Source organism: Homo sapiens, chromosome 10, assembly GCF_000001405.40.
Source record: "Homo sapiens chromosome 10, GRCh38.p14 Primary Assembly".
Taxonomy (NCBI): domain Eukaryota; kingdom Metazoa; phylum Chordata; class Mammalia; order Primates; family Hominidae; genus Homo; species Homo sapiens.
The window spans coordinates 94682816-94743103 of NC_000010.11; the positions used below are offsets into that span (position 1 = coordinate 94682816).

Genomic DNA, 60288 nt, shown 5'->3' on the forward strand with positions numbered 1-60288 from the left:
TTTGCATAAGGCGTGAATTCCTGGTGTTTCCACCCCTTCCTTCCATTGCGCGTGTGGGCTCTTAGTCTAAGCCACTCCATATTGATTTATTTCCCTTCCTGCGCATGTGTTAAAGGTAGGAATTTTTCACTGTGGGCATATTTAGGCAAGCTCCCTGTGCAAGTTCCCTTATCTGCACAAAACATCTAGTGTAAGTACTTGGGGTTTTTGTGGATTGGGCAATGACCTGGAAGGGTTGGAGGTTCTCTGGGGACCCTTCCCTTACTGCCTGCCTAATGCAAGCTGGCTAACTCCTCTCAATAGGATAAACATTATTTTATGTACAAGGAATATAATACACAGATTGCCCTCAAAGTCATATTTCCAACTGCTCATCAATCTAAAAATCCAAAATTTTGAATAATTTTTTGATGAAATAATTTATTTCATTGTTTCTCAATTTTGGCTGCACAGTGGAACCACCTGGGCTGTTTGAAAAAACCTAGGCCTAGCCAGGCACGGTGGCTCATGCCTGTAATCCCAGCACTTAGGGAGACCAGCCTGGCCAACATGGTGAAACCCTGTCTCTGCTAAAAATACAAAATCACCTGGGCGTAGTTGTGCATTCCTGTAATCCCAGCCACGCCAGAAGCTGAGGCAGAATCGTTCGAATCCAGGAAGTGGAGGCTGCAGTGAGTTGAGATCTTGCCATTGCACTCCAGCCTGGGCAACAAGAGCGAAACTCCATCTCAAGGAAAAACAACAACAACAACAACAAAATCCTGGGCTCTGCTTCAGACTAGTTAAACCAGAATCTCCAGGGTGGGGCACCGGAAAGAACAAGAAAAAAGAACACCTTATTTTTATCTTCTTCAGTGAGCCAATGTTCATTCAAAAGAGAGATTAAAGTGCTTTTTGCTGACTAGTCACAGTCAGAGTCAGAATCACAGGTGGATTAGTAGGGAGTGTTATAAAAGCCTTGAAGTGAAAGCCCGCAGTTGTCTTACTAAGAAGAGAAGCCTTCAATGGATCCAGCTGTGGCTCTGGTGCTCTGTCTCTCCTGTTTGTTTCTCCTTTCACTCTGGAGGCAGAGCTCTGGAAGAGGGAGGCTCCCGTCTGGCCCCACTCCTCTCCCGATTATTGGAAATATCCTGCAGTTAGATGTTAAGGACATGAGCAAATCCTTAACCAATGTAAGTATGCTTTATGTTCCTCCAGTAATGTACAAGGTGTATTTAACCTCACAATTCTTAAAGTTTTATTTCATTTTAAAGTGATAAATGATAATTGTATATATTAATGGGGTACAATATTACATTTTGATACATGTATAGATTGTGAATTGATCATATCAGGGTAATTAGCATATCCATCATCTCAAATATTTGTCATTTCTTTGTAGTGAGAACATTTAAAATCCTCTTTTTTAGCTGTTTTGAAATATACAGTACATTAATATTAATTATAGTCACCTTGCTGTCCAATAGAACACCCGAGCTTATTCCTCCTATCTAAGTGTAACTCTGTACCTGTTGACCAACGTATCCCCTTATTTGGCCCATCTCCACCTGCCAGCCTCTGGTAGCCACCATTCTAATCTCTACTTCTCTGAGTTTAACTTTTTAAGATTCCACATAGAAGTGAGATCATATATGATATTTGCCTCTCTCTGCCTGGCTTATTTAATTAATATGATGTTCTGTAGATTCATCCATGCCGTCATAAATAAGAATATTTTTTCCTCTTTAAAAGGCTGAATAGCATTTCATTGTACATATATGTCACATACAAAATCCATTAATTTATTGATGAACACTTAGGTTGTTTCCATATCTTGGCTATTGTCAATAGCACTGCAATAAACATGGAAGTACAGACATGTCTTCCACATACTGACTTCAATTCCTTTGGGTATATACTGGTAGTGGGATTGCTGGATCATCTGATAGTTCTATTTTTGTTTTTTTTAGGAACATCCATACTGTTTTCTCAAATCACAATGCTAATTTACATACCCAAGGTTCACTTTATTCCACATCTTTGTCAACACTTGTTATCTTTTTATCTTTTTGATAATAATAATATCTTATCTATGAGTTGTGATGAGTTATCTCATTGTGGTTTTAATTTGCATTTCTCTGATGATTAAATTTGTTGAGTATTTAAAAAATATATCTTGGCCATTTGTATGTCTTTTTTTGAAAAATGTCTACTCAAATCCTTTGCCCATTTAATTAATTAATTAATTAATTAATTAATAGAGACAGGGTTTTGCTCTGTTGTAGGATGGAGTGTAGTGATGGGATCATGGTCCCTGCAGCCTTGAGCTCCTGGGCTCAAGCCATCCTTCTACCTTAGACCCCCAAGTAGCTGGGGCTACAGGTGTATGCCACCATGCCTGGATAATTTTTTAATGCTTTGTAGAGATGTGGTCTCATTATGTTGTCCAGGCTGGTCTTGAACTCTTGGGCTCAAGCAATCCACCCACCTTTGTCTCTCAAAGTGCTGGAATTACAGACATGAGCCATTGCACTTGACCCCTTTGCTCGTTTTAAATAGAATTATTTATTTGTTATTGAGTAATTTGAGTTTCTAAGTATTTTGGGTGGTCAGAATCTCATTTGTCTAGTTTTGCTTTCATGGCCTGTACTTTTAGGATCATATCCAAGAAATCATTGCCTAGACCAATGTCATGGAGTTTTTCTATATGGTTTCTTTCAGTAGTTTTTAGTTTCAGGTCTTATGCTTAAGGCTTTAATTCATTTTGAGTTAATTCTTGTATAAGGGTGAGATTAGGATTCTCTTTTATTCTTTGCATATGAATATCCAGTTTTCCCAACACCTTTTGCTGAAGAGTGCTTTCCCCATTGTATGTTCTTGGCACCTTTGTCAAAAATCAATTGATTATAGATGTGTGGGCTTATTTCAGGGTTCTCTACGCTTTTCCTTTAATCAGTGTGTCTATTTTTATGCTAATGCTATGCAGTTTTGCTTACTATAGCTTTGTAACATATTTTGCAGTTCAGTGGTGTGATGCCTCCAGCTTTATTCTTTTTGATTAATTTGCTTTAGTTATTTGGGGTCTTTTGTGGTTCCATACAAATTTTAAGATTTTTTTTCTATTTCTGTGAAGAATGAGATTAAAATTTTGATAGGGATTGCACTGAATCTGTATATTGCTTTGGGTAATATGGACATTTTTCCACTATTAGTTTTTCCAATCCATGAACATGGGATATCTTTGCCTTTATTTGTGTCATCTTCAATTTCTTTCATCAATGATTTGTAGTTTTCAGTATATAGATCTTTCTCTTCCTTGATTAAATTTATTCATAAGTATTTTATTTTTTGATGCTACTATAAATTAATTGTTCTCTTAATTTCTTTTTTAGATATTTTGTTGCTAGTGTATAAAAATGCCACTGATTTTTGCATGTTGATTTTTTATCCTTCAAGTTTACTGAATTTGTTTATCAGTTCTAGCACTTTTGTACTGAAGTCTTTAGATTTTCTACATATAAGATTATTTCATCAGGAAACAGACAATTTCACTTCATCCTTTCCTACATGAATACATCCTTTCCTATACGAATATTCCTATATGAATATTTTCTGTCTTTAGTCTAATTGCTCTGACTAGGACTTCCAGTACTCTGTTGAACAGAAATGGTCAGAGGGGGCATTCTTCTCTTATTTCTGATCTTAGAGGAAAAGCTTTTAGCTTTTCACCATTAAATATGATGTTAGCTGTGGGCTTGCCACATATAACCGTTAATGTCACATAGAAACTTCTGTATTACTGGAGGCCAGTTATTAAAGGTTATATGTTATAGGAACATTCCTCAGCATTCCTCCTGTACCAGCAGAGGCTGATTATTAAAGTATGCTATTGTAAAGCAAATACTTCCTGTGGAGTATGTTTTTCTTTTTTGTCATTGTCAGAAATAGTGGAATAAAATAATGCATTTTGCCAGAAGAGAAACATTTCAAGTGGTAAGGTAGAATCAAAATGATAAAGGCCTGCTGCTTTCTTTGCTTCACAGTCATTTGCTATATTTTTTTGCCTGAAGGAAAATGGTAGTGGAAGTGTTTTGTGATTAAAGATTTTGAGAAGTCAGTCACTGTATATGCTATGTATTTTGCTTAGATTAGCCATGATCATTAAACGTCTTAAAAAAGCAAATCATGCCTGATGTCAAAGAAATATCTATGAGTTCATCATAAACATAAACGAATGAAAGAAAGAATTAATTAGTCAGGGCCATCTGGGTGGTAACAGAATATTTATGGCCTCTGTACAAAGCTGCTGTCTGTGACCTATGAGTGTATAGCATGGAAAACATTTTTCCTCTGTGAGATGCCACACATCCTGATACTATCTCTGTTGGATCCACTCTCCTTCTGTGGTGATTATACCAGTGGATCTCAAAGTGGGCTGGGCAGTAGAATCATTTGGGTGATTTAAAAAGGTGTAGATTTTTTAGTATTGATGACAGGACTCCTGCATCAGGATCCCTATGGGATGAGCTTTGCAGGAGATCCTGAAGCAGTGTCCCAGCAGCTGATTATTGGTCAAAATATGGACATTAGGAACTGATAAACTGCTCAGGCTCACAGCTTGACTAAGCAGGCTTCAAATTTGGACCTTCTGTTTATCAGCTGTGGGACACTGGCAGTGAATTTGAAATTCTTTAAAATACAATCTGTCTTATCTGTAAAATAGAGTAAACAAGGTGTTGATGTGATGATTAAGTTTAATAGCCTGCATACTACTTGCTTGGCACATTGAAGGCACTGTATATGTGCAGCTAAAACAATAATCATCATCTTTGTCTAAAATATACAAATATTTGAAGCTGTATTTGACAGAATAATCATAACAACATTATGATGATAATATCAGTCTGAATCACGGACAATATATAGACCAAATACTGAGTTTTGCTACTATTTGAACCTCCTTTTCTATGTTTAGTTCTCAAAAGTCTATGGCCCTGTGTTCACTGTGTATTTTGGCCTGAAGCCCATTGTGGTGTTGCATGGATATGAAGCAGTGAAGGAGGCCCTGATTGATCATGGAGAGGAGTTTTCTGGAAGAGGAAGTTTTCCAGTGGCTGAAAAAGTTAACAAAGGACTTGGTAAATGTGCATGTATCGTGTGTATGTGTACATGTGTATGTACTGGGCAGTGGCTATAGGGATGGGGAGGATGGAAAACAGGCTTGAAGAGCTCCTGGGACAGAACTTGACCTGTCCACGTGGCTGCCGAGTGTCAGCTCTCTTGTCCTTGTTTGGATTCTCCCTCGTAGCTTCTGTTTTCTGTTCTGCTAGGAATCCTTTTCAGCAATGGAAAGAGATGGAAGGAGATCCGGCGTTTCTGCCTCATGACTCTGCGGAATTTTGGGATGGGGAAGAGGAGCATCGAGGACCGTGTTCAAGAGGAAGCCCGCTGCCTTGTGGAGGAGTTGAGAAAAACCAATGGTGGGTGACTTTTTTTTTTCCTGAAAAATGTTTTCTAAAATTTATTTTAATTTATTTTTAGATTGATACATAACTTTTATGCATATTTATGGGGTACATGTAATATTTTGTTACATGCACAGAATGTGTAATGATCAAGTTAGGTGTTTAGGATATGCATCACTTTGAGCATTTATCATTTCTATATTTTGAGAACAGACCTGTGTTCTAGCTATCTTGAAATACGCAATACTTTGACATTAACACACTGCTATGTTCTCTAATGACATCCCTGGAAACCTCCTAGGGGCAGCCAGATCTTTCATGATAGTGGTTGTCAGTCCTCATATGGAGGGTGGAGGTTTGAAGCAGAGAGCCAAGGGAGGTTTTGTGCACCTATGCTTGTTGTGTTTGTACACAATGACTATGCATACGCTGTGAGTATAAAAGGCTCATTTAATCCTATTGTGTCCCAGGCTTGGTTTGTTTTCAAATCATTACAGCATGAATTTAGAAGGTTTTGTCTCATTTTTTTCAAATTATTAAAGAGCAATGTTTTTCCCAAAGTGTAATTGTGGGTTATCTATTCTAGAACATTTCACCAGGAATACTTGTGGCACAGACATAGTGGGAATGACTTCTTTACATCTTTTGGGCATGGAACAACTGACATGTACTTTCATTTGTTTGGTCTATATTTGTACAGTCAGTCTCACTAACATGTCTGGGGGTTTATTCTAAGGTCTGTGTCTACAATTTCTACCATAATGATGCTTATCTATGGTTTTAAGAGACTAGGCATCTTTAGTGTAGCTTTTATCAATTTTAATTTCCCTGTTAATTAAGAAGTAATTAAAATTATCAGCTGGTGTTATTTAATGTTACTATTTACTGTAATGTTTTATATATTTTAAGAAAATATATGCTATAGCATAGTCTTTCAATTTAAACAAATGCCAAGTTATAAAATGTTTATTTAAATAAATTTTAAGTATTATTAATAACTCTTTATCCTACCTTCCCTAGTTGTCCATTAGCTCTGTATTCAGCTTTCTTTATATTTTCCTTCATCTTTACTTGTGTATTAATCATGTTTTTTATTTTCTATATTTTTATGAAATCTTCAACATCTTGGGGATTTTGTGGTCCTAGAAGGGACTGCTGCTCCCAAAGTCAGACAGTTCCTAGAGATAGCAAATGTCTTGTCCACAGCATGTCTCTGATTTACAAAGCACACTCTCCAGAGCCAGAGTCCCATCCACCTTCTTTACCAAACTCTCACACATGAATCCAATACAGTTGTCCCTCCTTATCAGTAAGGCATTGGTTCTAGGACTCCTCTTGGATACCAAAATCCACATATGCTCAAGTCCCTTAGATATGGCATAATATTTGCCATATATTGGAGAATATTGACAATATTATTTATAATATTTCCCAATATTAGAGAATATTGACAAGAAAAAAGGTCCGTACATGTTCTGTACAGATGCTTGTTTTTGCTCTGAATATTTTTTATTTGGGGTTGGTTGAATCCATGATACACCATGGATACAGAGTGCTGACTATATTCTCCTTGTCTTAAATTATTATAGGGCCAGTTATGGGACAACTATGGCCACCCCTATATCCCAGAGCCCACAGAAATTGTTCAAACTATCTATTCCCAGGCTTACTCAGTCTACCCTCCCTATCTCACTCATTTCTTCCTGTGAAAACCCCAATGAAGGCTCAGCCCCATGGTTTCTTTTTGCTCTTGCTGCCTCCTGACCAACCCTGGTACTTCCCCATGTGGCTCCCCGCACTCCATGGTGTGGAGTGCCCCTCCTTTAGGAACCGTGAGTAATGAACTATCTTTTCAAGGGAAGTCTGTTTTGGGGCAACCTGATCGGTTGACCTCACCATATCTAAATGGATACAAAATCCTCGGTGAATTTTAAAACAACTGGATTTGGGAGTAAAAGTTTATTTATCCTCTCCCCATCCAAGTTGGACTCACCTATAAAGTTCTTGTCATAATGAGTCTGGTTTTCAGCTTGGATTACAAATTACCCTGATTTTTATTATCTCCCTGATATAGTTTGGATGTGTGTTCCCATTCAAATCTAATATTGAAATGTAACAAACTACCAACAGAGAATACTATAAACACCTCTATGCAAATAAACTAGGAAATCTAGAAGAAATGGATAAATTTCTCGACACATACACTCTCCCAAGACTAAACCAGGAAGAAGTTGAATCTCTGAATAGACCAATAACAGTCTCTGAAATTGAGGCAATAATTAATAGCTTACCAACCAAAAAAAGTCCAGGACCAGATGGATTCACAGCCGAATTCTATCAGAGCTACAAGGTACCATTCCTTCTGAAACTATTCCAATCAATAGAAAAAGAGGGAATCCTCTCTAACTCATTTTATGAGGGCAGCATCATCCTGATACCAAAGCCTGGCAGAGACACAACAAAAAAAGAGAATTTTAGACCAATATCCTTGGTGAACATTGATGCAAAAATCCTCAATAAAATACTGGCAAACTGAATCCAGCAACACACAAAAAGCTTATCCACCATAATCAAGTAGGCTTCATCCCTGGGATGCAAGGCTGGTCCAACATATGAAAATCAATAAAAGTAATCCAGTATATAAACAGAACCAAAGACAAAAACCACATGATTATCTCAACAGATGCAGAAAAGGCCTTTGACAAAATTCAACAACCCTTCATGCTAAAAACTCAATAAATTAGGTATTGATAGGACGTATCTCAAAATAATAAGAGCTATCTATGACAAGCCCACAGCCAATATCATACTGAATGGACAAAAACTGGAAGCATTCCCTTTGAAAACTGGCACAAGACAAGGATGCCCTCTCTCACCACTCCCGTTCAACATAGTGTCGGAAGTTCTGGACAGGGCAATCAGGCAGGAGAAGGAAATAAAGGGCATTCAATTAGGAAAAGAGGAAGTCAAATTTTCGCTGTTTGCAGATAACATGATTGTATATCTAGAAAACCCCATCATCTCAGCCCAAAATCTCCTTAAGCTGATAAGCAACTTCAGTAAAGTCTCAGGATACAAAATAAATGTGCAAAATTCACAAGCATTCTTATACACCAATAGCAGACAAACAGAGAGCCAAATCATGAGTGAACTCCCATTCACAATTGCTTCAAAGAGAATAAAATACCTAGGAATCCAACTTACAAGGGATGTGAAGGACCTCTTCAAGGAGAACTACAAACCACTGCTCACTGAAATAAAAGAGGACACAAACAAATGGAAGAACATTCCATGCTCATGGGTAGGAAGAATGAATATCATGAAAATGGCCATACCACCCAAGGTAATTTATAGATTCAATGTCATCCCCATCAAGCTAACAATGACTTTCTTCACAGAATTGGAAAAAACTACTTTAAAGTTCATATGGAACCAAAAAAGAGCCCGCATTGCCAAGTCAATCCTAAGCCAAAAGAACAAAGCTGGAGGCATCACACCACCTGACTTCAAACTATACTACAAGGCTACAGTAACCAAAACAGCATGGTACTGGTACCAAAACAGAGATATAGACCAATGGAACAGAACAGAGCCCTCAGAAGTAATGCTGCATATCTACAACTATCTGATCTTTGTCAAACCTGACAAAAACAAGCAATGGGGAAAGGATTCCCTATTTAATAAATGGTGCTGGGAAAACTGGCTAGCCATATGTAGAAAGCTGAAACTGGATCCCTTCCTTACACTTGATACAAAAATTAATTCAAGATGGATTAAAGACTTAAATGTTAGACGTAAAACCATAAAAATCCTAGAAGAAAACCTAGGCAATACCATTTAGGACATAGGCATGGGCAAGGACTTCATGTCTAAAACACCAAAAACAATGGCAACAAAAGCCAAAATTGACAAATGGGATCTAATTAAACTAAAGAGCTTCTGCACAGCAAAAGAAACCACCATGAGAATGAACAAGCAACCTACTGAATGGGAGAAAAATTTTGCAACCTACTCATCTGACAAAGGGCTAATATCCAGAATCACAATGAACTCAAACAAATTTACAAGAAAAAAAAAAGATCCCCATCAAAAAGTGGGCAAAGGATATGAGCAGACAATTCTCAAAAGAAGACATTTATGCAGCCAAAAACACATGAAAAATGCTCATCATCACTGGCCATCAGAGAAATGCAAATCAAAACCACAATGAGATATCATCTCACACCAGTTAGAATGGCGATCATTAAAAAGTCAGGAAGCAACAGGTGCTGGAGAGGATGTGGAGAAATAGGAACACTTTTACACTGTTGGTGGGACTGTAAACTAGTTTAACCATTGTGGAAGTCAGTGTGGCGATTCCTCAGGGATCTAGAACTAGAAATGCCATATGACCCAGCCATCCCATTACTGGGTATATACCCAAAGGATTATAAATTATGCTGCTATAAAGACACATGCACAGGTATGTTTATTGCGGCACTATTCACAATAACAAAGACTTGGAACCAACCCAAGTGTCCAACAACGATAGACTGGATTAAGAAAATGTGGCACATATACACCATGGAATACTATGCAGCCATAAAAAATGATGAGTTCATGTCCTTTGTAAGGACATGAATGAAGCTGGAAACCATCATTCTGAGCAAACTATCGCAAGACCAAACATCACATGTTCTCACTCATAGGTGGGAATTGAACAATGAGAACACATGGACACAGGAAGGGGAACATCACACACCAGGGCCTGTTGTGGGGTGGGGGAAGGGGGGAGGGATAGCATTAGGAGATATATCTAATGCTAAATGACGAGTTAATGGGTGCAGCACACCAACATGGCACACGTATACATATGTAACAAACCTGCACGTTGTGCACATGTACCCTAAAATTTAAAGTATATAAAAAAAAGTGTAATCCCCCATATTGGAGGTGGGGCCTTGTGAGAGGTGATTGGATCATGGGGGTGGATTTTTCATGAATAGTTTAGTACCATCCCTTTTGGTACTGTCCTCATGATAGCAAGTGAGTTTTCATGAAATCTAAAGTGTGTAGCACCTCCCACCTCCCTTTTTTGCTTTGACTTTTGCCATGTGAGTGAAAGCTCCTGTTTTGCCTTCTGCCGTGATTGCATCACGCTTCCTGTACAGCCTGCAGAACTAGGAGCCAATTAAACCTCTTTTCTTATAAATTACCTAGTCTCAGGTATTTCTTTATAGCAATGCAAGAACAGCCTAATATACTTCCCCACATGAAGTGAAAGGAAAGACCAGAAACCAGATTTTCACTACATCATGTTCATATGCATGCACAAACACACTTGCATGCATGCATGCACACACACACAGAAATCTCTAACTAATAATCCAAAATTATCCCCTGCCTTCCAGGCTAAAATAAAAGATTTTCTGAAAACTTCATCCCTTGGCATGTTTCAGCTGAAAAGAAGCCTGGCATAGGAGCAGTTAACTAAACAGGGTCCCATTATTTAATTCCCCATCATTACCGCACAACATTTTTGTTCAAGTCACTCTTAATTACATTCATGATACTCTCACATGTAAAGTTCATTGATGATTTGATTATAACAATTTTATTTAAAAATTGCCCTTTCCTCTTATTGCCCTTACATTTCAGTATGAGATTTGAAGGGAACACACATCCAAACTGTATCAGGGAGATAATAAAAATCAGGGTAATTTGTAATCCAAGCTGAAAATCAGCTTTCCTCTATAGTAATTTATTGATTTGTAATATGATGGAATTACCTAAATGATGATCAAATTAAAAAGTTTATAATAACATAAGGTATTTTTTTGATGGCTAGATAGAACAATAACCGAGGATTCTATAAGAGGTCAGGCTTTGTTCAAATAAATTGAAGATAGTGCCTGGTGATAATAGACACCATTTCTTAGAGCAGGAAATTCCTTTTTTTTCTTTGAATATTGAAATAAGGAAATAAAAGGACTCCATCTGTCAATTTAACTTTTTCTGTCTGCTCTATTTGTAGTTTAGGTTTGAAATGAAAGTTTCTTATTACTTTTATTTTAGGCAAACCAATCTATCTTCTTATTTGTGTTAATTTGTGTTAGATTTTTTCTTGTATAACATAGATGACTTTTGCCTGTTTACATTTGTTCCATCAACCTGAATTTTCCCATACCCTTTCTGTCTTTAGTCTCCCCCTCTGCTGGTACTACACACAGTTACTTTAACTACTCGTTATATAGAAGATGTTTTCTGGTTCCTATTTTCTCCCTTCCTCTATCAATCAATTGTCTACAAGCTTTTCAGACAGATGTTATTTTGCACTGATGACCTGAATTATTAGGTGGTTTTAAATGTGGCCTCTTTAATTTTTTTTGTTTTCTCTTCAAAATAACAGGCATCTTGGGTCAGAATTGTGTAAAGAAAGGCAGTGCGGTAAATGCAGTATTTGGAAAACCATTATTAAACAAGCTAGGGTGGAATGATTAATTCAGTTTTAAGGAAAAAGTGAGGTATTAAATTTCAATATGCTGTAGTTTGTGTTGATAAGAGAATTTCTAGGTAGGTATTGGTTTAGAGTTTCTAAAAATACTTTTTCCTGTATCAAAGACAAAGTATTTTATATGTATATTTTAATGGTAATTTAAAATATTTCCAATCCTTTAGCCTCACCCTGTGATCCCACTTTCATCCTGGGCTGTGCTCCCTGCAATGTGATCTGCTCTGTTATTTTCCATGATCGATTTGATTATAAAGATCAGAGGTTTCTTAACTTGATGGAAAAATTCAATGAAAACCTCAGGATTCTGAGCTCTCCATGGATCCAGGTGAGATCAAGAGCTTCTCTTCCTGAGATATTATTTTTGTTATTTTATCAGACAGTCCAATTTTTTTAATTTTTTAAAATTATACTTTAAGTTCTGGGATATGTGTGCAGAATGGGCAGGTTTGTCACATGGGTATACATGTGCCATGGTGGTTTGCTGCACCCATTAACCCGTCATCTATATTAGGTATTTCTCCTAATGCTATCCCTCCCTTTACCCCCAATCACCCAACAGGCCCTGGTGTGTGATGTTCCCCTCCCTGTGCCCATGTGTTCTCATTGTTCACCTCCCACTTAAGAGTGAAAACATGCAGTGTTTGGTTTTCTGTTCCTGTGTTAGTTTGCTGAGAATGATGGTTTCCAGCTTCATCCATGTCCCGGCCAAGGACATGAACTCTCTCAGCATTTGCTTGTCTGTAAAGGATTTTATTTCCCCTTCACTTATGAAGCTTAGTTTGGCTGGATGTGAAATGCTGGGTTGAGGCAGAAGACAGATGATTTCTGCATTTCCAACTGAGGTACTGGGTTCATCTCACTAGGCAGTGTCAAACAGTGGGTACAGGACAGTGGGTGCAGCACAATGAGCATGAGCCAAAGCAGGGTGAGGCATTGCCTCACCCGGGAAGCACAAGGGGTCAGGGAATTCCCTTTCCTAGTCAAAGAAAGGGGTGACAGATGGCACCTGGAAAATCGGGTCACTCCCACCCTAATATGGTGCTTTTCCAATGATCTTAGCAAATGGCACACCAGGAGATTATATCCTTTGCATAGCTCAGAGGGTCCTACACCCATGAAACCTCACTCATTGATAGCACAGCAGTCTGAGATCAAACTGCAAGATGGCAATGAGGCTGGGGGAGGGGGGCCTGCCATTACTGAGGCTTGAGTAGGTAAACAAAGTGGCCGGGAAGCTGGAACTGGGTGGAGCCCACCGCAGCTCAAGGAGGCCTGCCTGCCTCTGTAGACTCCACCTCTGGGGGCAGGGCATAGCCAAACAAAAGGCAGCAGAAAACTCTGCAGACTTAAATGTCCCTGTCTGACAGCTTTGAAGAGAGTAGTGGTTCTCCCAGCACACAGCTGGAGATCTGAGAACGGACAGACTGCGTCTTAAGTGGGTCCCTGACCCCCCAGTAGCCTAACTGGGAGGCACACCCCAGTAGGGGCAGACTGACACCTCACATGGCTGGGTACTCCTCTGAGACAAAACTTCCAGAGGAACGATCAGGTAGCAACATTTGCTGTTCACCAATATCTGCTATTCTGCAACCTCTGCTGCTGATACCTGGGCAAACAGGTCTGGAGTGGATCTCCAGCAAACTCCAACAGACCTGCAGCTGAGGGTCTTGACTGTTAGAAGGAAAACTAACAAATAGAAAGGACATCCACACCAAAACCCCATCTGTACGTCACCATCATCAAAGACCAAAGGTAGATAAAACCACAAAGATGGGGAAAAAACAGAGCCGAAAAACTGGAAACTCTAAAAATCAGAGTGCCTCTCCTCCCCCAAAGGAATGCAGCTCCTCACCAGCAACAGAACAAAGCTGGACAGAGAATGACTTTGACGAGTTGAGAGAAGAAGACTTCAGACGATCAAACTACTCCAAGCTAAAGCAGGAAGTTCAAACCCATGGCAAAGAAGTTAAAAACCTTGAAAAAAAATTAGATGAATGGCTAACTAGAATAACCAATGCAGAAAAGTCCTTAAAGGACCTGATGGAGCTGAAAACCACGGCCCGAGAATTATGTGATGAATGCACAAGCCTCAGTAGCCGATTTGATCAACTGGAAGAAAGGGTATCAGTGGTGGAAGATCAAATTAATGAAATGAAGTGAGAAGAGAAGTTTAGCAAAAAAAGAATAAGAAGAAATGAACAAAGCCTCCAAGAAATATAGGACTATGTGAAAAGACCAAATCTATGTCTGATTGGTGTACCTGAAAGTGACGGGGAGAATGGAACCAAGTTGGAAAACACTCTGCACGATATTATCCAGGAGAACTTCCCCAATCTAGCAAGGCAGGCCAATATTCAAATTCAGGAAATACAGAGAATGCCACAAAGATACTCCTCGGGAAGAGCAACTCCAAGACACATAATTGTCAGATTCACCGAAGTTGAAATGAAGGAAAAAATGTTAAGGGCAGCCAGAGAGAAAGCTTGGGTTACCCACAAAGGGAAGCCCATCAGACTAACAGCTGATCTCTCAGCAGAAACTCTACAAGCTAGAAGAGAATGGGGGCCAATATTCAACATTCTTAAAGAAAAGAATTTTCAACCCAGAATTTCATATCCAGCCAAACTAAGCTTCATAAGTGAAGGAGAAATAAAATCATTTATAGACAAGCAAATGCTGAGAGATTTTGTCACCACCACGCCTGCCCTACAAGAGCTCCTGAAGGAAGCACTAAACATGGAAAGGAACAAACAGTACCAGCCACTGCAAAAACATACCAAATTGTAAAGACCATCGAGGCTGGGAAGAAACTGCATCAACTAACGAGCAAAATAACCAACTAACATCATAATGACAGGATCAAATTCACACATAACAATATTAACCTTAAATGTAAATGGGTTAAATGCTCCAATTAAAAGACACAGACTGGCAAATTGGATAAAGAGTCAAGATCCATCAGTGTGCTGTATTCAGGAGAACAATCTCATGTACAGAGACATACATAGGCTCAAAATAAAGGGATGGAGGAAGATCTACCAAGCAAATGGAAAACAAGGAAAGGCAGGGGTTGCAATCCTAGTCTCTGATAAAACAGACTTTAAACCAACAAAGATCAAAAGAGACAAACAAGGCCATTACATAATGGTAAAGGGATCAATTCAACAAGAAGAGCTAACGATCCTAAATATATATGCACCCAATACAGGAGCATCCAGATTCATAAAGCAAGTCCTTAGAGACCTACGAAGAGACTTAGACTCCCACACAATAATAATGGGAGACTTTAACACCCCACTGTCAACATTAGACAGATCAAGGAGACAGAAGGTTAACAAGGATATCCAGGAACTGAACTCAGCTCTGCACCAAGCAGACCTAATAGACATCTGCAGAACTCTCCACCCCAAATCAACAGAATATACATTCTTTTCAGCACCACACCACACTTATTCCAAAATTGACCACATAGTTGGAAGTAAAGCACTCCTCAGCAAATGTAAGAGAACAGAAATTATAACAAACTGTCTCTCAGACCATGGTGCAATCAAACTAGAACTCAGGATTAAGAAACTCACTCAAAACCCCTCAACTACATGGAAACTGAACAAACTGCTCCTGAATGACTACTGGTACATAATGAAATGAAGGCAGAAATAAAAATGTTCTTTGAAACCAATGAGAACAAAGACACAACATACCAGAATCTCTGGGACATATTCAAAGCAGTGTGTAGAGGGAAATGTATAGCACTAAATGCCCACAAGAGAAAGCAGGAAAGATCTAAAAATGACATGCTAACATCACAATTTAAAAAACTAGAGAAGCAAGAGCAAACACATTCAAAAGCTAGCAGAAGGCAAGAAATAACTAAGATCAGAGCAGAACTGAAGGAGATAGAGATGCAAAAAACCCTTCAAAAAATCAATGAATCCAGGAGCTGGTTTTTTTAAAAGATCAACAAAATTGATAGACCACTAGCAAGACTAATAAAGAAGAAAAGAGAAGAATCAGTTAGATGCAATAAAAAATGATAAAGGGGATATCACCACCAATCCCACAGAAACACAAACTACCATCAGAGAATACTACAAACACCTCTATGCAAATACACTAGAAAATCTAGAAGAAAAGAATAAATTCCTCGACACATACACCCTCCCAAAAATAAACCAGGAAGAAGTTGAATCCCTGAATAGACCAATAACAGGCTCTGAAATTGAGGCAATAGTTAATAACTTACCAACCAAAAAAAGTTCAGGACCAGATGGACTCACAGCTGAATTCTATCATAGGTACAAGGAGGAGCTGGTACCATTCCTTCTGAAACTATTCCAATCAATAGAAAAAGAGGGAATCCTCCCTAATGCATTTGGTGAGGCCAGCATCATACTGATACCAAAGCCTGGCAGAGACACAACAAAAAAAGAGAACTTTAGACCAATATCCCTGATGAACATCGATGCAAAAATCCTCAACAAAATACTGGCAAACCGAATCCAGCAGCACATCAAAAAGCTTATCCACTATGATGAAGTGGGCTTCATCCCTGGGATGCAAGGCTGGTTCAACATACACAAATCAATAAACGTAATCCAGCATATAAATAGAACCAAAGACAAAAACCACATGATTACCTCAATAGATGCAGAAAAGGCCTTTGACAAAATTCAACAACCCTTCATGCTAAAAACTTTCAATAAATTAGGTATTGATGGGATGTATCTGAAAATAATAAGAGCTATCTATGACAAACCCAAAGCTGATCATACCGAATGGGCACAAACTGGAAGCATTCCCTTTGAAAACAGGCACAAGACAGGGATGCCCTCTCTCATCACTCCTATTCAACTAGTGTTGGAGGTTCTGGCCAGGGCAATCAGGCAGGAGAAGGAAATAAAAAATATTCAATTAGTAAAGGAGGAAGTAAAATTTTCCCTGTTTGCAGATGACATGATTGTATATTTAGAAAACCCCATTGTCTCAGCCCAAAATCTCCTTAAGCTGACAAGCAACTTCAGCAAGGTCTCAGGATACAAAATAAATGTGCAAAATTCACAAGCATTCTTATACACCAATAACAGAGAAACAGAGAGCCAAATCATGAGTGAACTCCCATTCAAAATTGCTTCAAAGAGAATAAAACACCTAGGAATCCAACTTCCAAGGGATGTGAAGGACCTCTTCAAGGAGAACCAGAAACCACTCCTCAATGAAATAAAAGAGGACACAAACAAATGGAGGAACATTTCTTGCTCATGGGTAGGAAGAATCAATATCATGAAGACGGCCATACTGCCCAAGGTAATTTATAGATTCAATGTCATTTCCATCAATCTACCAATGACTTTCTGCACAGAATTGGAAAAAACTACTTTAAAGTTCATATGGAACCAAAAAAGAGCCCGCATTGCCAAGTCAATCCTAAGCCGAAAGAACAAAGCTGGAGGCATCACACTACCTGACTTCAAACTATACTACAAGGCTACAGTAAGCAAAACAGCATGGTACTGCTACCAAAACAGAGATATAGACCAATGGAACAGAACAGAGCCCTCAGAAATAATGCCACATATCTACAACCATCTGATCTTTGACAAACCTGACAAAAACAAGCAATGGGGAGAGGATTCCCTATTTAATAAATGGTGCTGGTAAAACTGGCTAGCCATATGTAGAAAGCTGAAACTGGATGCCTTCCTTACACCTTATAGAACAATTCAAGATGGATTCAATACTTAAATGTTAGACCTAAAACCATAAAAACCGTAGAAGAAAACCTAGGCAATACCATTCAGGACAGAGGCATGGGCAAGGACTTCATGTCTGGAATACCAAAAGCAATGGCAACAAAAGCCAAATTTGACAAATGGATCTAATTAAACTAAAGAGCTTCTGCACAGCAAAACAAACCACCATCAGAGTGAACAGGCAACCTACAGAATGGGAGAAAATTTTTGCAATCTACTCATCTGACAAAAGGCTAATATCCAGAATCTACAATGAACTCAAACTAATTTACAAGAAAAAAAGAACCCCATCAAAAAGTGGGCAAAGGTTATGAACAGACACTTCTCAAAAGAAGACAGTTATGCAGCCAAAGGACACATGAAAAAATGCTCATCATCACTGGCCATCAGAGAAATGCAAATCAAACCACAATGAGATACCATCTCACACCAATTAGAATGGTGATCATTAAAAAGTCAGGAAACAACAGGTGCTGGAGAGGATATGGAGAAATAGGTACAGTTTTACACTGTTGGTGGGACTGTAAACTAGTTCAACCATTGTGGAAGTCAGTGTGATGATTCCTCAGTGATCTAGAAATAGAAGTACCATTTGACCCAGCCTTCCCATTACTGGGTATATACCCAAAGGATTATAAAACATGCTACTATAAAGACACATGCACACATATGTTTATTGTGGCATTATTCACAATAGCAAAGACTTGGAACCACACCAAATATCCAACAATGATAGATTGGATTAAGAAAATATGGCACATATACACCATGGAATACTATGCAGCCATAAAAAATGATGAGTTCATGTCCTTTGTAAGGACATGGATGAAGCTGGAAACCATAATTCTCAGCAAACTATCGCAAGGACAAAAAACCAAACACTGCATGTTCTCACTTATAGGTGGGAATTGAACAGTGAGAACACACGGACACGGGAAGGGGAACATCACACACTGGGGCCTGTTGTGGGGCGGGGAAAGGGGGAGGGATAGCATTAGGAGATACACCTAATGTTAAATGAAGAGTTAATGGGTGCAGCACACCAACATGGCACATGTATACATATGTAACAAACCTGCACGTTGTGCACATGTACCCTAAAACTTAAAGTATAATAAAAAATAATTAAAAAAAGAAATTCCTCTCCACCTCTACCACACAGTCTCAGAGTGTACACAGTTGTTCCCAGTTTCCCATGATTGGGAAGGACTCAAACACTATGATGGCAGGTCAACTTTCTGTCATCTTGTCCAAGGGAAAAGCACACTAAGCTGGGAGTGAATGAGCCTGACCTAAACAGCAGCAGAGAGAATGAGGTGGAGAGGAGAAGGAAGAGGATAGTTAGGAGAAGTCTGAAGCCTATAGCTTAGAGAGTGTCTTCCTCATGAAAAATTGCACTCACTGGGCAGTGGCATTACAGAAACAGGCTTAATTTGGATTAATCTTTCTGTAAATCTGTATTGAGAATTGTTTCATAAAACAATGTCACTGGTAAAAAAAAAATAAAAAAGAAATTCTTGGTTGAAAATTCTTTTCTTTAAAAATGTTGAATAGTGGCCCCCACTCTCTTCTGGCTTGTCTGGTGTCTGCACAGAGATCTGCTGTTAGTCTAATGGGCTTCCCTTTGTGGGCAACCTAACCTTTCTCTCTGGCTGCCCTCAATATTTTTTCCGTCATTTCAACCTTGGTGCATATGATGATTGTGTGTCTTGGGGTTGCTATTCTCGAGGAGTATCTTTGTGATGTTCCTGTATTTCCTGAATTTGAATGTTGGCCTGTCTTGCTAGGTTGGGGAAGTTCTCCTGGATAGTATCCTGAAGCGTGTTTTCCAACTTGGTTCCATTCTCCCCGTCACTTTCAGATACACCAATCAAACATATGTTTGGTCTTTTCACTTAGTCCCATATTTCCTGGAGGCTTTGTTCGCTCCTTTTCATTCTTTTTTCTCTAATCTTGTATTCTCACTTTATTTCATTAAGTTGATCTTCAATGTCTGTTATCCTTTCTTCTGCTTGATCAATTTGGCTATTGATAGTTGTGTATGCTTCATGAAGTTCTTGTGCTTTGTTTTTCAACTCCATCAGGTCATTTATGTTCTTCTTGAAACTGGTTATTCTAGTTAGCAATTCCTCTTTTTATCAAGGTTCTTAGTTCCCTTGCATTGAGTTAGAACATACTCCTTGAGCTTGGAGGAGTTTGTTATTACACATCTTCTGAAGCCTACTTCTGTCAGTTTGTCAAACTCATTCTCCATCCAGTTTTGTTCCCTTGCTGTTGAGGAGTTGTGATCCTTTGGAGGAGAAGAGGCATTCTGGTTTTTGGAATTTTTAGTCTTTTTGTGCTGGTTTTTCCTCATCTTCATGGATTTATCTACCTTTGGTCTTTGCTGTTGGTGACCTTCGGATGGAGTTTTTGCATGGTCGTCCATTTTGTTGATTTTGATGTTATTGCTTTCTGTTTGTTAGTTTTCCTCCTAACAGTCAGGCCCCTCTTCTGCAGGTCTGCTGGAGTTTGCTGGGGGTCCACTCCAGACCCTGTTTGCCTGGGTATCACCAGCAGCGGCTGCAGAACAGCAAAGATTGCTGCCTGCTCCTTCCTCTGGAAGCTTCATCCTGGTGGGGCACCAGCCAGATGCCACCCAGAGTTCTCCTGTATGACATATCTGTCAAACCGTGCTGGGAGGTGTCTCCCTCTCAGGAGGCTCAGGGGTCAGGGACCCACTTGAGGAGGCAGTCTGTCCCTTAGCAGAGCTTGAGGGCTAGGCTGGGAGATCTGCTGCTCTCTTCAGGGCCATCAGGCAGAAACGTTTAAGTCTGCTGAAGCTGGGCCCACAGCCACCCCTTCCTCCAGGTGCTCTGTCCTAGGAAGAGGTGGTTTTATCTATAGTCCCCTACTGGGGCTGCTGCCTTTATTTCACAGATGCCATGCCCAGAGAGGAGGAGTCTAGAGAGACAGTCTGGCTACAGGGGCTTTGTGGTGCTGCGGTGGGCACTGCCCAGACTCATCTTCCCAGAGGTTTTGTTTACACTGTGAGGGGAAAACCGCCTACTCACACCTCAGTAATGGTGGACTCCCCTCCCTCCCATCAAGCTTGAGCATCCGAGGTCGACTTCAGACTGCTGTGCTGGCAGTGAGAATTTCAAGCTAGTGGATCTTAGCTTGCTGGGCCCCATGAGGGTGGGATCCTGTGAGCTAGACCACTTGGCTCCCTGGCTTCAGCCCCCTTTCCAGGGGAGTGAATGGTTCTGTCTCACTGGAATTCAGGTGCCACTGGGGTATGAAAAAAAGACTTTTGTAGCTAGCTTGGTGTCTGGCCAAGTGGCCACCCAGTTTTGTGCTTGAAACCCAGGGCCCTTGTGGTGTAGGCATCTGAAGGAATCTCCTAGTTTGTGGGTTGCGACAGGTTGCGAAGACCGTGGGAAAATTGTAGTATCTGGGCTGGATAGCACTGTCCCTCATGGCTTCCCTTGGCTAGGGGAGGGAGTTCCCCAACCCGTTGTGCTTCCTGGGTGAGCCAATTCCCTACCCTGCTTCTGTTTGCCATCCGTGGGCTGCACCCACTGTCTAACTAGTCCCAGTGAGATGAACCGGGCACCTCAGTTGGAAATGCAGAAATCACGGGCCTTCTGCATTGGTCTCGTTGGGAACCACAGACTGGAGCTGTTCTTATTTGGCCATCTTGCCCCAATCCCAGTCCAGAACTTTGTATGTACCAAGCTGTGAAGTGAATGTTTGAAAACTGGAAATTTTGGATACTCTTATATAGTAGCTCTGGAAATCAGAGTCTTTCCTCTCTTTAGGGTGTTTTGTTGCCTGCTATAGTTTTTATTTTTTTTCTTCTGAAGGCTATAGCTTCCTTTAGTGACTTTTCAAAACTATTTTTGCAAGTCATGTGTGGTTTCTGAAGTCTTTTCTTTAGCGTATGTTCAGCTAATTTTGACAGAAATTTTCTTGAATGTGGAGAGGCAAAAAAGAGACATAGAAAAAATATATGTATTTATATATATAAATAGCAGAAGAAAGATGGAAGGAAGTAAGGAAAGGAAGGAAGGAGGAAAGGAATGAAGGAAGAAAGGAAGGAAGGAAGGTCTTTCAGATTGGCTGGAGCACTCCTTGTCATAGCCTTCACTTACTGCTTAAGTTGAGCCTGGATATCAGCCAGAGGTGAAAGTTCAGGATCTTCTCACATTTTTCTAACTAGCCTGTCCCGCTCTGGGCATGTTGATAACTTTCTAAATTTCTTAGTATACATAGGCACTTTTGAACATCCCATTTTCCAAAGAAACTGTCTCCCAGCTTTTATTCTCAGGATTTTAGTGCTCTACTGTGTGCCTTAACTATAATCGTTTGCCCTAGGTAGCTTTGGGTTGTTCATTTGTCTTAGGAGATTTTTGAGAAATGTCCATTGCTTTTCCATCCTGAGTGAGTTTTGAATCAGGTGAAACAAAGATGACTGCCTCGTGTTAGCCCGTGTTAGTCCTCAGACAGGTGAGAAAGAGAAACATAATTTTTTGCAAGTAAGGTCTTCTGTGGTCCCTCTGTAAATAGGAACCAGGGCCTTCCACTGCGAGCAGGGCTGCCCTTGACAAGATCACTGCCAAGCTGATGAGGGAGGTGGTACAAGTGCAAATAAACATACCACAAAGCTTACATATGCATCATGGAATACTATGTAGCCATAAAAAGGAATGAGATTATGTCCTTTGCAGGGACACAGATGGAGCTGGAAGCCATTATCATCAGCAAACTAATGCAGGAGCAGAAAACCAAGCACCACATGTTCTCATTCATAAGTGGGAGCTGAACAAGGAGAACACATGGACCCAGGGAGGGGAACAACACACACTAGGGCCTGTCCGGGGTGTTGGTGGAGGGAGAGCATTAGGAAAAATAGCTAATGTGTGCGGGGCTTAATACCTAGGTGAAGAGTTTATAGGTGCAGTAAACCACCATGGCACACATTTACCTATGTAACAAACCTGCACATCCTGCACGTGCACCTTGGAGCTTAAAATAAAAATAAAAACCCACAAAGCTTTTCTACTGTTTTTAAGTTGCCATTTTTTTTATTCAGTTCTCCCTTGTTTGCTATAAACCTTTGACTGATTTCCAGAGTTCTGTTAGAGTTGATTCTGACTTTTTTGTTTGAATTTTTGGGTGTTTTTATGGAGAGATGGGCCCATGGAACTGTCTATTGTGCCAATTTTGCGGGCATTATTCTGTGAAGTGAGTGGTTGAACACTACAGCTTGCCCATATCTTAGCATTGTGGCATTAACATCTGGGAAAGATAGATGATTTCTTTATTTTACAGATGAGAAAAGAAATGCCTGAATATAGAGCTGGAATTCAAGCCCATTAGCTGGTGGTTTTTCCCACCAAACCCCCAAATCCAGTTTCTGGCAGTACTTTGGTGACTGCCCAAAAGCACACACTCAATGGAAATCCAAGTCCCTTGTTGAAAAGCTGGCATTACTCACAGGCTTTTCCTCTAATTCACACCTAGAGACCTCTTCATCACATTATTTGGCAAAAGGGGAGGAGGTTTTGGAGAACAGATGCTACCAGGAAGTTCTGAATAGGATAGGGGTGTTTGCTGCTTCAGCAAGGTAATTAAGGTTAAGATGACAAAATGATTGGATTTTGGGGTGTATGAACCATTAAAAAATTACAGTTTTGGCTGTGCTGAGCTAGCATGTCCTGAACTCTGTCTAAAGGATAATTGTGTGATTATCTCAACTACTCACGGAAGTATCTTAACTACTCTGGTGTATGGGTACTTATCCATAAAATGCTGAGTTACATTTTATGGTATCTTTGTACCCCTCCCAGTTATAAAAGAGTGATTCTATTTCTGAGGCTTCCTGCTAGGAGTAGAAATAGCAGGGAATGGCTTTGTGATCTATTTCATGTTGTTCAAATTTCCTTACCCTCTGTTCTTATCTGTAAAATGGGAATTAAAGCAATTCATGGCATTCTATATTTCAAGGCTATGGAGAAGAATTAATGTACAAAAATGAGATAATTGACATGAAGCTATTTTAATATTCTGAAAATAATATATGAGTATAGAAAATTATCATCTTTGATCCCTTGTTCAGAATTTTCTAACTTAAATCTTTCTATCAGTATAGAGGACTACTTTGTACGTATAATCAAATGCTCCTCTTACAGAGGGAGATAATTTTTAAAAATTCACTCCAGTTTTAAACCAGCAGTTGACTTATGGCATATGTCTTCAATACATGTGTTTAATTTAATTAATTTTTAAAAATCTTTAAGGTCTGCAATAATTTCCCTGCTCTCATCGATTATCTCCCAGGAAGTCATAATAAAATAGCTGAAAATTTTGCTTACATTAAAAGTTATGTATTGGAGAGAATAAAAGAACATCAAGAATCCCTGGACATGAACAGTGCTCGGGACTTTATTGATTGTTTCCTGATCAAAATGGAACAGGTAAAATGTTATTTGTTTGCCTGCATCTTGTGGTTCATTGATTAGTTCTATAACGATTGCTTAAATAGTGAGGCAAGAAACACTTCATGAGCACTTTATGTACTTACCATGTGTATAGATCTGGATGAAGCACCATGGAGAATTTATAATTGAATTGTTAAACAATTATATGTGAGCACCATTGTTAGGTACTAAGAATTTATCTGAGAAAAGACAGAATGCATGCCTTAGATGAAAGGGAAATACAAATAAGATAGAAAATGCAAAATATAGCATCATAAATTGAAGGTGGACATGGTCATATCACACAGCATATGGGAGAGTGAGGTGAAAGGGTTTAACCTAAGTGGGCCTCCTGCATGTCCTGATGTTTGGTGTAAATGTTAAAATATTTACAATGAATAACGGGGCAGTCAATTTTTTGGTGTGCAGAACAGTGTGATGACAGGTTCAGAGGTGTGTGGTGGCAAAGAGATGGAAAAGGGAGGCCTTAACTGAATGGAACCAAAAGTAAATCCGGACAAATATGGAATTGGAGGTGTCTGTAAGCTGCAGACCTGAATGCTGGCATGGAGAGTTTTGATGTGATCAGGTATATGTGTGAGCCCTAACAAGAGTGGGATGCGTATAATTATTAGAGAAAATAATCCTAGGAATTGTGTAGAAGGATATGTACAATGAGAATGGAGGTCAAAAACTTGCTACAAGACATTTCATATATTTGAAGTTCAGCTTGCTGAAAGTGTGGGCTACAGAAACAGATTCTGAAATAAAATCAAGTTGTCCATTTTGTCATATTGCCAAAAATCTATGGATATTAGTTTCAGTTAGAGGATCAGATAGGAGCCAAATGATAGGACCTGTGTGGGAAATTTCAGTAATGAGAGCAGACATTCTCTTTGATAACTTTAACTGAGGAGGGAAAGATTCAGATGGTGAATTTGAATAGTGGTAGGGTCAATATGGAAACTGTGAGGAAGGTAATATAGATGCTTCAGGACACTAAGGTGCAAAGTACTCTTTGAACTGAGAAGAGGCCCAATCCAGAACAAACTGAAAAGAGTTAACTCTAGAGAATAAAATCTTTCCTCTGAAGCCACCATTATTTTATTCAACCGCTTTACAGCACTAGGTGGAAATGCAGAATCAGTCAGTAGGTGAAAATGGGACAGAGTCAAAGATGCTGATGAAGGTGACTTCCATGAAATTGCCCATGGAATGTTAGCAGGACTGCTCGAATAATGTGTTCTAGATGGAGTGAAGTGAAGAAGATGAGATACTTTGAGGAAACTGGAGAAGGGAAGAAACAAATTATTTGTACTCTCCACCTTCTCTACTGCTAGGTCAATTGTTCTGAGGTCTAATTAATTTAAGAATCTCATTAAAATATGGACACTGCCAGAAAAATGACACTATATGAGTTCTCCATTTTTGTACACATTTAGGGGGGTTTCCTTAATGCTATGAATTGTCTCCATTAATTCCAGGTTAAGGAGAATTGTAAGGTCTATGGTGTTTCAGTGACCAGTGGCTATGTCCTCATTACTATATTTAAAAAGTGCATTGTTCCTTTGACCTCACTATAATATTTAGAATCTAGCTTATTTTATTTTTCACAGCATTTTTATTGAGTTTAATTCACATATTGTACCCTCATACATTTTAAATACAATTCAACAGTTTTAGTATTTTTCACAGAGCTGTGCAGCCACCACCACAACCAATTTCAGAACATTTCCATCATCCTGAAAAGACAACCATATGCTTAACAGTCACCCTGTATTGGGGTGGCTCTAGTCAACACTAATATACTGTCTGTCTCTATAGGTTTGCTATTGTAGACATTTCATGTAAATGAAATTACACAGTATGTGGTCTTTGTTTGTCTGACTTCTGTCACTTAGCACAATGTTTTCAAGGTTCATTGACATAGCATGTATCAGTACCTCATTCCTTTATGTGGTCAAATAATATTTGGGTGTGGCTATATCATATTTTATATTTCCATTCATTAGTTGTTGGTTTTGATTGTTTCTGTTTTGGCTGTTATGAATAATGCTGGTATGGACATTTGTGTACAAGTTTTTGTGTATAGATAAGTTTTTATTTCTCTTGGGTATATACTTGGCTGCAGAATTGCTGGATTATACAGCAACTGTATGCTTAATCTTTGGAGAAACCGTGGCTGGATCAAAGACCTAAATGTAAGAGCTAAAAATATAAAACTCTCAGAAGAAAACCTAGGCATGAAATTTGCTGCACCATTTCGTATTCTCACTACAATGTTTTGAGGATTCCACTTTCTCCACAACCTTGCTAATGTTTCTTATCTTTTTGATTCCAGCCATCCCAGTGGGGTTGAGGTGGTTCCATGTGGTTTGGTTTGCATTTTCCTGACATCAAATAATTTTCTCTTGTGCTTACTGGTCATTTGTGTATCTCTTTGGATAAAAGTATATTCAGACCTTTTGTCCGTTTTTAAATTAGGTTATTATATTTTTAAAATTATTGAGATGGAAAAGTTTTTATATATTCTAGATAAAAGTCCCATATCAGATGTTATTAAAGATATTTTCTCCCATTTTGTCAAGTGTCTTTCACTTTCTTAACAGTGTCTTTTGAAATACAAGTTTTTAGTTTTTGTGAAATCCAATTTATTTATTTATTTGCATGGTTTCTTGCAATTTTTTTGTCACGTTTAAGAAATGATTTCTTAGTCCAATATCACAAAGATTCACCCCAAGTTTTCTTCAAATGGTTTTATAATTTTAACTATTACATTTAGGTCTAAGATCCACTCTGAGTCAATTTTTGATTATAGTGTGAGGTATGGGTACAACTTCATTCTTTGCATGTGCATTCAGTTGTCCTAGTACCATTTGTTGAAAAGACTATTCATTCCCCATTGAGTGATCGTGGTACATTTGTTGAAATTCAGTTGACTACAAACACGAGGATTTATTTTTAGACTCTAAATTCTATTTCATTGATCTATATAGCTTTCTTTATGCCAGTATGACAGTACTTTTTTTTTTTGAGACAGGGTCTCGCTCTGGTTGCCTAGGCTATAGTGCAATGGTGTGATCTTGGCCTCTACCTCCCGGGCTCAGGTGATTCTCCCACCTCAGCCTCCTGAATAGCTGGGATTACAGGCATGTGCCACTATGGCCAGATAATTTATTGTATTTTTAGCAGAGACAGCCTTTCGCTATTTTGCACAGGCTGGCCTCCAACTGCTGGCCTCAAGCAGTCCACCCACCCTGGCCTCCCAGATTGCTGGGATCACAGGAGTGAACCACGCACCTGGGTGATGGTAGCTTTTATGTAAGTTTTGAAATTGGAAAGTGTCAGTTCTCCAGTTTTGTTCTTTCCCAAGATTGTTTTGGTTCTTAGCTATTTTGGTTGTGTAGAGTTCCCCATGAATTTTATGGTAATCTTGTCCATTTCTATTAAAAAGGTAACAGATATTTTGATATGGATCACTTTGAATCTGTAGATCAATTTGGGAAGTAATGCCATTTTAACGATATTAAGTCTTCCAATAGATGAACATGGGATGTCTTTCCATTTATTTAGATCTTCTTTAATTTCTTTCAACAATGTTTTGTGTCAGCTAGCTTAATTTTGATAGGCTATTTGTACATAACCACTGATTTTTCAAATTCACTTAAACAGAAGGAAATATTAGTATTGGTTTATAAGTGCTCTACTCTCCTTCCTGGCTTTGGTGTAATTTTGAGTTGATAAGCTTAGAAAACTGTGTTAAGTTGATGTTACCAATGGGCATGATGACCTTTGTCTAGCAAGTACATCTGTTGAGAGGACTAGGTTTGTCTTACTGTGGTTGATTACATAATATTAGGCATGCCACAGGTCACATGGAGATTATAACAGCCTTATTAAATTAATGCTGTTCTAGAGGATTGAATAGGAAGAAATCTTTTTTTGTATGTTAATTACTCCCTATAGTCAATAATTTAGACTGTCCCATTGTTATGGTCAATTTTGTGTTACATATTTCCCTCATCTTAAACCAGCCTTAGTTGCCTTGTGAAGTGCTTTGTTCTTCCACTCTCCATTTTATTATTAATGGCATAAACTGCAATTACTTTTTCACCAACTGAATATAAGAACTCAGTTCATTCAGTCCCTTGTCCTAAGCATCTCCATTGCCCTTACTCTCTCCTTCATCCTGTATAGGTGGTTAATGTCCAAACTCTCTGTCTTCATGTCTGTAGTGTCTCTTCAATTTCTATATTCTTATTCATTCCTGTGCTTGTTTACTAGATCAAGTTGACTATTACCTCACATCTGGAATATAATAATGGCTGGCCCCATCTTGTCTTGTCAATCTGTTCTCTTTCTCCATAATCTTGGATATGTTACCATGTTATCTTTTGCACATTTCCGAGTTCATAATGAGTCTGCAGGCAATATTGAGTGTGACTAAATTCTTTTTTTTTTCTCAGACAGAGTCTTACTCTGTCACCCAGGCTGGAATGCATTGGCATGATTGTGGCTCACTTTAGCTCGACCTTCTGGACTCAAGTGATCCTCCCACCTCAGCCTCCCCAGTAGTTGGGACTGCAGGTGCACATCACCATGCCCAGATAATTAAAAATTTGTTTTTATAGAGATAGGGTCTCACTGTGTTTGCCCAGGCTGGAGTGGACCTCCTGAACTCAAGTATTCCTCCTGCCTCAGCTTCCGACAGTGCTGGGATTTAAGGCATGAGCCACTGTGCCCAGTCTAAATTACCTATAATTCCTTATACAATGTAAATGCCATGTAAGTGGTTGTTATACTGTATTTTTTAGGGAATAATGACAAGAAAAAGAAGTCTGTACATGTCCAATATGAACACTTTTTTTTTTCTGAATTTTATTCTTTTTTGTTTTAGAGGCAGAATCTTGCCCCATTGCCCAGGCTGTTGTGAAGTGGTATGACCATAGCTCACTGCAGCCTTGAACTCCTGGGCTCAAGCAATTCTTCCACCTCAGCCTCCTAAGTATATGGGACAACAGGTGCATGCCACCATGCCCAACTAATTTTTTTTTTTTTTTTTTTTGTAGAGATAGGGTCTTTCCAGGTTGCCTAGGCTAGTCTTGAACTTCTGGGCTCAAGCGATCCTCCCATCTTGGCCTCCCAAAGTGCTGGGATTACAGGCATGAGCCACCTCACCTGGCCTCTTTTTCCAATTTTTTTTTTTTTTTATTTAAGGTTGGTTGAATCAATGGATGTGGAATCCATGGATAGGAAGGTGGATTGTACTCTATTATTAGCTATATTCAACTGGCTGTGCAATTTATTATTTTTTAAAAAAGAGATCAGATTTACTCCTCCATTCTAACAGGCTTTATACCCTTTGACTATCATCTCCCCCTTTCCCCCCGCCCCCAAGCCCTCTGGCAATCAGCATTCTACTCTCTTCTATGAGTTCGGTTGTTTTAGATTCCACATATAAGTGAGAATATATAGTATTTGTTTTCCTGTTCCTGACCTGACTTTACTTAGCATAATGTTCTCCAGTTCCATCCCTGTTATCACAAATAACAGAATTTCTTCATTTTTAAGGCTGAATAGTATTCTATTGTGTATATATACCACATTTTCTTTATCCATTTATCTGTTGATGGGCACTTAGGCTGATTCTATATATTAGCTATTGGGAATAGTGCTGCAATTTACATGGGAGTGCAGACATTGCTTTGACATACTGATTTCAAATCTTTTGAGTAAATGCCCATAAGCCGAATCACTGGATCATGTTGTAATTCTATTTTTAGTTTTTTGAGGAACCTTTTACTGTTTTCCATAATGGTTGCACTAACTTACATTCCCATCAACAGTACACAAGTGTTCCCCTTTTTCCACATCTTCACCAACACTTGTTTTTTCTCTCTTTGATAATAGCCATTCTAACAGATGTGAGGTGATAGCTCATTGTGTTTTTAATTTGTAACTTTTTAATGATTAGTGTTGTTAAGCATCTTTTTATGTATCTCTTAATCATTTGTATGTCTTCTTTTTAGAAATATTCATTCAGGCTATTTGCCCATTTCTTAATTGGATTATTTGTTTTCTTTCTATAGAGTTGTTTAAGTTCCACATATATGTGCATGCATGTCTGTGTGTATATAGTTTTTAATTTTAATTTTAATTTTAAAAGAAGTATAGAAATTTAATATGTTTTTCTTCCAATGTTATTTTTTCTCATATTTTTTTCTTTTTTTAATTATACTTTAAGTTCTAGGGTACATGTGCACAATGTGCAGGTTTGTTACATATGTATACATGTGCCATGTAGGTGTGCTGCACCCATTAACTCATCATTTACATTAGGTATATCTCTTAATGCTATCCCTCCCCGCTCCCCCCACCCCACAATAGTCCCCCGTGTGTGATGTTCCCCTTCCTGTGTCCATGTGTTCTCATTGTTCAAATCCCACCTATGAGTGAGAACATGCGGTGTTTGGTTTTTTGTCTTTGTGATAGTTTGCTGAGAATGATGGCTTCCAGCTTCATCCATGTCCCTACAAGGGATACGAACTCATCCTTTTTTATGGCTGCATATATTCCATGGTGTATATGTGCCACATTTTCTTAATCCAGTCTATCACTGATGGACATTTGGGTTGGTTCCAAGTCTTTGTTATTGTGAATAATGCCACAATAAACATACGTGTGCATGTGTCTTTATGGCAGCATGATTTATAATCCTTTGGGTATATACCCAGTAATGGGATGGCTGGGTCCAATGATATTTCTAGTTCTAGATCCTTGAGGAATTGCCACACTGTCTTCCACAGTGGTTGAACTAGTTTAAAGTCCCACCAACAGTGTGTAAAAGTGTTCCTATTTCTCCACATCCTCTCCAGCACCTGTTTCCTGACTTTTTAATGATCGCCATTCTAACTGGTGTGAGATGGTATCTCATTGTGGTTTTGATTTGCATTTCTCTGATGACCAGTGATGATGAACATTTTTTCATGTGTCTGTTGGCTGCATAAATGTCTTCTTTTGAGAAGTGTCTGTTCATATACTTCACCCACTTTGTGATGGGGTTGTTTTTTTTCTTGTAAATTTGTTTGAGTTCTTTGTAGATTCTGGATATTAGCCCTTTGTCAGATGAGTAGATTGCAAAAATTTTCTCTCATTCTTTAGGTTGCCTATTCACTCTGATGGTAGTTTCTTTTGCTGTGCAGAAGCTCTTTAGTTTAATTAGATCCCATTTGTCAATTTTGTCTTTTGTTGCCATTGCTTTTGGTGTTTTAGACATGAAGTCCTTGCCCATGCCTATGTCCTGAATGGTATTGCCTAGGTTTTCTTCTAGGGTTTTTATGGTTTTAGATCTGACATTTATGTCTTTAATCCATGTTGAATTAATTTTTGTATAAGATGTAAGGAAGGGATCCAGTTTCAGCTTTCTACATATGGCTAGCCAGTTTTCCCAGTACCATTTATTAAATAGGGAATCCTTTCCTCATTTCTTGTTTTTGTCAGGTTTGTCAAAGATCAGATGGTTGTAGATGTGCGGTATTATTTCTGATGGCTCTGTTCTGTTCCATTGGTCTATATCTCTGTGTCAGTACCAGTACCATGCTGTTTTGGTTACTGTAGCCTTGTAGTATAGTTTGAAGTCAGGTAGCATGATGCCTCCAGCTTTGTTCTTTTGACTCAGGATTGACTTGGCAATGTGGGCTCTTTTTTGGTTCCATATGAACTTTAAAGTAGTTTTTTCCAATTCTGTGAAGAAAGTCATTGGTAGCTTGATGGGGATGGCATTGAATCTATAAATTACCTTGGGAAGTATGGCCATTTTCACAAAATTGTTTCTTCCTATCCGTAAGCATGGAATGTTCTTCCATTTGTTTGTGTCCTCTTTTATTTCATTGAGCAGTGGTTTGTAGTTCTTCTTGAAGAGGTCCTTCATATCCCTTGGAAGTTGGATTCCTGGGTATTTTATTCTCTTTGAAGCAATTGTGAATGGGAGTTCACTCATGATTTGGCACTCTGTTTGTCTGTTATTGGTGTATAAGAATACTTGTGATTTTTGCACACTTATTTTGTATCCTGAGACTTTGCTGAAGTTTCTTATCAGCTTTTTGGAGATTTTGGGCTGAGGCAATGGGGTTTTCTAAATATACAATCATGTCATCTACAAACAGGAACAATTTGACTTCCTCTTTTCCTAATTGAATACCCTTTATTTCTTTCTCCTGCCTGATTACTCTGGCCAGAACTTCCAACAGTATGTTGAATAGAAGTGGTGAGAGAGGGCATCCCTGTCTTGTGCCAGTTTTCAAAGGGAATGCTTCCAGTTTGTGCCCATTCAGTATGATATTGGCTTTGGGTTTGTCATAAATAGCTCTTATTATTTTGAGATGTGTCCCATCAATACCGAATTTATTGAGAGTTTTTAGCATGAAGGTTTTTGAATTTTGTCAAAGGCCTTTTCTGCATGTAGTATTGAGATAATCATGTGGTTTTTGTCTTTGGTTCTGTTTATATGCTGGATTACATTTATTGATTTGCATATATTGAACCAGCCTTGCATCCCAGGGATGAAGCCAACTTGATCATGGTAGATAAGCTTTTTAATGTGCTGCTGGAATCAGTTTGTCAGTATTTTATTGAGGATTTTTGTATCGATGTGCATCAGGAATTTTGGTCTAAAATTCTCTTTTTCTGTTGTGTCTCTGTCAGGCTTTGGTATTACGATGATGCTGGCCTCATCAAATGCATTAGGGAGGATTCCCTCTTTTTCTATTGATTGGAATAGTTTCAGAAGGAATGGTACCACCTCCTCCTTGTACCTCTGGTAGAATTTGGCTGTGAATCCATCTGGTCCTGGACTTTTTTTTTGTTGGTAGGCTCTTAATTATTGCCTGAATTTCAGAGCCTGTGATTGGTCTATTCAGGGATTCAGCTTCTTCCTGGTTTAGTCTTGGGAGAGTGTATGTGTCGAGAAATTTATCCATTTCTTCTAGATTTTCTAATTTATTTGCGTAGAGGTGTTTATAGTATGCTCTGATGGTAGTTTGCATTTCTGTGGGATCAGTGGTGATATCCCCTTTAACATTTTTTATTGCATCTATTTGATTTTTCTCTCTTTTCTTCTTTATTAGTCTTGCTAGTGGTCTATCAATTTTGTTGATCTTTTCAAAAAACCAGCTCCTGGATTCATTGATTTTTTGAAGGGTTTTTGTGTCTCTATCTCCTTCAGTTCTGCTCTGATCTTAGTTATTTCTTGCCTTCTGCTAGCTTTTGAATGGGTTTGCTCTTGCTTCTCTAGTTCTTTTAATTGTGATGTTAGGGTGTCAATTTTAGATCTTTCCTCCTTTCTCTTGTGGGCATTTAGTGCTATACATTTCCCTCTACACACTGCTTTAAATGTGTCCCAGAGATTCTGGTATGTTGTGTCTTTGTTCTCATTGGTTTCAAGAACATCTTTATTTCTGCCTTCATTTCATTATGTACCCAGTAGTCATTCAGGAGCAGGTTGTTCAGTTTGCATGTAATTGAGTGGTTTTGGGTGAGTTTCTTAATTGTAGTTCTAGTTTGATTGTACTGTGGTCTGAGAGACAGTTTGTTATAATTTCTGTTTTTTTACATTTGCTGAGGAGTGCTTTAATTCCAACTATGTGGTCAGTTTTGGAATACGTGCGATATGGTGCTGAGAAGAATGTAAATTCTGTTGATTTGGGGTGGAGAGTTCTGTAGATGTCTATTAGATCTGCTTGGTGCAGAGCTGAGTTCAATTCCTGGATATCCTTGTTAACTTTCTGTCTCCTTGATCTGTCTAATGTTGACAGTGGGGTGTTAAAGTCTCCCATTATTGTTGTGTAGGAGTCTAATTATCTTCGTAGGTCTCTAAGGACTTGCTTTATGAATCTGGGTGCTCCTGTATTGGGTGCATATATATTTAGGATAGTTAGCTCTTCTTGTTGAATTGATCCCTTTACCATTATGTAATGGCCTTGTTTGTGTCTTTCGATCTTTGTTGGTTTAAAGTCTGTTTTATCAGAGACTAGGATTGCAACCCCTGCCTTTTTTTGTTTTCCATTTGCTTGGTAGATCTTCCTCCTTCCCTTTATTTTGAGTCTGTGTGTGTCTCTGTATGTGAGACAGGTCTCCTGAATACAGCACACTGAGGAGTCTTGACTCTTTATCCAGTTTGCTAGTCTGTGTCTTTTAATCAGTGCATTTAGTCCATTTATATTTAAGGTTAATATTGTTATGTGTGAATTTCATCCTGTCATTATGATGTTAGCTGGTTATTTTGCTCATTAGTTTATGCAGTTTCTTCCTAGCATCAATGGTCTTTACAATTTAGCATGTTTTTGCAGTGGCTGGTAGCGGTTTTTGCTTTCCATGTTTAGTGCTTCCTTCTGGTGCTCTTGTAGGGCAGGCATGGTGGTGACAAAATCTCTCAGGGTTTGCTTGTCTGTAAAGGATTTTATTTCTCCTTCACTTATGAAGTTTAGTTTGGCTGGATATGAAATTCTGGGTTGAAAATTCTTTTCTTTAAGAATGTTGAATATCGGCCCCCACTCTCTTCTGGCTTGTATTGCCCAGATCAATGTCCTGTAGTTTTTCCTCAATCTTGTCTTCTAGTAGTTTACAGTATCTGGTGTTATGTTTAAGTCTTTAATCCATGTTGAGTTGCTTGAGTATATGGTGTGAGATCAGTGTTCAATTTTATTCTTTAGCATTTGGATATCCAGTTTTCTCACCATTTATTTAAGAGACTGTCCCCTTTCCATTGCATATTCTTGGTACCTTTGTCTAAAATCAATTGTAGTTGCATGGGTTCTTTTCCAGCTCTCTGTTATATTCTGTTGGTTGATGTGTCCATTTTTATGCCAGTACCATGCTGTTTTAATTACTATTAATTTGTAGTATAGCTTGAAATCAGGTAATGTGATGCCTCCAGCTTTCTTCTTTCTGCTAATTATTGCCTTGGCTATTTGGGTATTTTTGTGGTTCTATATGAATTTTTTGGGGATGACTTTTCCTATTTCTAAGAGAGATAACATTGGAATTTTGATAGGGATTTCAATGAAACCATAAATTTCTTTAGATAGTATGGACATTTTAACAATATCAACTCTTCCAATCCATGCATATGGTATCTCTTTTTTATTTGTGTCTTCTTCATTTTTTTAATTAATATTTTATATTTTTTGGTGACTTTCACTTTTTTGGTTAAATGTACTCCTAAATACTTTATTTCTTTGATGCTATTGTAAATGGGTTTATTTTTAAAATTTCTTTTTCATATCATTTGTTGTTAATGTGTTGAAACACTATTAATTTTTGTGTGTTGATTTTGTATCCTGCAACTTTACTGAATTTAATTATCAGTTCTAAGAGTTTTTTGGTGATGTGTTTAAGGTTTTCTGTATGTAAGATCATGCCATCAGCAAACAGAGACAATTTTACTTCTTTTCTTCTTTGGATGTCTTTCATTTATTTTTCTTGTCTCATTGCTCTGGCTAGTACTTCTCATACTATGTTGAATTGAAGTACTGAGAGTGGGCATCCATATCTTTTTCCTGATCTTATGGGAAAATCCTTCAACTTTCCACTATTGAATATGAGGTTAGCCATGCACTTGTCATATATGGACTTGTGTTGAGGCTAGTTATTAGCTCCACTATCAGGAGCAGCAATTTGCAGGACATGCTAACAAGTCTCATCCAGGCAGAAACTTGGACTTTTGAGTTTCATCCCTTTCTCTGCCATGATCCCAGAGGATTAAACCTCTGGAAGTGCTTGTGCACTAATATAATACTGGTACTTTTTCCAGTGGTCTAGAGAGAGACTCCTGTATACTTAGTCCTCTCTGCTCCCAGAATTGGTAAGTTAAGTAGATAGCTGTGGGGAACCTTAGAGTTAGGGTGTTAATGTGTGGTCTAAATCCTCCTTTCCACAGGGAGAAGCTGGATGTTGGGGATTCATTCTCAATTGTATGGTGTAGTGCCTGGGTGAGGTTGGTGCTGTAGCTTTTTCTTCCCAGTCTATGTGGATATTTTCTTTGTTGCTCAGTACATAGAAGTCTCTCAACTTGTTTCTGACTTTCTCTCACAGGGAATTGATCTGTGAATAGATATTTATTTGGTGTATCCTTGGGTGGAAGAAGAGACTGGAGCCTCCTATTCTGCAATGTCCCTATTGTGACACTGAGAATTGCAAACCCTTGATTCTTGCTTATAATGTATTTATGTCTCTAATTTACTTATTTCTATTTCTATCAATTAAGATTGTATATATACAAATAAGAAAAAAAATTAACATGGCTTAAACAAATAATGTGTTTATTTATTTCACATACAGGGTGTCATGTTGGGCAGTGCAGAACTAGTACTGTAGCTCTGAAGCATCCTAGAACTAGGTGCCTGCCATTTTTGATCCCCACGCTTACAACATGAACCTTCATCTTGATTATTTTTTTTTTTGAGACAGGATCTCTCTTTGTCATCCAAGCTGGAGTGCAGTGGCATGAACATGCTTCACTGCAGCCTTGACCTCCTGGGCTCATGTGTTTCTCTGTGTCAGCCTCCCATGTAGCTGGGACCACAGATATGTGCAATTCACCTGGTTAATTTTTTGATTTTTATTTTTTTTTTTGAGAGGAGTTTCACTCTGTCACCCAGGATAGAGTGCAGTGGTGTGATCTCGGCTCACTGCAACCTCCGTCTCCTGGGTTCAAGTGATTCTTATGCCTCAGCCTTCCGAGTAGCTGAGATTACAGGCGCATGCCATCACGCCCGGCTAATTTTTGTGTTTTTAGTAGAGATGAGATTTCACCATGTTGCCCAGGCTGGTCTCGAACTCCTGACCTCAGGTGACTGCCTGTCTTGGCCTCCCAAAGTGCTGGGATTACAGGCATGTGCCACCATGCCTGGCCAAGTTTTTGATTTTTTTTTTAGAGACAGGGGGTCTCACTTGTTGCCCAGGCTGGTGTCAAACTCCAGAACTCAAGTGATCCTCCTGCCTTGGCATCCCAAAGTGTTGGGATTACAGGCATGAGCCACCACAGATGGACTTGTTATATTCTTAAATATTCATGTTCCAAGGTGATATCTATATCACCTCTACCTTCATATATGTGTTTTGAGTAAAAAGGAGAGAAAGTGCCATCAACAGGTACCTGCTTATATGTCATAGACAAGAAATATGTTTCATGGCCAACACAGCTCCAAAAGATATTCAGAAATAGAATTTTTAGGCAAGCAATGGATAAGTAGGAATGGGAAATGAACTATTTTACATTCTCTGCCACACCGTGCAATTGTTGTAGTTTTAATACTGCACTCTGTACAGTTTCCAAACTTCCTTATCTTTAGAACAACCTGATATATTTTGGATTTTTTGTAATTTAATATGCTGGCAAACTACCAAATAATTAAATTATGAAATAATTTTTTAGGAAAAGCACAATCAACAGTCTGAATTTACTGTTGAAAGCTTGATAGCCACTGTAACTGATATGTTTGGGGCTGGAACAGAGACAACGAGCACCACTCTGAGATATGGACTCCTGCTCCTGCTGAAGTACCCAGAGGTCACAGGTATGATGATACCATAGGTGAGCAGGGTGATTTTCAGAAAAGATGTTGGGAAGACACTGCTATTGTCCTCAATCTTGTTTCTCTTAGAGAAGCTTCATTATTGAAATTTCTGTGCCATTGGCTCTAAGTTGTCTAAATATGATGAAGGGATAAGAATGAGACAAATTTGCACAATAGGGAAGAGGGACTGAGAGAGGTGAAGACAGTGTGATCAGTAGCAAAAGTAATAAAGCCCTGGATTTTAGTGACTAAATACTTTTAATAAAGTGTCTAGATTTCATGGGAGACGATTTGTAGCAGGCACAGGCATGATGAATTGGCCTAGGATTGTATGTTGGTTTTCTAAAGAACAGACCACTTTGTTGCAGTTTCTTTTTTGAAATGAGTAGAAATTTTATTTCACTAAAAGCCATGTCTACAAAATTCCATTTTCCAGCAGAACAGACCACTTTGAGTAATAGATATGCTCTTTCTTTCTTTCTTTCTTTTTTTTTGAGACAGAGTCTCACTGTGTCACCCAGGCTGGAGTGCAGTGGTGCAATCTTGGCTCACTGCAACCTCCGCCTCCCGGGTTCAAGTGATTCTCCTGCCTCAGCCTCCTGAGTAGCTGGGATTACAGGTGTACCCACCACACCTGGCTAATTATTTTGTATTTTTAGTAGAGACGGGGTTTCACCATGTTGGTCAGGCTAGGCTCAAACTCCTGATCTCAAATGATCTGCCCACCTTGGCCTCCCAAAGTTCTTGGATTACAGGCATATGCCACTGTGCCCAGCCAGGTATGCTTCTATAGATCTTCCCTTATTCTGAAAATGTAGTGTTTTAATGCTGGGACAGTAAAGACAGAAACTCTTTTTATTTTTAATTTTTATTATTGGCAATTCTTTTGTGGTTGGTTTGATGCCATTTTTTAATGTTTTGGTAAATTTCTATTTTTATAGACTTAGGGGTACAAGTGCAATTGTGTTCATGAATATATTCCCTAGTGGTGAAGTCTGGGCTTTCAGTGTACCCTTCACCTGAATAGTGTACATTGTTCCCAATAGGTAGCATTTCATCCCTCACCTCCCTCCCACCTTTCCACCTTTTGGACTCTCCAGTGTCTATTATTCCACTCTGTATGTCTCTGTGTACCCATTGTTTAGCTCCCATTTATAAGTGAGAACATGTGGTTTTTGACTTTCTATTTTGAGCATTTGCACTTAGGATAATGGCTTCTAGTTCCATCCATGTTGCCACAAAAGACACGATTTCGTTCTTTTACATGGCTGAGTAGTAGTGCATGGTGTGTGTGTGTGTGTGACACACCATAGAATACTAGATGCAGATTTTTAAATCCCACACATAACAATTTTAATCCATTCATCTGTTGATGGATGCTTGGGTTGATTTTATGAATTTGCCTTGGTGAATAGTGCTGCAGTAAACATATGAATGCAGATGTCTTTTCGATAAAATGATTTCTTTTATTTTGGATAGATACCCAGTAGTGGGATTGCTGGATCAAAGGGTAGTTCTATTTTTGATTCTTTGGGAAATACTATTTATTGAAGTGTATAGTGGATATTCTAGAAATGTCATGAGATAGCCTGAGAAAATCTGTATAGTCTGGGAAGTATTTTAAACACTTAGGTGTATAATAAAGGTGTATGATATTTAAGCAGAAAATGTGCCTGAGGAATTTTATGATTATCAAAATCTGCATCTAGAAAAATGGTACTTGTCAATATTTTTTCTTAGGGTCAATAGTTTTATCTTTTACAAGCAACTTTTTTTTTTCTTCAACTTTTATATTTATCTATGAGCAGATTCTGGCTCTGCATAACATATTAGCCACACACTTGTTTTTCTGGGGTCAGAATCACACTGAAGTGATGATAAACATATTACAAATGAGAATTACTCCTGTTAAAGTTGGAGTATAACCATCAAGTCTTTAACAAACTTCTCAGACACAGAGAGCAGATAGAAGGATGATAACCAATTTGGCAGAGAGATTGAAGTTGCAACCTAAGGGTCATAAGAATTTCTGTTGCTATAGTCCCCATAAGGCTGAGTATTCAAAAGAACCAAGACCCAAAGAACATAGAGGGAGAATGAGGCAGAAAACAGAAAATTCTCCCTGCCTAGTTTCCCTCCACAACTCCATTTGTCAACTAATTGTTTTTCTCCACAGAAAAGGGAGGTTCACTCTCTAGAGAAACTGAACCTAAGAGGCTCACTCATGGACAACAGACAGAGACTGGGAAAGAGTGAGGGGTTAAGTAAGAGTCCACTTGAATTCTAAGGCCTTTAGCGCCTTTTTCTATCTTGTTCCTAAAATACAGCAGCCAGGTGTAAACTCCAGAGGACAAGTAGCACCAGTGGAAAGACCTCCATTTTTCACCATTTAGATAGAAAATTCTTACCAAATGTCCAGCAAAGTGAATGAAATGGAAAATATTCATCCAAGACACCAGACCATGGGGAATTTTAGAACATCAGAGTTAAAGGGAAAGTCATAAAAACATTCAGAGATAAATTAGGTCACCTGTGAAGGATCAGGAATCAGAATGGCATTAGAATTCTCAAGAGCAGCTGTCATCTTGTGTATTTGTAGATAAAGAATATTTTCAGATCTGCATTTGGCAAAAAATTTTTGCCCTTTGTGTTTATTTTCTTAGAAAGATACTAGAGAATATTTTCCATCCAAATGTCTGAAACCAATTCAGGGGAAATCATGGGCTGCAGGGATCAGGAGATCTCATGTAGGAGGATGGAAGTGTCAGGGAGGCTGCTGGATACCAGGTCTAGAAAACAAATGCTTTAGAATGGACCAGGTGGATCATGGAGGTGTGAGGGAAGACATTAAGGGCAAAGAAAAGTTGATTGATTATTTGATTATTTTTAGTGTTTAGAAAATTATTAGTAAGAGTTTGAAACATTTCTGAGCATTTGCAGTAATTCTAAATTGGCATATGAAAATTAGAATTGAAATGGACACACAAGTCCAAGAATATACAAAAAAGAGACATAATTACAGCTGTCCCACTTGTGGTCAATGTTTATGAAATAATAATGGTGTGAACATGAGTATTAATATAATAAAAATGTGATATAAATACATTGGGGAAACTAGAGTGGGGGAAGTGTGAATGTGTGTGCATGTTTCTGTTTGTGGGTGTGTGTCTATTTGTTATGGGGTGATGATGGAGATATAAGTCCTCATCTTTCTTACCATGAGGTTTTAGAAATTTTCAAAGATAAATTAAAAAATAAAAAGAGAGTCAGTATTTAGAAATATGAATATAAACTTCAGAAGAAACTTCTAGAATGTTTCAACATAGTCACCTTTGTGGAGTGTGAGGATGAGAGAGAATATCATTTCAAGTTTCAAATAAACATATGCACACAATACACAAATCCATCCATACATATAGATCTGTTAGTAGAATTAAAGTTTTAAAACATTATATGTTATTCTGATACAACATTAATTTGATTTTTTTCTTTCTTCAAGAACAGTAATTTCTTGAGTTTATAATGTACTAAATATTTATATTTTGAAGTATTTTATCATTTATATTTGTACTGATTATCTTGTATGCTAATATGTAGGTGGTTACAGATTTATCTTAATACTTAGCTTGTAGGAGAGTTGGATGTATCTATAATGTAGTAATTTCTTCCCTAAGTCTAGGTGTACTTTCAGTCCTATAAGTTTATAATGATGTTGGGACCCCTTCCTTATGCTTCTTGTAACCTGAATTGCTACAACAAATGTGCCATTTTCCTCCTTTTCCATCATTTCTTACTTGTGTCTTATCAGCTAAAGTCCAGGAAGAGATTGAATGTGTAGTTGGCAGAAACCGGAGCCCCTGTATGCAGGACAGGAGTCACATGCCCTACACAGATGCTGTGGTGCACGAGATCCAGAGATACATTGACCTCCTCCCCACCAACCTGCCCCATGCAGTGACCTGTGATGTTAAATTCAAAAACTACCTCATCCCCAAGGTAAGCTTGTTTCTCCTACACTACATCTCCATGCTCTTCAAGTCCCCAAATTCATAGTATAGTCCCAATCCTCTAACAACACATGATGAGAGAAGTGTAAAATTCATACGTGGGGCAGCTTTCTGGACTCTGCTGTTTCCATTCCAGTTTGGGCCTATGAAGGTTTATAACAGGTCTCAGTATCTAGCAGTGTATGTCTTCCAAATTTGTTCTGCTTCTTTAGTATTTTTTTTTTGTGGCTATTCTCAGGTTGTTTACATTTCCAAGTAAGTGTTGAAAGTATCATTTTGTCAATTTCCCAAAACACTGTGCTGGGATTTTTATCATGATGACATTAAATCTTTAGATCAATTTAGAAATAATTGATGTCCTGACAGGTTGAATCTTTCAATTCATGGATATGATTATGCTCTTTATTTATTTGGGCTTTCTTCTATTGTGTCAGTAATGTTTTGTCTTCAGTTCAGTGGCTTTCTCATGTATTACGTTTTTTTTCTGAAATGATATTTCTATGTAATTGTAAGTTGTGTATTTAATATATAATATAAAATATATATAATATGAAATAAATATATATAATATTAAAAATATATTTTCAAAACAGAGTCTTGCTATGTTGCACAGATTGATCTTCTGGGCTCAAGCAATCCTCCACCTCTTCCTCCTGAGTAGCTGGGATTAGAGATGTGTGCCACTGCACCTGGCTTTTAAATAATATACTTTAAAAAAAATGCCTTTTCCATTTCTTTGTTTCTGGTACATGGAAATATAATTGACTTTATTATTTTGATGACCTTACATCAAGCAAATTTACTTGGCATTGCTAATTTTTTGTTTGTAAATTTATTTGTAATTTCTATGTATTCTGTGTTCTCTTTTAATATTTATTTTATTTCTTATTTTTCAATTCTTATAACTCAGTTTTCTCTTTATTGTTTTATTTCACTGGTTAGGATTTCCAGGACAGCGTTGAATAAATCATGATGGTGGGCATCCTTGTTTCATATATGATGTTCAGGATGGGTGGAGATTTAACATCTCACCAGTGAGAATGATGTTTTATGTATATTTTCATAAGTAAAAAATCAGATTAGAGAAGGTTGCCTTCTACTTTTGATGACTTTTTTTGGTCTTGAATGTGTATACAATTTGATCAAATGGAGTCTCTGCATCAATCGATATGGCCATATATTTTGTCCTGTCTATAGATATAATATATATATTAGTTAAAATACACACAAATGTGCACACAGAGACATACACAGCTGGGTTTTATTTGCTATGATTTTCAGGATGTTTGAACTTATATTTACAAGAGACATTGGTTTGCAATTTTTCTTCCTCAAAATTTTCTTGTCAGATTTCTGATATTGAGGAAATGTTGGCTTCATAAAATAAGGAAGATAATGTTCTGTATTGTGGTTGTTTTTATAATCTTTTCTCCCTTCTCTATTCTTTTTGTGCTCACTTAGTTCTGTCTTTGGAGTGACTCATAAATTTTGGTTAAGTGCCAGTTATGATGTATGAAAAAATGCAGAATGTCAGATGAGGTTCATCTTCTTCCAGAAAGGGTTCATCCCTCCCATGCTAGGCAGACAGAATTATGCAACACCTTCTACCTTCATTCAGAATTAGATATCAACACAGTCAAAAAAAATTTTTTTTCAATTTTTTTTTTATTATACTTTAAGTTCTGGGATACATGTGCAGAATGTGCAGTTTTGTTACATAGGTATACACGTGCCATGGTGGTTCGCTGCACCCATCAACCTGTCACCTACATTAGGTATTTCTCCTAATGTTATCCCTCCCCTAGCCCCAACATCCCCCACAGGCCCTGGTGTGTGATGTTACCCTCCCTGTGTCCTTATTGTTCAACTCCCACTTATAAGTGAGAACATGCGGTGTTTGGTTTTCTGATCTTGTGATAGTTTGCTGAGAATGATGGTTTCCAGCTTCATCAATGTCCCTGCAAAGGACATGAAGTCATCATTTTTTATGGTTGCATAGTATTCCATGGTGTATATGTGTCATATTTTCTTAATCTAGTCTATCATTGATGGACATTTGGGTTGGTTCCAAGTCTTTGCTATTGTGAATAGTGCCACAATAAACATACGAAACACAGTCAAAAATTGACTGTAGCCATCAAAAATTGACTGTAACCTCTCTGAGTTCCCCCATGCCTGCAAGCCTGAGTAATTTTTGTCTCAACATCTTTTCCAGTGCCTTCTAACACATGGTTTCTGTGTTTATTGAGACTTTTTAGTTGCTATTCTGCAAGCTGCTCCATTCCACTTGAAGCGAGTACATATTGCCATTATAAAGAAATAAAATAATGAAAATTTAACTTTGAGAGGAAAAAGGATTGGAGTTTGATAAGGTTGAAATCACTATTGCCATCTTATAGGGAAGAGGGAATTCTGAATGTCTGTATTGTGCCATATGGAATCCACTAGCCACAGGTACCTATTGAGCACCGGAAGTGTAATGAATGCAACTGAGGAAATGAATTTAAAATTTTATTTACTTTTCATTACTTTAAATTTAAATACAAATAGCCATGGATCATTCATGGCTACCGTGCTACAGAACACATATCTGATTGTTTAATTTTCTGTAATACAGGGTTAGAAATATCTCATTCTCAATTATGTAATATTAAAAGCCTGAGTAGTTAAAAACCATTTAAGGTGGGTGTAATTTCATTTGGCTAAACATTTACTTGCGTGGAGTGAATGTATTTATTTTCCTTATTTATCATACTTTGTATAAATATTAATGTTTTGCTAAAGAAAAGGCCAGGTGTGGAGATTCCCATTTGTAATCCCAGCTCTTTGGGAGGCCAAAGTGGAAGGATCATTTGCACCCAGGAGCTGGAGGCCAGCCTGAGCAACATAGTGAAACTCTATCTCTACAAAAAATAAAAAAATTAGCTGGGTGTAGTGGCATGTGCCTGTAGTCCCAGCTACTTGGGAGGCTGAAGTGGGAGGATTGCTGGTGTCCAAGAGGTTGACGCTGCTGTGAGCTATGGTCGTACCACTGTACTCCAGCCTGGGTGACAGAGCAAGGCCCTGTCTCAAAAAAAACAAAAAAAAAAGAGGAAAGAAAAGAAATATCATGTATTCAATTATATGGTATCTCCCCACTCTCCACATTACTGGGAGTGTTAGAAAATCTGTAGCAACTATTATGTAGCATAATATCTTTCTAGAATGAATATATGTGTGTGTAGGTATATAGTATACATATAATATATGGAAATGTGCATACATCTACATTTTAATCTATACATTTATCTGCATTTATCTATCATCTATCTACCTATGTAATCTAATCTGTCACATTTAACACCTAAGTACTTCAGTATATAATTCCCAAAAACAAGGACTTTCTCCTACATAATAATAATAACATTCACACTCAAGGAATTATTATCAATACATTAATATTATCTAATATCTTATAACTACATTTTCCCAGTTATACTAAAATATCTCTTATAGCTTTTTTTTGATGGACTTCCTGTAGTCCAGTCAAGGAACAAGCTTTTAATTTGGTTATCTTGTTTTGTTAATCCTTCTTCATCACGAACAGTTTTTTTTAGTTTGTTTCACTTTAATACACTGACAGTTTTTAAAAGTCCTGTCCCCTTGTTATGTAAAATGTTGCTCAGTCTGGTTTTGTTAGAATTTTTTTTTGACAATTAGATTCCAGTTATGTGTTTTTGGCAAGAAAGTTACATAGGTGATGTTATATACGTGCCATTGCATCATATGTGCGGTCCACATTTTGTAAGCCTGTATCTGCTAGGTCTCTCCATTGTTGGGGTTCTGTTTTTCATATGCAGTTAATAAAAAGATGGCATGGTACTTTAAGATCCTGTGAATATTACTTTCCCAAATAATTTACCCAGTAGTTTTAAAGTTAATTGATGATCCTTGCCCGAATCTATGGTCCTACCTGAATGGCTGCAAAAATGATGATTTTTCTAAATTTATCCTTCCTTCTGTGTTTTTTAGGTTGGATTCATCTCTGATGAAGAGTTCCCCCACGTGTTTTAACTAAAAGAAACATATAGCATTTCTGTGATCAACCCCTCAATAAATTTTAGTGTACTTGTTGATATCATCTCAGAAGTCATTTTTAATTAGATCAGACCTCCATTTTAAAAAACCCTATGAACAGATTCCAAATTCTCCTCACTTTTTTTTTTTTAACAAAAGTTTTATTGGAGATAGAACCACCATGTACACAGGGAAAAGAGCACAAAAATTCAACTGATACAGAACAACAACTGAAAGTCACAATTACCCAATGTAGTTTGCAATTACTTTTCAGTTTCTTAAACAGCTCCCCTCAACTTGTTTTTTTAACAGTCTTGCTAATTTTTCAGCTGAAACAGCATCAAGTTTTCCAAAAATTAAGAGCCTCGGGAGGGGACCCGCTTTCAAGATACTGAAGGTGACATCAAGAGTCTCCTCCTAACAGGACCAACTCTATCTAAAAGTTGCTTACGAGTAACTTGAATCTTGTGTAATAGTCTGCATCTCACAGACCATCATGGATGAGTTAGAACACTGTTGTTGATGGTCCAGTATGAAGAGAGGGCAACCAAATAGCTGTATTCGCTTGTCAGCTGAGCTCATATAAAGAAGTCAGTGAGGAGCTGAGAAAATATAGGCAATGGCTGCTCAATAAGAATTTTAAGTTCCGAATACCACATATAGGTAGACACCAGTGTGCAAGTTGATGCAACTAGAAAGAAACAGATGACTTTTTAAAATACCTGGCCACAGGTCTTTGAGAACTCAAGAAAATAATCAACAGTAGACACAAGAGTCAAAAATCTTCTCAGGTTGAAGATTAGGACATGGGTAATCTTCCTAACAGCTCCAACAGGCAAGGAAATATGCTGTGGCAAAAAGCATTAAGTAGTTCTGATTTTTAAAAAACAAAAACAAAATTTTCTGCTTCTCCTCCCTTCAAAGCTTCAAGGAAATAGAAACAAGGAAACAAAACAAAAACAAAAAAAACCAGTGATGGTAAAGAGAAGCCTTTTGCTTGAATTATCAATTCGAAAAACAGTAATTTTGCCATTTTGTATATATAAACAATCTTGGGACATTCTTCTGAAAACTAGGTGTCCAGTGGCTAAGAGAACTCAATTTCAAGCACTTCTGAAAGGAACACCAGCATGACCCAGAATCTCAAATTCCCAAACAGGGGCTGCGTGGGAAAAATGAGGGAGGACTTTTGTATCTAGGGTTTTAGCAAGTTAAAATGAAGATGACAGGAAAGGCTTATTTATCAACAAAGAGAAGAGTTGGGATGCTTCTAAAAAAACTTTGGTAGAGAAAATAGGAATGCTAAATCCTAGGAAGCCTGTAACAATCTACAACTGGTCCAAGTTGAAGACAAAACTGTCCAAACAACATTTAAATCTAAAGTATGTTGAAAACTAGTTGAGAAGTTTTTGCTCCTGTAACAATTTACAAAACACGTTCATTTTGGTCTCTTTTGCAGTTTTCTTATTGTATTCATTTTTAATATAAAGAGTTGGATTTTTCTCTTCTATGATGTTCCTCTAGTACAACTGATCATTAATTTTCTATTTTAGCTATTTTTATAAGTACTTGTTAATCAGCACAGTTAACTTGGGGCTAAGTCATATATACACATCCCATACTCATAAATGAAAATTTTTAGGATGTGAATATACAAGATATTATGTAAGCAACTGTCCCCCTACTTGAAAACTTGTTTCCAAATAATGTTTTTTAAAAACATCCCTTTCAGTGTAACAGAACATTACCTAGTAAAATATCAATAGCTATGACAATTCATTTCTCTTTTCAAGGGAAATCACAAAACAGGTGAACAACCAAGTCAAGGGTGGTTTTTCTGTTTGATAAATACATCCAGAACTCTGTACAGTAAATAAAGTTTGCATGCAGTTTAAGTATCTTTAAATGACATTTTAAGTAAATAAACCTTTTGCTTCATAATTAGTGGTGTATAAGAACCCTCCCCACTTTTTAATAGCCACAGGGATCTCTTTCCCAGTTCCAAAGAGGAATTAATGAAGACCAGGTATGTTTAGAGGCTTCTATTTAAAAACTGTCTTCTGGAAGTCCTAGCCAGAGCAATCAGGCAAGAGGAAGAAAGAAAACGTATTCAAATAGGAAAAGAATAAATCGAAATATCTCTCTTCACTGATGATATGATTCTACACCTAGAAAACTCTGAAGACTCTTCCAAAAGGGCCTCTGGAAGGGATAAATGACCAGTAAAGTTTCAGGATACAAAATAAATGCACAAAAATCAATAGCATTTTTGTATATCAATAATGTTCAAGCTGAGAGCCAAATCAAGAACGCAATCCCATTTACAATAGCCACAAAATATTAAATCCCTAGGAATACATCTAACCAAGGAAGTGAAAGATCTCTTTAAGGAAAACTGCAAAACACTACTGAAAGAAATCATAGATGACAAAAACAAATGGAAAAGCATTCCATTCTCATGGATTGGAAGAATCAATACTGTTAAAATGGCCATACTGGGCCAGGTGCGGTGGCTCATGCCCATAATCCCAGCACTTTGGGAGGCCAAGGCCAGCGGATCACAAGGTCATGAGATCAAGAACATCCTGGCTAACATGGTGAAACCCCATCTCTACTAAAAATACAAAAAGTTAGCCAGGCAAGGTGGCAAGTGCCTGTAGTCCCAGCTACTTGGGAGGCTGAGGCAGGAGAATGGCGTGAACCCGGAAGGTGGAGCTTGCAGTGAGCAGAGATCACACTATTGTACTCCAGGCTGGGTGACAGAGTGAGACTCTGTCTCAAAAAAAAAATAAAATAAAAAAATAAAGGCCATACTGCCCAAAGCAATCTACTGATTCAATGCTATTCCTATCCGACTACCAGTGTCTCTTCTAAAATTTATATGGAAACAAAAAAGCCTGAATAGCCAAAACAAACCTAAGCAAAAAGAACAAAGCTGGAGTCGTCACGCTACCAGACTTCAAACTATGCTATAAGGCTACAGTAACCAAAATAGCGTAGTACTGGTACAAAAACAGACACACAGACCAATGGAACAGAATAGAGAACCCAGAAATAAAGCAGCATACCTACAGCCATCTAATCTTAAACAATGCTGACAAAAAACAGGCAATGGGAAAAGACTCCCTATTCAATAAATGATGCTGGGATGGCAGGCTAGCCATATGCAGAATGAAACTGGACCCCATCCTTTCACCATATATAAATATGCACTCAAGATGGATTAAAGTTTTAAATGTAAGACATCAAACTATAAGAATTGCAAAAGAAATACCTAGGAAACACCATCCTGGGCATTGGCCTTGGGAAAGAATTCATGACTAAGTCCTCAAAAGCAATCACAATGAAAAAAAATTGATATGTTACTTAAAATTGATAATTTAGTTACAAATTAAACTAAAGAGCTTCTGCATAACAAAAGTAACTATTAACAAAGTAAACAGACAACCTACAGAATGGGAGGAAATATTTGCAAACTATGCATCTGACAAAGGTCTAATATCCTATAAGGTAATTAAACAATTGAACAAACAGAAAACAAATAATGCCATTAAAAAGTAAAATACATGAACAGACACTGCTCAAAAGACATACAAGTGGCCAATAAACATATGAAAAAATGTTTCACATCACTAAACATCAGAGAAATGCAAATCAAAACCAAAATGGGATACCATCTCACATCAGTCAGAATGGCTATGATTAAGAAGTCAAAAAACAATGCATGATGGCAAGGCTGTGGAGAAAAGGGAACACTTATAGGCTCTTGGTGGGAATGTAAATTAGTCCAGCTACTGTGGAAAGCAGTTTGGAGGTTTCTCAAAGAACTTAAAAGAGAACTACAATTTGATCCAGCAATCCCATTACTGGATATATTTCCAAAAGAAAATAAATCATTCTACTAAAAAGACATGTGAACTTGTATATTCATTACAACACTATTCACAATGGCAAAGGATTGGAATCATCCCAAATGCCCATCCACAGTGGACTGGATAAAGAAAAGGTGGTACAAATACACCAGGAAACCCTATGCAGCCATAAAAAAGAATGAAATCTTGTCCTTTGTAGCAACATAGATGCAGCTGGAGTGAATTAACGCAGGAACAGAAAACCAAATATTGTACGTTCTCACAAGGAGGAGTTAAACATCAGTACTCATGGACATAAAGATGGCAACAATAGGCACTGGGGACTACTAGATGGGGGCTGAAGGGGAGGAAGGGTTGAAAAACTACCTGTTGGATACTGTGCTCTCTACTCGGGTGATGGAATTATTTGTACCCTAAACCTCAGCATCACACAATATACCCATGTAACAGTCCTGCAAACAACAACAAAAAAGGTAATCCATGTGTGAGGTGTGTGAAAACTGAAGTGATGAAATACAGCAGCAAGTGGGGATGTACACCAGGGTCCAAGCTTGATGATAAACCGGGATTCAGAAGGCTGCCCCCGAGTACTCAAATGCTCAGGACTTCAAGTGCAATTAATTGGAGGGGACTTCAGCAAAGTCACTGCCACTTGCCTTAAAGTCATACTGCTTCTTACTAGGTCTGTCTGGGTGGGAATGTAACTTCTTTGGACCTCAATTTTCTTATCTATTGATAAAAGAGATTGGACTAGGTGATTTCCATCACTTCTTCCCACTCTTTGACTTCTTTATAACTTAGTTTGTCTGTTTTGCTATTTTCAGGGCACGACCATAATAACATCCCTGACTTCTGTGCTGCACAATGACAAAGAATTCCCCAACCCAGAGATGTTTGACCCTGGCCACTTTCTGGATAAGAGTGGCAACTTTAAGAAAAGTGACTACTTCATGCCTTTCTCAGCAGGTAATAGATATTCATTTCCATCTGTCCTTCAGGGCACATGATACCTTTTTGGGATCAGTTGACTCTTACATGATGCCACCTCTGAGGTTTGGCTGAATTGCTTTGCAGATCATTAGCACCATTCCCTATGCCCATGCGATTTCCCTGCTGATGAACATCCCCATTATTGGGCCAGGTTAGTGGGGCTTTGGGGAGTTGATCCAGTTTTTCAAACTGAAAAAGCTAGAATGTAGGTTAATTTAATTCTGCCTCTAGATACATCACTGAGCTACCCAAGAGCTCTTCTTAATGGGTGAAACTTATTTAGACATTTCTCATCTGCCATGAGAAAAGTATCTAATTCCACAACTTTGAATATCTTCCCTGTGGTGTCCCTAGCTCCCTAGACTGAGCTCTGGAGATACAAGTATCTGAGAGCAGAGAATGGGCTCTTAAGAGGCTCACTCCTGATTTAGAGAAGTAGACAAGTAAACAGATCATTGTAATCTAGTAGGAGGAAGGCTGCCAGAGGGGAAAGCGCAGGATGTTGGGGAGCTCAGTGGGGGAATCTGCCTGCTTCCTGCTCATTCATAGGCCATACCACTTCCAAGAGGAAGGAAACTTAAGCTGCCTCATTGCAGCAGGAAACAGGACAAGAAGAGAAGGCAAGGCACTTTTACAGAGGTAATGGACCATAGTAGCAGGACATTTTCTGTAGATCTAGGGGGTCAGAACCTACCAACAAATTTCAGGGTCAGGAAAACCCTGGGAATGTGGAAGGATAGTCTGCAATAATTCCAGAGCACCTTGATCTCCCTCCACTCATGATCATACATCTTGGATATTCAATCTCTACAGCTAAAGTGTGTGGTGAGTCTGTGGACATAGAGTTCCCTTCATTTTTTCCTCTGGCTTTTGATCCCTGCTTTGGATCTGGCACTGTATACACTGAGATGTCAAGAACTAAGGCCTTCTTTTAAGGATTTCACGTTTTAGCAAGATAGAAAAGTAAATACACAGATAATAGAATTCCCGGTGATCTATGCTCCAGTGGAAGCATGAATATGATGAGGAAACCTAGAGAGGGTGAGTTTCTATTGACTAGGGATCACAGAAATCATAAAGAGGAAATGACATGGGGCATAGCTTCTGAAGGAAGCATAGGAGTAGAGCTTTTTAGGCAGATGTGACAGCAAGAGATAAAGCTTGAAACTTTGTGGTGTGTTGGAAATTGATGAAGAATGGATATGCCTAGAGCTGAGAGTGGAGGAGATGAAGAATGGAAGGAGTGATATAGAACATCAGACTGGGAACAGAATGTGAAGAGTCAGGTCAAGCCATTTGGCCTTTATCCCATAGGACAGATGGGTGTTGTTTAAAGTTGTAAAATGAGAGACTGACATGTTTAGACATGTACTTTTGAAAGTACACTAGGAAAAAAAATCTTTGGCTAAACATTGTGCCAGAAGTACAAAGGGGAACACACTATATGAGCCTTCTCTTTTCAGCCCATCTTCCCTGTGAATGCATTTCTAGAAAAAGACTGATGGAAACTTGTAGTGTCAAAAGAGCAGTTATAACGTGGGAACACTTAGTGAAGTGCATGGCATAGAGCTGATACTCCATAAATATTTGTTGAGTGAAGGGTGCCTAGTAAAATAAGATATTAAGTAGATAGGAAGTGTATTCATTTTTGTTTTTCTGTGTATCCAGCCATCCTTCCAGTCATTCTGCCTTCGATCCATCCATCTATTTAATCATTTATCAAATAGTTACTGCATACTCTTTGTGACTGTTCATGACCTAATGTTCAAGGAACAAATCCCCTATGTCTCTTATTTTCAGGAAAACGGATGTGTATGGGAGAGGGCCTGGCCCGCATGGAGCTGTTTTTATTCCTGACCACCATTTTGCAGAACTTTAACCTGAAATCTCAGGTTGACCCAAAGGATATTGACATCACCCCCATTGCCAATGCATTTGGTCGTGTGCCACCCTTGTACCAGCTCTGCTTCATTCCTGTCTGAAGAAGGGCAGATAGTTTGGCTGCTCCTGTGCTGTCACCTGCAATTCTCCCTTATCAGGGCCATTGGCCTCTCCCTTCTCTCTGTGAGGGATATTTTCTCTGACTTGTCAATCCACATCTTCCCATTCCCTCAAGATCCAATGAACATCCAACCTCCATTAAAGAGAGTTTCTTGGGTCACTTCCTAAATATATCTGCTATTCTCCATACTCTGTATCACTTGTATTGACCACCACATATGCTAATACCTATCTACTGCTGAGTTGTCAGTATGTTATCACTAGAAAACAAAGAAAAATGATTAATAAATGACAATTCAGAGCCATTTATTCTCTGCATGCTCTAGATAAAAATGATTATTATTTACTGGGTCAGTTCTTAGATTTCTTTCTTTTGAGTAAAATGAAAGTAAGAAATGAAAGAAAATAGAATGTGAAGAGGCTGTGCTGGCCCTCATAGTGTTAAGCACAAAAAGGGAGAAAGGTAAGAGGGTAGGAAAGCTGTTTTAGCTAAATGCCACCTAGAGTTATTGGAGGTCTGAATTTGGAAAAAAAAACTATGTCCAGGAGCAGCTGTAACCTGTAGGGAAATACTGGAACAATCATCCATAAGAGGGATGAACATTAAGTGTTTGAATTCATGCTCTGCTTTTGTGTTACTGTAAACACAAGATCAAGATTTGGATAATCTTTTTCCTTTGTGTTTCCAACTTAGATCATGTCTAAATATATGCTTTCATATGGCTAATCATGTGTTAATGACTGTTATTTTTCTCTTCCAAACAAGAGCAAAATCTCCAGAAATCCTCACCAGGCTTTATTTTTTTTCTATTTTGCACTGCATACTTTTATTTTACTGAACATAAATGCAATGGTAATTAGATGCTATGATCCTGAAATTATTAGCCTTATGTCAACTCTAAAGCTTAAACAAGTGAACAAATCATACACATCAAATTCTAGTCATCTTTTTTCCTTCCTTCTGTCTTGAAGTGTATGAAATGAGAAGTGACACATTAACCTTTTCCCAGCTCATCTCCAAGAGAAAGTCCTTTATACTTATCATGCATTTGTAAGATAACTCATGTGTATAGTTTTATAAACACACACGCACATATGTCTGCATAGGTGTATATTTACATATAATATATACACATGTATATATGAGATTGATAGTGGTTCTTTAATATAATGAGTTCATATTACACATATTATTATATTATACAACTTGCTCTTTTTTTTAACTTTTATTTTAGGAGGTACACATGCAGGTTTGTTATATAGGTAAACTCATGTCACGGGTTTTTTGTACAGATTATGTCATCACCCAGGTACTAAGCCTAGTACTCAATAGTGATTTTTTTTTGCTCCTCTCCCTCCTCCCACCCTCCACCCTCATGCTGTCCCTAGTGTCTGTTGTTCCCTTCTTTTTACTCATGAGTTCTCATCAATTAGCTCCCACTTATAAGCAAGAACATGTGGTATTTAGTTTTCTGTTTCTGTTAGTTTGCTAATGATAATGGCCTCCAGATCCTTCAATTTTCCTGCAAAAGACATGTTTTGTAATAAACAATATGCCAGGAAAACTTCCAAGGTAGTAGAAACCTGACAAGTCATTTCATTGGGCAGATTACGGAAGAAAATATGAAATGGCTATTAAAAGTATTAAAATAGCTTAAAAATAAAAAGTATACATTAAAGCTACATTACTTGTAGTATTAGCAGTAAAACAGACATTTCCTTATTGAAGTAATAGATAATATAGAGCAACTTTTTCACCAACACTACTATCCCATGACTGTGTTGAGCTTAAAGCAGGGAGTGAGCAGTGGTTGTATTAGCAATGTTGCCCGAAGTTACCCTCCAGGTGGATTAAAGATTCTCTAAGTTAAGTGAAAATCATAGGCATTAATAGTGATAAGAGTCTTATGATATGGAGTCTTTTTCTAGTGTTGTGGGAAATGCTGTCAATAGCATGAAGCCATGAAGCCATCAACTTCTCATCCTGGTTTGCAGTTTGAATGTCTCTGGTTATGGGCATTGGGAGGTTTGGTAAATTTTCTGTGTGCTCCACACATCAGGAATGAGACTCATCCCTTAAAATTAATCTAGTTTCAGATTATAGGGTTTCAGGAACAGATCAGTTCCCAGTTTTACTAATTTCATAGAAGAAAATGGGATTAGAGAAATCTAGAAGAATTCAGGATCTAGTCTAGTCTGTAGATAGATAACAAGAACTAGAAAACAATGCACAGGTCTACAATCCAGTAACAGATGTAACTTTTCTCTACAAACATACTTTTTCTCTCTACATTGATCACAGAGGAATCTCAGATTTGTTGTTTATTTCTTTTTTTTAACTTTTAGGTTCAAGGTACATGTGCAGGTTTGGTATGCAGGTTAATTTCATGTCACAGGAGTTTAGTATACAGATTATTATTTCATCACCCAGGTAATAAGCATAGTACTTGATAGGCAGTTTTTCGATTTTCACCCTCCATCGTCAAGTAGGCCCCAGGGTCTCTTGTTCCCTTCTTTGTGCCCATGTGTTCTCCATGTTTAGCTCCCACTTATAAGTGAGAACATGCACTACTTGGTTTTCTGTTCCTGTGTTAGTTCTCTTAGAATAATGGCCGCCAGCTCCATCCATGTTCCTGCAAAGGATGTGATCTTGTTCTTTTTTATGTCTGTGTAGTATTCCTCAGTGTATATGTACACATTTTCTTTATCCAGTATACCATTGATGGGCATTTAAGTTGATTCCATGTTCTTGCTATTGTGAATATTGCTGCAATGAACATGTGCATGCATACATATGTCTTTATGGTAGAACAATTTATATTCCTTTGGGTAGTATATACCCAGTAATGGGATGGCTGAGTTGAGTGGTAATTGTGTTTTAAGTTCTTTGATAAATCACCCAAGTGCTTTCCAAAGTGGCTGAACTAATTTAGATTCCCACCAGGAGTCTATAAGCATTCCTTTTTCTCTGCAGTCTTGCTAGCATCTGTTATTTTTTGAGTTTTTATTATGATAGCCACTCTGACTGGTGTGAGATGGTATGTCATTGTGGTTTTGATTGGCACTTCTCTAATGGTTAGTGATGTTGGGCATTTTTAAGTGTTCATTGGCTGTATGTATGACTTCTTTTGAAAAGTGTCTGTTCATGTTCTTTGCCCACTTTTTAATGGGATTGTTAATTTTTTGCTTTTTAATTTGTTTAAATTCCTCATGGGTTCTGGATATTAGACCTTTGTTGGGTGCATAGTTTGCAAATATTTTCTCCCATTCTGTAGGCTGTCTCTTTACTTTGTTGGTAGTTTCTTTTGCTGTGGAGAAGCTCTTTAGTTTATTTAGGTCTCATTTGTCAATGTTTGCATTTGTTGCAATCACTTTTGGCATCTTTATCATGAAATCTTTGCCAGGCCTTATGTCCAGAATGGTATTTCCTAGATTATCCTCCGAGGTGTTTACAGTTTTAGGTTTTATATATAAGTCTTTAATTCATCTTGACTTTTGTATATGGTGAAAGGAAGGGATCCGCTTTCAGTCATCTGCATATGGCTTGCCAATTATTTCAGCACCATTTATTGAAGAGGGAGTCCTTTTCCCATTGCTTGTTTTTGTTGACTTTGTTGAAGATCAGATGGATGTAGGTGTGTAGCATTATTTATGGGCTCTGTATGTTGTTCCATTGGCCTATGTGTCTGTTTTTGTACCAGTACCATGCTGTTTTGGTTATTGTAGCCTTATGGTATAGTTTGAAGTCAGGTAATGTGATGCCTTCATCTTTGTTCTTTTTGCTTAGGATTGCCTTGGCTATTCCGGCTCTTTTTTGGTTTCATATAAATTTAGCATAGTTTTTTTCTAATTCTGAGAAGAATGTCATTGATAGTTTATAGAAATAGCATTGAATCTATAAATTGTGTTGAGTAGTATGGCCATTTTAATAACATTGATTCTTCCAATCCATTAGCATGGAATGTTTTTCCATTTGCTTCTGTCATCTCTGATTTATTTCATCAATGTTTTGTGGTTTTCTTTGTAGCACTCTTTCACTTCCCTGGTTAGCTGTATTCCTAGATATTTTATTCTTTTTGTGGCTGTTGTGAATGGGATTGTGTTCTTGATTTGGCTCTCAGCTTGGATGTTGTTGGTATATAGAAATGCTATGAATTGTTGTACATAAATCTTATTTCCCAAAACTTTGCTGAAATTGTTTATCAGATCAAGGAGCTTTTGGGTACAGACTTTGGGTTTTCTAGGCCTAGAATCATATCATCTGCAGTGATAGATTGACTTCCTGTCTTCCAATTTGGGTGAGTTTTATTTCTTTCTCTTGCCTGATTGCTCTGTCTAGGAATTCCAATACCATGTTTAATAGGAGTGGTAAGAGAGGGCAACCTTGCCTTGGTCCCGTTTTTAAGGGAAATACTTCTAGCTTTTGCTCATTCAGTATATGTGGCTGTGGGTTTGTCACTGACCACTCTTATTCTTTTCTTTATTCCTCCTTTGTCTTTCTCTCTTTCTTTTTAAATTATTCTTGTTTATTGGATAAGATAGCTCTTACTATTTTGACATATGTTTCTTAAAAGCCTGCTTTGTTGAGGGGTTTTTAACATGAAGGGATGTAGGATTTTATCAAAGGCCTTTTCTGCATATATTGAGATAATCACATAGTTTTTGTTTTTAATTCCGTTTATGTGATGAATCACGTTTACTGATTCGTGTACATTAAACCAATCTTACATACCAGAGATAAAGCCTAATTGACTGTAATGGATTAGCTGTTTAATGTGCTGCTGGATTCTGTTTGCTGGAATTTTGATGAGGATTTTTGCATCAATGTTCATCAAAGATACTGACCTGAAGTTTTTTTTTTTTTTTTTTTTTTTTGGTGTGTTTGCGTCTGCCAAGTTTTAATATTGGGAAAATGTTGGCCTTAAAGAATGGGTTACTGAGGTATCCCTCCTCCTCATTTTTTGGGAATCATTTCCATAGTGATAGTTCCTGTTCTTTTATGCATCTGGTTGAATTCAGCTATTGATCCATCTGGTCCTGGGCTTTTTTTTTTTTTTTTTTTCCCTGGTTGATAGGCTTTGTATTGCTAATTCAATTTTGGAACTCATTATTGGTTTGTTCAAGGATTTGATTTCTTCCTGGTTCAATCTTGGGAGGTTGTATGTTTCCAGAAATTTGCCTGTTTCTTCTACGTTTCCCAGCTTGTATGCAAAGAGTGTTTATGGTAGTCTCTGATGACTTTTGTATTCTTGTGGGTTTGGTGGTAATGTCCCCTTTTTCACTTCTTGTTGTGTTTATTTGGATGTTGTCTTTTTATTAGTGTAGCTAGCAGTCTATTGATCTTATTTATCCTTTCAAAAAACAAACTGGATTCATTGGTCCTTTATATGGTTTTTCATGTCTTGACTTCCTTCAGTTCAGCTCTGATTTTGGTTATTTCTTGTCTTCTGCTAGCTTTGGGGTTGGTTTGCTCATTGTTTTACTGGTTCCTCTAGGTGTGATGTTAGGTTTTAATTTGAGATCTTTCTAATTTTGTTTTGATTTCCAACTTTTATTTTAAATTCAGGGGTACTTGTGCAGGTTATGCAGCTTTGTCACATACTTAAATGTCTGCCATGGTGGGGTAGCTGCACAGATCATTCCATTGCCTAGGTTTAAGCCCAACATCCATTAGCCATTCTTCCTGATGCTTTCCCTCCTCCCACTCCCAACCCTCTGACGGGTCCCAGTGTGTGTTTTTCCCTTCATGTGTCCAGGTATTCTCATCATTCAGCTCTGTCTTATAAGTGAGAACACGAGGTATTTGATTTTCTGTTCCTGTGTTAGTTTGCTGAAGATAATGGCTTCCAGTTCCATCCATGTCCCTGCAAAGGACATAATCTTGTTCCTTTTTATGGCTGCATAGTATTCCATTGTGTATATGTACCATATTTTCTTTATCCAGGCTATCATTGTTGGACATTTAGGTTGATTAGATGTATTTGCTACTGTGAATAGTGCTGCAATAAACATACACATGCATGTATCTTTTATTTATTTATTTATTTTTGAGATGGACTGTCACTCTGTTGCCCAGCTGGAGTGCAGTGGCATGATCTCGGCTCACTGCAACCTCCACCTCATGGGTTCAAGCAATTCTTCTGCCCTAGCCTCCTGAGTAGCTGGTATTACAGGCATGCATAACCATGCCTGGCTAATTTTTCTGTTTTTAGTAGAGACAGTTTCACCATGTTGGCCAGGCTGGTCTCAAATTTCTGACCTCAGGTGATCCACCTGCCTCCCAAAGTGTTGGAATTACAGGCGTGAGCCACCACACCTGGCTGGATGTATCTCTGTAATATAATAATTTATATATTTTTGGGTATATACTCAGTAATGAGATTGCTGGGTCAAATGGCATTTCTGCCTACAATGGTTGAACTACTTTTCACTCCCACCAATGGTGTAAAAACGTTCCTTTTCCTCCACAACATTGCTAGCATCTGTTGTTTTTTGACTTTTTAATAATAGCCCTGCTGACTAGGAGATCCTTTTAACTTTTTGATGTGGGCATTTAGCACTAAATGTTTCCCTCTTAACACTGCTTTAGCTGTGTCCCAGAGATTCTGGTATGCTTTATCTTTGTTCTCATTAGTTTCAAAGAGCTTCTTGATTTCTGCCTTGATTTCATTGTTTACCCAAAATTCATTCAGGAGCATGTTGTTTAATTTCCATGTAATTGTATGGTTTTGAGTGATATTCTTAGTATTGATTTATATTTTTATTGCACTGTGGTTCAGGAGTGTGGTTGGTATGATTTTGATTTTTTTGAATTTGCTGAGAATTGTTTCATGGTCAGTTGTGTGGCCTATTTTACTGTATGTGCCATGTGGCAATAAGAATATACATTCTGTTGTTTTGGGGTGGAGCATTCTGTAGATGTCTACTAGGCCCATTTGGTCATGTGTCAAGTTCTAGTTCCAAACATCTTTGTTAGTTTCTGCCTTGATGATCTGTCTAATGCTGTCAGTGGGGTGTTGAAGTTTCCCACTATTATTGTGCAGTTATCTGAGTCTCTTTGCAGGTCTCTAAGAGCTTGCTTTATGAACTAGGTGCTTCTGTATTTGGTGCATAAATATTTAGGATGGTCTGGTCTTCTTGTTGAAGTGAACCTTTACTATTATGTAATGCCTTTTGTGTGTTTTTTTGATCTTTGTTGGGTTGAAGGCTGTTTTGTCTGTAATTGGAATAGCATCTTCTGCTTTTTTGTGTATGTTTTCCGTTTACTTGGTAGATTTTTCTCTGCAAATGTACTTTTTGCCTATGGGTGTCATTGCGTGTGAGGTGGAGCTCTTGAAGACAGCATACAGTTGAGTCTTACTTTTTTATCCAACTTGCCACTCTGTGCCTTTCAACTGTGGCAGTTAGCCCATTTACAGTCAAGGTTAATATTGACATGTACAGGTTTGATCCTGTCATCATATTGTTAGCTGCTTGTTATACAGCCTTTTGTGTGTGTGTGTGTGTATGATTGCTTTATAGTGTCACTGATCTGTGTACTTAAGTGTGTTTTTGTGGTGGCCAGTAATGACATTTTCTTTCCGTATTTAGCACTCCTTTCAGGACCTCTTGTAGGATAGGTCTTGTAATAAATTCTCTTA

At 38.0% G+C, this 60288-nt stretch overlaps 1 protein-coding gene across 2 annotated transcripts; it reads left to right on the plus strand.

Moving 5' to 3' along the window:
• Positions 914 to 53375, plus strand: CYP2C18 (cytochrome P450 family 2 subfamily C member 18). Of its 2 annotated transcripts, NM_000772.3 has the most exons (9): positions 914 to 1172; positions 4955 to 5117; positions 5310 to 5459; positions 12102 to 12262; positions 23969 to 24145; positions 37581 to 37722; positions 41531 to 41718; positions 50482 to 50623; positions 52448 to 53375. In NM_000772.3, the coding sequence occupies exons 1-9, from the start codon at positions 1005 to 1007 to the stop codon at positions 52627 to 52629; spliced, it is 1473 nt and encodes a 490-aa protein (NP_000763.1). In that variant the 5' UTR covers positions 914 to 1004; the 3' UTR covers positions 52630 to 53375. The 2 variants fall into 2 exon arrangements, with proteins under 2 accessions (NP_000763.1, NP_001122397.1); NM_001128925.2 differs by lacking the exon at positions 23969 to 24145.

Coding starts and splice junctions, on each gene's coding strand:
- CYP2C18 (NM_000772.3), top strand. CDS start 1,005: ATGGATCCAGCTGTGGCTCTGGTGCTCTGTCTCTCCTGTTTGTTTCTC. Junction 12,263..23,968: donor TGAGCTCTCCATGGATCCAG/GTGAGATCAAGA, acceptor AAAATCTTTAAG/GTCTGCAATAATTTCCCTGC. Junction 24,146..37,580: donor TCCTGATCAAAATGGAACAG/GTAAAATGTTAT, acceptor ATAATTTTTTAG/GAAAAGCACAATCAACAGTC.